Raw genomic sequence first — 72,089 nt, forward strand, 5'->3', positions numbered from 1 at the left:
CCTACTCTTCAAGCAATCTGAGATCTAACCGATAAGCTAAGGGAAGCCTTTGGCAAAGGCACTTAACTGTAAATTGGGGCTTCTCTGTAATCTTGTGTGCACCGTGCTATTATTGAGGTACCTGTGGTGGGGACCCCAGTATCTAACAGAACTGGCTTAAAGTCTCAGCACTGCCACTTTGGATTTATAAACTTTCTAATCATTAGTTTGTTCATCTGAAAAGCAATCAGAAGAATAGTATACTATTCTAACTCATAGTACACTTCTATGAGTTACTGTGAGTTCTAAATCAGATTATAAAATACTAATTATGTAAGTTTCTCTATAAAGAGTAGTTTTCTTTAAAGAAAAAGCCTGTTTGTTTTTATTATAATTTTTATTGATTAGAGCTATATTCTGCATAGAAGAATATTAAATGAGCATCTGTTGACCTCAGTTACTCTTTGATCCATGCAGCTGCAGAGGTAGTCACAATGGTCAACCGTTATTACTCTGACTTTGAAGAACCTACTTTTGAGACAACAGGTAGCATGTGCTTTTCCATAGGCATGAAAATACCCCAAAGTAAATCACCTGGCAACTACTTCCCTGATAAAAGACAGTCCAAATTATATGCTTATTGCTTGCCAAACTTTCAAAATAGTTTAGGTGAAAAGAGGACATAAAACTAAATGCCCTGGGATTGCAGATGCTATTGTTTCAAGATGAATGCTAGTCATATTGTTCTGTTTATGTCAATGCTGAAGGCAATTTTGGTAATCAGGAATGGAAATGGAGGAGAGCGTTTTTTTTTTTTTTTTAAAGGTTCCAATTACCTGCCACATTTCAAAAGCTCAGTAAGCCTTTTCATGGAATCTGCAAGCAATTTCCTCCTGCTGAGTTCTCCCACACTTCATTTTGTAGTGAAAACACACTAAGAATTCCTTTAATAATACATATTATTATTATTCCCTTTTATTCTTAGAGATGAAATGACCATATATTTTTCCTGTCTTTCTAGGTACCAAGAACTATGTTCATACCAAAGAATGGGAATTTTCATATTCCTGACTGAAGTACAAAGGATTTTATTGAGGTGACTCCAGAAATAAATCGTGGTCTTAAATTTTATTTAAGGTAATCAGTTTGCACGCGTTGCTCTAGAAAAAAAAGTATCTGTCAATGAATGTAATCCACAGGCAACCAGGCCTAACAGGGGCATGCAGATGAAACATCGAGAAGTATATCTTGGTAATATGGAGAGCTTTTATAGATCCACTTTAATTGTTTTAGCCTAGAGAAATTTCAGCTCTACTCCATCTTGAAAGAAAAGATGTGATAAAACCTCACACTTCAGATTGATTTCTTCCCGTAAGATGTGATGATATGCCACAAATATGACTTGGTTTTGCTTCACAGGGTCATTGAGCTTTAAGTATCAAATATTTTATCCCCGTAGTATAGATAGTGAAGAAACATAGAGTAATAAACTTTCCTAAGGGGACACAGTAAGCTGATGGAGAAACTAAACACTGAACACAGATGAGACCAGACATTCTGATTTCTCTTGTGTCATAAAAATGCCTTATTATGTGTTTCAGAATTCAGCTCTAAATACCCAGCATTATTGATCCCTTTGCTTTATCTTGTAAGCCTAAAGAAAAAGAAACATAATGTCACAAGAAATTAAGTACAATATTAGATACCTGTTTCACCATTCTACATTGTCACCTCTATTTACTTAGATTATTTTCAATTATGAGAACTGAGTTAGCTTCAAATGCCTCTCTTTCCATAGGGCTTAGTGTGGAGGTACATAGGGATAGAGGAGAAGTACATTCAATTGAACAAAATTGTTAGTTTTTTTAGAATTGTGGGGGCAATAATATCTTACAATTATTGCAATAAACTTTTAAAATCTATGAAAAACACTATATAAGGGAATTTCTTTTAAATGACCTCATTTATGTTAATGTATCAAAAATCGCATTTATGAGAGAGAGAAAATAGTACATTTTTAGTAGCTTTAACACAAAATAATATTTCCTACATGTTATTAATTTGTATATAGCATACTCAATCTGCATTAATTTTAAGTAGGCTTGTCATCATGGGCTTGGTCAAATTATACTTATATCAAATATTTCTGATTCCTGACTCTAGAAAGAATGTGGGTGTGAGGAAACTAGCACAGAGCCTTTTGACTTGCAATGGGTCTTGGAATTATTTTCCAGGGAGAGAGTAGAAAATAGTCTCTTTAATCCAATGGACAATGGATCATATAGCTCCCAAGACTTGTTGAGAGATCAACTGGTCCAATGAAACTCATTTCTTCCTTTCTTCCTACCTTCTTACCTTCCTACCTTCCTACCTTCCTCTCTCCTTCTCTTTGGTAAAATACCCAAATATTTTTGATATATATCTTTTAAAGAAATAAATATATATTTTCTGAAATGTTAATGTTCCTGATGAAACTTTCATTATATAGCTAAAGATATAAAGATTCCTAAACATGAAGATCGTAAGTTTCAAACAAATTTTGAGGTCCTACAAAGTACCCTCAAGGAGAATTTAGCAAACCCACAGGAGATATTCATGACAACATTTTCCCCTACCACCATGAAATATATGGAGTCATAGATGAGATATCAAGCCTTCTACACTAATTTTTGTGTCTGGTGAATATTGGACCTTCTTTGTAATTTTTTAAAGTGACTAATTCAGTATTTTTTTATTTTATTTTATTTTTTCCTTATTGTATTTTTTACCATCATCATTTATCCCCCCATTCCCTCTTCTACCTCCATCCACCCTCTCCCCCCTGCCCCCGCCCCCACCCCTACCCCACAATCACCACACTATTGTCCATATCCATGAATTCTTTCTCTTTGTTCTCTTTTTTTGCTCAATCCTTCCACACACACACCCCAAAGTCCCCACAAGCACTGTCTGCCTGCTCTCTATCTGTAAGTTTGTCTCTATTTTGCTTGTTAGATCAGTTTGTTCATTAAATTCCACATATGAGTGAAATCATATGGCTCTTGCCTTTCTGTGACTGACACATTTCACTTAGCATAATGTTCTCTACGTCCATCCATGCTGTCACCAAAGGTAAGAGATCCTTCTTTTTCACTGCTGCATAGTATTCCATGCTGTAAGTGTACCACAGCTATTTTATCCACTCATCTACAGATGGGACTTGGGGGTTTTCCAGATCTTAGCTAATGTAGATAATGCAGTGATGAACCTAGGTGTGCATAAAGTCTTTCCAATTGTGTTTCTGGCTTCTTCAGATAAATTCCCAGAAGTGGAATCACTAGGTCATAAGACAGTTCCATTTTTAATTTTTTTTGAGAAAACTACATATTGCTGTGTGCCTGCAGAAATCTCCCTATGGATATACTGCTTCTGACACTTATCTAAAGCTGGCCACTAGGTGTGTTGGTTCTGGGCCTCTTAGGAGGGACTCTGGTGCAGGCCAATGTCAGACAATATCTGTGACTGGTCCTGGGCAACCTATGTGGCAATATCAGCATTCCTTAGCTTGGTGGCTCCCTCTGCTGGGCCTGGGTGCATGTAGAAAATACCAAGTTGCACACTGAGGTTTGCTTTTACCAGCACCAAACACAGGGGCAGGTGTGCAAAAGGCTCAAAGCACACAGAGATCCGCCTCTGCCTCCAGATTGTCTTTTAGACTCAGGCATTTAAAGAGCCTTGGGCTGTATACCTCGACAGGGTGTAAGCTCCACAAGGTGGGGCGAGAGGGATTCTAATGGATGAGGCTATTGCTTCCCCACAGGCTGATACTCCATGGAGGGGGATGTTTTGCCTGAGAAAGATGGCTTCTGCAATATGTTATGACTCAGCCCAGGGATCCTGGTGGCTGACCTCTTAGCTCTCTCCCCAGAGCCACTAACCCAAGACTCTCCTCCTGCAGCTCTAGTTTGCTCTGCCTCCCCAGAGCCAACGATGAGTGGCTGCAAACAAAATTTTTTGTGCTGCCGCTTTAAAAGGGTGACAGTGTTTCTAGCCTTCCATCCCTGGTGGACAGTAACCCTGCTGCTTCTCACAGCCAGATGTTATGTGGATGCCTTTCCTGGTCCCAGTATTCTGGACTGGGGAGCCTAGCTGGGGTTCAGACCCCACACTTTTCCTGGGTAACCCCCTCCCCCGCCCACAGCTGAGATATCCCTCCAGAACTTCAGCCACTTCCCTTGAGTGCCTAGCAGGCCCTCTTATGCCTCTGCACCTCCTACCAGTCTCGATGTGGTTTCCTCTGTAAGTCATTGGTTATAAATCTTCTCTATAGCTAGTCTTCAGCTAGTTATACAGGATGATTTTTCTATACTTTAGTTGCAATCCCAGTTTGGTCCTCTGAAACAGTGAGTGTAGCTTCCACCTAATCTGCCACCATCTCGGATCTCTTTTTTATTATTATTAAAAATCATTTTTTATTTTTCAATTACAATTGGCATACAATGTTATATTAGTTTCAGGTGTACATCCCAGTGATTAAACATTATATAACTTAGTGATAATCCTGATAAATCTCATACCCATCTGACACCATAAAATAGTAGAATATTACTGATTATTTTCCCCAGGCTGTACTTTAAATCCCTTGGCTATTCTGTAACTACCAATTTGTACTTCCAATTTTACATCCATTTCCTTAATAACCCTCCCATCTGGAAACCCTCGAAATGTTTTCTGTATCTATGAGTTTATATCTGTTCTGCTTGTGTGTGTGTGTGTTTTAGGTTCAATTGTTGATAAATATGTATTTATTGCAATTTTATTGTTTATATTTTTAAATCTTTTTTGTTTCTTCTTATTCTTAAAGAAGACCCTTTAACAGTTCATGTAATACTGGTTTGGTGGTAATGAAATGCTTTAACTTTTTCTTGTCTGGGAAGCTCTTTATCTGTCCTTCAATTCTAAATGATAGCTTTGCTGGGTAGAGAAATCTTGGTTGGAGGTCCTTGCTTTTCATCATTGACTGTCCCTGTGGCCTGCAAAATATCTGTTGATAAACCAGCTGACAGTCATATGGGCATTCCCTTGTAGGTAACTAACTGCCTTTCTCTTGCTGTTTTTAAGATTCTCTCTTTGTCTTTAACCTTTGGAATTTTAATTATGATGTGTCTTGGTGTGGGCCTCTTTGAGTTTATCTTGTTTGGGACTCTTTGCACTTCCTGGACTTGTATATTTATCACCTTCACTAGGTAAGGAATGTTTTCTGTCATTATAATTTCAAATAGTTTTTCAATTTCTTTCTCTTCTCTCCTTTCAGCACCCACATGATGAGAATGTTGGTATACTTGAAGTTGTCCCAGAGGCTCCTTACACTAGCTCCATATTTTTTATTATTTTTTCTTTGTGTTGTTCTGATTGAGTGTTTTTTGCTTTTATATATTCCAAATTGATTCTCAGGATCATCTACTCTACTGTTGATTCCCTGTAAACTATTCTTCATTTCCATTAGTGTATCCTTCATTTCTGACTGGTTCTTTTTTATGGTTTCTATGTACTTTTTCATGTTGTTGAAGTTCTCACTTAGTTCCTTGAGCACCTTTATAACCAGTGTTTTTAACTGGTAGTTTCCTTGCCTCCATTTCATTTAGTTATTTTTCTTGTGATTTCTCCTGTTCTTTCATTTGAGATGTCTTTTTTTTATCTCCAAAATTTAGCTGCTTCCCTATACTTATTTCTATGTATTAGGTAGAGCTGCTACATCTCCCAAACTTGATGGAGTAGTCTTGTGTAGTAGGTGTCCTGTAGGACCCAGTGGTGCAGCCTCCTCAGTCACCTGAGTTGGGCACTCCAGGAGTGCGCCTGTTTGGGCTGTGTGCACTATTCTGTTGTAATTGAGTTTCAACTGCTGTTGGCATCACTGAGAGGGATTGGCCCAGCATGCCAGTCAGCTGTGAGGACCAGCTGTGACTGCAGCGAAGGTGCTGCTGTGCGTGAGATTTTGATTTAGATAAAAGTTTTCCTGTCTAAATATAATCCACCTCCCAGGTTTTTATTTTATTCACTAGAAGAGCCCCACTGCTTCTCCTATAGAAATAATTCTATAAACCAGCCCACAAACTGTTCAAAGTACACACTCAATTCTTAGGCTCTTAAAACAGAAACCAATTCATTTGGGTACAGCAGTCAATCAGGACACTATGGTCACCTACTCACTGTATCTTCCTAAAGCAGGGTTTTTTTTAAACAAGCAATTCAGTAAAAATAAATAAATAAACAAAAAACCCAGCAGATGTTAAGGCATATGCTCTTTTCCAGATATATCCTGGATTTGTTGACTTACCAAGTCAGCAGTTGCTCTCTCAGTGGGGCTACAAAAATCCTGACCACATACCTCTTCTATAGTCTAGAAATATTCATGGTAGCAACAGCTCTGTCAGCTGATATCAGATTTTGAATGTGTACTTTTAGATATCAGAAATTAATAAAGTTCAACAATTGGTCAACACCCAGCATGTTATAACCACATGGAATTAATTAGCAATAACTATTGGAAAGTTTATTTCTTATTCTTTATTAAAATTTGTCCATTGTAGACTGTTTCAGTTAGGAGTCTATCAAAAAAGCATGAGTCCTATGAAGTAAGGGACTTTTAGGAATCAGGCCTTATACAATTCATGAACGGTGCTTGCCTCTACATATTCTGATAGACTTGAAGTGCCTATAGGTTATACAGGATAGCAATCAGGAAAAACATGGACACGGGGCAGCAGAAAGTAATAACAAACTGGTAACCACAAGGGCAAACTGAAATTACCTCCAATGTCAATTGCATGGGTGACCTGCAGAAAAAGCAGGAGACCATGCCATGGAGCGGCACAGGTATCTGACCCAGAATTAAGAGATGCTTAAGGAGACCTCATAGAAGTAGAGGTTGGCAGCCAGCCCACACCAAAAATGTGAGTCAGTAATTCAGTGACAATTTGAAAAAAACGGCAGTGGTGTCTGGTATCCTACACCAATATTCTGTGTGCAATGATTGATGCTCTACTTCTTTTTAAACTTATGCAAATTTTTTGTTTGGCCAACCCTAACCTGAGACTGTAAAGATAAAAGGATTTGGGGAAAAGTTTGGCTTAGCCAGTCGGGAACAGTTAAAAAAAAAAAAAAAAGCTAGAGTCTATCATTGTCAAACAGACATCCATGCAAATATCTTTTATCTATTTTTAAACTTCCAAGTAAAGACATTAATAAAATCTTGATTTTGTCTAGCTGGATGCAACCATCCATTATAAAACTGAAAATAGAACTCTTCAAAATAAGAAATTAAATCCCTTATGTCATTTTAAAAACCTTTGGGGGTTGTTGTTCATCCCTCTTCTAGCTAAGCCGCACACTTCTCTTTTGGTAGTCTATAGCATAAATATTGTGATAAAGCTAACCATTATTAATATATATTATGTTAGATGCTGGGAGGATAGTAGGAAAAAAAAGGATTTGGATAACATGCACACAGTATATTTGTATCAAAATAAGGAACGAATACTAATTACAATCCCTATTTCTGCAACTCTCCAAACCATGTCCTCTTTGCTCTCAGCAAGCATCTTTGCTGGTCATAATTTCCTGCCTGATTGGAGGGCCCAAGTTTCATTTTTTCAGAGGAGGGTCAAGTGCCTATAGAAATGCCTTTGGGGTCTAGGTCAATAGCAGTCTTACTTATATTGGGTTGTTACAGTTTTCCATTAACATTTACCACACAACACATGGGAGTAATAGAAAACAACACAGGATCTCCTGCATTCCAAACACTCCTCCTTTCCCCCATTTTAAATAGCAACTCAATTTTCCCCTGACAGTAGAGATAAATCAGCCAGAATGCTAAGCCTTTCCTTTGCCTTTTACTCATTGATATGAAGAGACCAAATGACTCCTGGAGGAAGCATGAAAACTTAAAGTTCCAGGTAAAGCAAGTAAAATTTTAATTAGTGAATCACTCGAGGTAATAGTGAATGGAACCACTGCCATAAATATTACATAATCCCTGGCTATGAAAGGAATGTATACCAGCACTGTAAATGAGTGTTCAAGCTTTGGGATAATGAGGAACATGTTAGGATTGGCAAATTCCTACCATGAGCCTATTGTAACATTTAATTTGCTGTAAAATGGGCTCTTTGGTCAGGGGCAATGCCTTGTGGAACACCATAATGGTGAATCAGGCATTCTGTAAGTACATTGATGTTGGTTTTGACAAAGTATTGTAGGCAGGGAAGGTAAATTCAGATCTAGAGTACGTGTTTATTCCAATGAGGAAAACATTCTTGGTCTTTCCATGATGAAAGTGGTCCAATATAATCAACTTTTCACCAAGTGGGTGGCTAGTAACACCAGGAAATGATGCCATATTAGGCACTCAATGTTAGGATCTGCTGCTGGCAGATTTGGCTCTGAACAGTGGCTGCAGTCAGATTGGCCTTCAAAATTGAAGCCCATGTTGTTCAGTCCATGCATAATGTCCATCCTTGCCACCAGGACCATTTTTCAGGAGCCCATTGGGAAAGGAAGAGATGGCTCGGTAAAGATGCTGACTGACACCTTCACAGTTGATCATCTTGTACATTAGATTAGCATCCTTGCCCTGGCCAGGTGGCTCAGTTGGTTAGAACATCATCCCAATACACAACAGTTGAAGGTTTGATCCCAGGTCGGGGTACATACAAGAAGCAATGATTGCATCAATAAGTGGAACAACAAATTGATCTCTATCTCTCTCAAAGAGCAACAATTTACCCTCTGCTAGGTTTCTTTTTGAGGAAGATTACTTAGGGTATACATAACTTCACTTTTTGTCTATTTAGAGAGATCTTTCCATATACTTCTGTCTTATAACTTGTGATCATTAGATTTTCAGCTGTTATTCTCCAAGTCCTTGATTGTCCATCAAAACCATAAGTTTTTGCCTATGAATCAGGGTATATTTACACCAGGTGGTGCTTCTCATTCTGGGAAAAATGAGCAACCAGGTGTGCTGCATGGAATTCCACTCCCTGAGATGATTTCCCTTTAACACACCCTTCCTCAGGATCACCCATAAGTGGGATTACAAAGCTGCTCTTGGCCACCTTTGGGTGATGCCAACATATCATGAGGAACCACCTGCAAACCAGTCCCCATTTTCTTCTTCCTCAGGAACCAGTCCTGTGAGGTTACATGAGCAAGCTGAGAGCAGCCAAGCTGTGTAGCTAAGGTAGGGGTCATGGACATTTACTCTTCTTGCTCATTCAACTTACTTATGCCTGAGCTCATACCATATCTGTGTGACAATGGAGTGCGTATGTCCACGCCCAGCTCCTTACTTGATACATGAAAAAATGTCTACTCCATGTGTGGCAGCTCAGGTCACATCTATATCACAAAAGGCCTTTGGTCATCATGCCATAACGTGGAACGACCAACACCAAACTCACCAGGAGGCCCGCTCAGGTGGGCGGGGCCATGCGATTTTGCACACTGGGCTTCTAGTTATCACATAATAGCCCATGGAAAGCACTCAATTTGTACAAGACTTCAGTAGCAAGCCAGAAGCTGTTACTCAAAAGGAGAATAATTATCTAGAGAGGAAAGCATCACTTGTTCAATAACCCAAAGAATTGGCACTGTGATTCATTATAGAGGTCTTACGTGTCTTGAACCTTGTAACAATTCTAGAAATAATGAAAGGTGGTAAGAGTAGGTCCTAAGGAGGATGAACAGTCCTCTATAAAACCATTAAAGATTCTTCAGGAAAAGGGGAACTTCCTCTTCAGACAGGGGAGGAAGGCCTCCTCCTACTGGCAAAGAATACTGAGCAGAATTTAGGGGTTCAAATCTCTAGCTTCAGATTAGCACATATACCTCCAACCATTTTCAGGGTAAAACTCCTTCCCAATTAATGCCTAATCATAAGATAAGAGAAAGTGGGAATTCAATTTGCTTGAATCAAATCCATTTACCCACAGACTTTGAATTTGGTTTTCATTTTATTTCAAATTTTGGCCCTGAAGCTACAAGTGATAAACGTTTCATTTTGTAAGCTGTTATAGGATATTTCTGTTCCTTTATTGTGTTTTGTGCTGGGAATTGAAAGCCTAGAACTAGCCACTTTCTTTCCCACACTTAGAAATAACCAACCAATATCATCTTTTTTTTTTTTTTTAACTAAAATAATCTGTGGAGGCAAATAGTTGGTTACCTAAAAATTTTCTTTTATAGTCACTTGATTAAATGTATCTACAGGTTACAATTGAAGTAATTTCTTATCACTGCATGCCATAAACTCTCTGTGTTTGCCCTTTTTAAAAATGTATCTTTATTGTTGAAAGTATTACAGATGTCCCCCCTTTTTTCCCATTGACTCCCTTCACCCCACACCTACCCCTCCCAGACCTTCACCACACTGTTGCCTGTGTCCATTGACTATGCATAGAAGCATATAAATTCCTTGGTTAATCTCTCCCCACTTATCCTGTACCCCTACCTTCCATCTGAGATTTGTCAGTCTGTTCCATGCTTCTATGTCTCTGGATCTATTTTGTTTATCAGTCTATTTTGTTCATTAGGTTACACATATGAGTGATATCCTATCTAATAAAAGAGAAACATGGTAATTGGCATACAACCGCTACCCTTCCCATTGGCTAATCAGCGAGATATGCAAATTAACTGCCAGCCAAGATGGCGACCGGCAGCCAGGAGCTTGAAACTAACATGAGGCTTGCTTGCTTCAGTGACTGAGGAAACCAACGCTCCCCACCTGCTTTGCCGGCCTCTGAGCCTGCAGTTTAAGAAACATTGTAACGAATATAGAAGCTAAACAAAACCCCAGAAACCTGCTTTCAGCGAGACCGGGATCTTAGAGCTGGAGTTATACGGTGTTTCGATTATAGAACCTAAACAAACCAGATACCACCTTTCAGCAGCAGAAGCCTCAGAGCTGGAGCCAGAGCTAAAGCTGGCCCAGAATAAAAAAAGAAAAAAAAGAAAAAAAGGAGCAGTTGGGAGCTTCAGTCTGACTGAAAAGAACCCTCAGCCCCTCACCCAGACTGGCCAGGAACCCCAGTGGGGACGCTCACCCTGAAGGGTGTGTGACCAGATGCAAACAGCCATCATCCCCTCACCCAGGCTGGCCAGGCACCGCAGTGGGGACCCCCACCCTGATCCAGGACACCCTTCAGGGCAAACCAGCCAGCCCCACCCATGCACCAGGCCTCTATCCTATATAGTAAAAGGGTAATATGTCTCCCAGCACCAGGATCAGCGGAGCCGAGAGGCCTCCCGGCACCCGGATCAGCATGACAGGGGGCAGCGCCCAAACCCCCTGATCGCCCTGCGGCTCTGTGTGTGACAGGGGACGGTGCCCCAACCCCCCAATTGGCCCTACCCTGAGCGTGACTGAGGGTGGCATTGCAACCTCCCAATCTGCCCTGCTCTGTGCATGACAGGGGAAGGCGCCCCAACTCCCCAATCGGCCCTGCTCTGAGCCTGACCAGGGGCTGCACCTAGGGATTGGGCCTGCCCTCTGCCACCCGGGAGCAGGCCTAAGCCAGCAGTTTGTTATCTCCCGAGGGGTCCCAGACTGCAAGAGGACACAGGCCGGGCTGAGGGAGCCCCCTCCCCCCCGAGTGCACAAATTTTTGTGCACCGGGCCTCTAGTTATATAATAATTATCTTTCTTTGATTGGCTTATTTCCCTTAGCATAATCCTCTCCAGGTCTCTCCATGCTGTCTCAAGGAATAAGAGATCCTTCTTTTTTATAGCTGCATAGTATTCCATGGTGTAAATGTACCACAGCTTTTTTTATCCATTCATCTACTGATGGGCATTTGGGCTGTTTCCAGGCCTTAGCTATTTAAATTGTGCTGCTATGAACATAAGGGTATATATATTATTTGGGATTCTTAGCATATATTCCTAGAAATGAGATCACTGGGTCAAAAAGCAGCTCCATTTTTAATTTTTGAGGAAACTCCAAGTTGTTTTCCACAGTGTCTGCACCAGTCTGCATTCCCATCAGCAGTGGACTAAGGTTCCCTTTTCTCCACATCCTTGCCAGCACGTGTCATTTGTTGATTTGTTGATGATAGTCATTTTAACACATGTTAAGTGAAACTTCATTGTCATTTTAATTTGCATTTCTCTGATGGCCAGTGACTTTGAGCATTTTTTCATATGTCTATTGGCCACCTGTACGTCTTCTTTGGAGAAGTGTCTATTCAGGTCCTTTGCCCATTTTTAAAATTGTATTGCTTGTGTTCTTTTTGTTAAGTTATATGAGCTCCTTATATATTTTAGAAATTAACCCCTTATCAGATGCATCATCAGCAAATATGTTCTCCCCTACAGTGGGTTCCCTTTCCATTTTGTTGATGTTTGGGTCTCCTTTATCAGTGGCAACAGGGTCACTAATTCCTTTACATCTAATCAGATTTAAACAACAGTTCCAGATAACCAAGAATTAATTCACACAACCTACCCATAAATTTTCTTTCCTGTAAAACCACTTGGCCTATCAATTTCTGTATCAGTTAAGATTTGATCAAGGAAGCCCAGCTCTTACAATGGTATATTAATAAGCAGATTATTATAGAGATTGGACTTTACACCGTTGTGGGAATTGGTGATAAATTACATAGAATGTTATTGTCTCTGAGTCTGGTTTGGGGGCTGAAATCAGTAAAGGTCATCAGGGTCAGCTCTTAGGAAGCAAAGCTGGACAGAAAGTAGGAAGGAGAGCAAGGACAGAGTAGAACCTGTGATGACACTGAAACCCAGGTCTGTCTCTCACCAGTGCCAACTCAGTAACACCGGTGATCAGCAAAAGAAGCTGGAGCTTTGGCCACAAAACTTCATCCAAGCCTAATCCAGGACTTGGAGAAGCTGCAGGAGAAAATCCAGGTCGGAGATGGCTGCTCCTCTCCTTCTCTCCTTTCTCTCTTTTCTTTCTTCTTTCTTTCTTTCTTTCTTTCTTTCTTTCTTTCTTTCTTTCTTTCTTTCTTTCTTTCTTTCTTTCTTTCTTTCTTTCTTTCTTCCTTCCTTCCTTCCTTCCTTCCTTCCTTCCTTCCTTCCTTCCTTCCTTCCTTCCTTTCTAAATATATTTTTAGTGATTTCAGAGAGGAAGGGAGGGAAAGAGAGATAGAAATGTCAATGATGAGAGAGAATGATCGATTGGCTGCCTCCTATGCGTCCTCTACTGGGGATTGAGCATGCAACCCCTGCATGTGTCCTGACTGGGAATTGAACCATGATCTCTTGTTCATAGGTCAATGCTCAACTACTGAGCCATGCAGGCTGGGCTGCTCTCCTCTCTTTCCTCCCTTCTATTCTCATGTCTTTTCTCTAGAGAACTGCTCTTAGAGAATGATGACATAGACAGTGAAGAGTCCTTAAGCCACATATTTTCACTGAAGTCTTCTGTCTTTGTTTCAAATCCAAATTCAAATACTCTCTCCGCCTTTTCTAACATATGCTGAGAAAACAAAAGCTTGTGTTGGTCTGGATGTCTATGATTTTTAAATCCTAGTATTTGCATGCTGAAATGCCAAAGGAATCAAAACCAAAACAGTCTTATGAATAAATTCAGCCTGCTTCCTCCAACATAAATAATAATATTTTTCACTAGTTATAGAGCACAGGTATTGGCTTGAAAGAAGGGGCATCTAAGATATTTAAATAAACTAATAAGACTCCTTTTCATAGAATTTGAAGTAATTTGATGATCTTCAAGAGCTCTGAAAATAAATATGTTAAACCTTTTAAGCATAAAATTTATTACAAGGAGACTAGGCACAAGCTAAATGCTAGACTTATCATTGAAAGGTATTTTAGGCACGATGCAAAATACAATAAATTACTATGATGAACATCATTGAGACATTTACCAACTTAGGCAATAAATTAGCAGTTGAGTTCAAACCAACAAAATCAATTTAAAAAATCAAACAACTAAAGTCTTAATTTAGTGCTGCAATTATTAATATATGGCATTACGTAGGAATTTATGAAAATTATGGAGATAGTTCTTGCCTTCAAGCTGGCTCTAATCCACATAGGAAGTAAGAACCTGGACGTAGCAATAAAATACACTTTGTAATGTTTTGTTTTTTTTCTTGAACAGCCCACTTTATTTGCTAGCTGGATGATTCCCTTGTCTGCTTTTGAATTGATGCAATTTTCACCGAAGAGAAGATTTCTCGTTTATGCTATGTCAGAACAGTTAGTTTTGTTTGCTCTTTGCAATAAAGTGAGGAATCAACTGTGTGAAAACACTGTAGACTTGAGTGTGTATTTATATTTTTAAAGAATGTTTCTTTTTCCTCACAGAGATGGAAGGACCTCAAGATAAAAGGAAGTGTTTTTTGTATAAATAGTTGTGTCTCAGAGCAGCATACCGAAACTTGGCCTCTTCCATCTCAGGGCTAACAAAGTGACACCACTGGCCTTTGATGATTTGTGACAGTCATTGCATTTCAATTGTCTGAAAGCAGCACTCCCCTCCAGCATCTTCCTCCTGAACCTGGAAAGCCATTTATCAGCTCTGCCTGATGAGGCCTGAGACTCAAAACATCAGCTGGTCTGTTAGACCCCTGGATGCTTAGACCCATGGCCAGCACTCTACTAAGCAAAGTCTCAGCACAGTTTAGTGTTAGATGCACATTCTCATTCTTTGGACAGTTCAGACAATAAGTTTTAGTATGCCCATGTTTATGTATACTTGAACCAAACCAATGTGGAAAGCAAACTTCTAGCATAACAATTTATGTGTGGCCCATGCATTTCTGAAGCATTGTGCAATATGGCAGCAGTGGGGAACAAAGACAGAGAGAAAATTGCATTGTGTTAAAATACAAGGAGATATCTGAGATAAAAGGCCTTTGGATCCACATTGCTTTTATGTGTGGCTGGAGAATAGCAGGCAGCATTCCGATTTTTACTATTTGTGCTGGATGGAGTTGATTTATATTTACATGTTACTTCGGTGTGGTTATTTTTTAAGCAGAGAAGTGGAAAACTCCTGACAGAGTCAAAGAAATCAATGTAGTGAGTTTCTTTTAGAGTATGTACTATTTTTTCCCCAACATTGTGATAGATTCTTAAAGTAATATAAACATGGTATATATGAAGAAACCTTTAAAAAGCCTACACATTCGGTAGAAAATCAAGGTTAGTAAACATCAAAGTGCAAAGTTAAATATAATCAAGGACCCTCAAAATATATGTTTCTGAGAAAATCTTTGCTTTTCTCAAAGAGGTTTCCTTTAGGACATGGGCCTTGTCGCTTGCATTAACATAGCAGCTGCAAGGCCGGGTCAAGGATGCCAGAGACTTACATGTTAATCTCTCTTTGGAGTTGTCATGCCACAGAAACAAGAGTGGCATCAGCAGAGGAACAAGCTGGCAGGAGGATGCCCAGCAACAGGACAGAACGTGATGCCAGCACCAGGTGTCTTTCATGGCCAAGGCTTTCTTCTTTCAGATGCCTCCCTTTTGGACCTAATGCTGTACCCATGTCCTCTGCAGGCCACCTGTCTTCACTCTTCAGACACGCGGCCACCTCATGGAAGCTCTTCTTCCATCAGTGTAATTCCTCTGAAAGCGTTCCCCAGGTTGCAGGGAACTGCTATTGTCCCATTTACGCCCCCCCCTTCCCTGGTCTAGGGGATTTTCTTCCCCTCGCTCTCAGATGGCACTTATATAGCAAGCGAATAGGGAGTTCAAGGGAGTGAGGAGTGTCTGCTGTACCGGTTAGTTTTTATGCCATTTTCTTTCTCTGTGAGTCCACAGAGCTCTAGACTTGAAATATTCACGTTGACTCGGGCATCTGAATGCTGCTTAGAAAAAAAGAGGATGCAGTGAGAAAGTGAAGGACAGCGGAGTCGCTGAGGTCTGGGTGTCCCCCAGAACTGTGGATCTCAGAGTGTGACAAAACCTCTTCTATCTACACAAAACCCCACGTGGCAGAACATAACAGCTGTACTGGGTGCTGACCGTGCCTCAGTGAGATGCTCTCTACGGCCATCGCCAGATATTACGCATGTCAGCTGCCAAAAATCCACAGCTGCCTCCTTTCCCCAAAAATGGTCCATAAGAGCCACCTCCCCAACAAAGGACTGGGAGGTATGGCTCTCTCCCCAGGAGAGGTCTGCAGCCAACACCTGTCTCACAGAGAGCCCAGCACAGCCTCGGTGGCCTCTGAGAGGAGCAAGGCTGCGGTGCCATTGATGCTCCAGGGTCCTCTGTATGGTCACACTGAGGTCAGACTTCCGCTGGGCCTGTGATTCTCAAACTCCCCTGCATCACAATCACCCGCAGAGCCGGTTCCAACACTGACTCCCACAGCCCCGCCCCGAGTTTCTCATCCAGTACATCTGGGACCGAGAATTTGCATTTTAACAGGTTCCCACTTAACGCTGATGCTGTTGACCTGGGGGCCATATTTTGAAAACCATTGAGCTGGACTGACATCTTTACCTACCCCCTACCTTGCCCTTACCTGCCTCACTCACTCAGTTTTCTCACTAAGAGCATGGTCTCAATGATTTACTAGCATAAGAGTCCCCATCTCAGGCTCTGTTTCTAAGGAGCCTGGCCCGAAACAATAGTCTAAGCTGAAGGAGAATGATAGGACTGTAAAAACAAAAGTTCTTTTGCATATGTATGTATGTATGTATGTATGTATGTATGTATACATGATGAATGGCAGGATAGGGACCTGGTTAAAAAAAGAAAAAAGTGCCACCTAAATTTATTGAGAGCTCTTTGTGCACAGGAAGTCCCATCAACATTGATAACCAAGGTTTCCCTGGCTTAATAGTGCTCTTCCCATAACTGCTCCTGTGCCTCTCTCTCAGTGGGCATCAGCGCCAGCGCACTGAAGCATCCATGGTTGCTAAGGGACTGGAAGCTTAAAGAAAAGTATGGGAAGGAGAGATAGGAGCCAAAGCCTCTCTTCCGTTTGTGTTAACCCTGTTAGAAGGATCGCAAAGCACTGCTACAGGTGACTCCCCATTTCACAGAGCTTATGGAAACTGTTCTTGCAGAAATGAATGGTGGCCCCCCCTTTTCCTTCACCCTGCAGACCAGTCAGCGCAGGAATGCAGAAAAGTCACCCCACTGTTCTCAAAACCCTTCTTCCCTCGCACAGCTGAGCCTTCTTCCTGGGTTATGATTATTTCTCCTCTCCTTTTAACCTCAGGCTGAGTTTTCACAGGAGATCTTCATTGCTCATGTAAATGTATTCCTTAAGGACCAAACTTCTGTTTCTCTCTTTTCTTGACATGCAGGCTGGGAACCACGACAAAGGCTTTATTTGTACCAGACGCTGGCTTCATATCTTTTTCTCTGTTCAGCATAAGGCAACACTGCACATTAATGAGAAAGTCTATTTTATTGTATATATCCTAGAATAACATTAACTGTTTTCTACCATCCTTTAGTTGTCAGTACCAGACTTGCTGAGTGAAATATGAGTTTTCAAACCCCAAAAGGCGGTTCACTATTTTTTTTTCCTTCTTATATGGTTACTTCAAGGCTCAGTATCCGCTCCAAGGATGCAGTGGTTAAGATAGTCAATCTCCCACTCCTCTCTTAGGAATGGCTCTTGGAAATTACTGCCTTACATTAAGGAGAGGCACAGAGCAGTATAAATGTGTCCCAGGCTTACATGGAGTATGGAGGAATTATTGAAAAAAATATATAATCCTCATTGCACTGGGTTTGTTTTGTTTTGTTTTAGTTTTTGCAACTTATTCTAAACTCTCCTCAGGACCATCTTTTGGGTACCCAAACCATATTGTCAGATAAGTTCCAAATTAGTTCACACAAATTTGGTGGCTGAGCTTTTAAAGCTGCACACCACTTCCACCAGAGGAAGAAAGCAGCCTATCATTTCATTCTAAGAAATCCACTAAAATCACTAGGATATGCTTGCTACCAGACAAAACGGGCCTCGGGACTAACGTAATAGTTACAGTTCCAAACTTAACTACTTATAATTTGGTCTCCAGTGTCCATAAGCCTTAGCCAGGATGGGAAGACTCAGGCATTCTGTGACATTTGAAAGCTCCAATCAGATAACAAATAGACTAACCCTCCTGAACAACCTGCTATGTAAATGAAGACAATTTCACTAGTTGTGACATGTAGCAGTTTTATGTCTCCACCACCAGCAGGATTCCTGCCCTTGTTTGAATTTAATTTGTGATCATATTTTCCGTTTATATTCAATGGCTATTATATCCTACTAGAAGCCTGATGCCTGAAATTTGTGCAAGAGTAGGCTTTCCTTCCCCTAGCTGCTGGCACCGGCTTCCCTCTGGCACTCAGGACCTGGGCTTCCCTCGCAGCCCCGGCTTCATCCAAACATCCGGTCTAATTATCATATTACACTTTTATTATTATTACTAGGGGCCCGGTGCACGAAATTCGTGCACTGGGTGTGTGTGTGGGGGGGGGGGGGGTGTCCTTCAGCCCAGCCTGCCCCCTCTCACATACTGGGAGCCCTCAGGCATTGACCCCCATCACCCTCCAATAGCAGGATCGGCCCCTTGCCCAGGCCAGAGGCGTCAGGCCTGGGCAGGGAACCCTCATTTCCCCCCATCACTGGTTCTGCCCCCAGCCCAGGCCTGATGCCTCGGCCAGAGGCATAGACCCCCATCACCCTCCGATCGCCTGATCGGCCCCTTGCCCAGGCCTGATGCCGAGGCGTCAGGCTTGGACAGGGGACCCCCATCTCCCCCTGATCAGTGGCTCTGGCCCCCGCCCAGGCCTGAGGCCTCTGGCCCAGGAATCATGCCTGGGCAGGGGACCCCCATCTCCCTCTGATCGCTTGCTCCACCCCCCGCCCAAGCCTGACACCTCTGACCCAGGCTTCAGGCCTGGGCAAGGGGACCATCATATCCCCCCAATCCCCGGCTCCGCCCCCCACCCAGGCCTGATGCCTCGGCCAGAGGAGTTGACCCTCCTCACCCTCCGATCACCAATCACCGGATCGGCCCCTTGACCAGGCCTGAGGCCTGCGGCAGAGGTGTCAGGCCTGGGCAGGGGACCCCCAGCTCCCCGTGGTTGCAGGCTCCGCCCCTGCCCAGGCCTAACACCTCTGGCCTAGGCATCCAGCCTGTGCAGCGGGGACCCGCAGCTGCAGCGGCCCCACGATCGTGGGCTTCACTTTAGGCCCAGGCAAGGGACCCCTAGCTCCCGGGACTGCCAGCTTCGACCATGCCCAGCTCCCATCGCTGGCTCCACCCCTACTTCCTGCTATCACTGGCCAGGGCGGCAAAGGCACCTGATTCTCCAATCATGGCTGGGGGGCAGGGCAAAGGTGGCCCCAGGGCCGCCTTTGCCCTGCCCCCCAGCTCTTAGCTCCCCCCTGGGTTTCCGATCACTGTCAGTGGCAGGGGGCTTCTTCCTGCTTTCCCTTTTGCCTCCCTGCATTGTGCCTACATATGCAAATTAACCACCATCTTGTTGGCAGTTAACTGCCAATCTTAATTGGCAGTTAATTTGCATATAGCCCTGATTAGCCAATGAAAAGGGTATCGTCGTACACCAATTACCATTTTTCTCTTTTATTAGATAGGATTTTTTAAAAAATATATTATATTGATTTTTTACAGAGAGGAAGGGAGAAGGGATAGAGAGCTAGAAACATCGATGAGAGAGAAACATCCATCAGCTGCCTCCTTCACACTCCCCACTGGGGATGTGCCCGCAACCAAGGCACATGCCCCTGACCAGAATCGAACCAGGGACCCTTGAGTCCACAGGCTGACGCTCTATCCATTGAGCCAAACCGGTTAGGGCTACATTTTTATTATTATTGATAATGGTTGAATGTGCCCTCACATAGATTAAAAGCTTTCATAATTTAGGGTTTGGGGGGTGAGAATTAAGGTGCCATGAAGTAGTTTGTAAAATAAAAGTAAATAACTGATATAATATTACATTGACAAAGAATTTTTTTTCACATTTTTGCAAAATTTGTAAAAACCTCAAAGTCCCCCATCAATGTGCATGGACATAGTGTGTGACTTTTAGTCATCTGGGTCTCTAACTCAGTAAGTGTGAAATGAAAGTCCAAGCCAGGCTGCCTCACTTTGTTCTGTCTTTCAGAGACTGGCTTGAAGGGGCCACATTCTAAACCTAATTTCTGCATTTCCTTCTGACAGATTGTGATGTGCTATTGTATGGACTTTATATGGCAAAAAACAGGAATAAATTAGGAAAAGTACGAGGGAGTAATTTAAAATGTCAACTTAGTTCTACTTGGTTCGGGAAATATTTGGATGTTTCAGTTTACTGGGTCAGTGAAAATACATTTGATGTTCATCATGATTATTCATAGGCACAAGTTCAGATGGACATAAATTTTCCCTTTTACGGAATAGGTTAAGGAATCAGATCTCTGGGCTGTGCAGGGGGTAGTGAGATGTTATTATATCAAGAGTCAACCTGTCTGGTCTACATGTTTCTAAGTGCAGTGAAAATGATTCCCTTATCTTGAATTACTTTACTTTTGCTTCATTTCATTGTGTATGTGTTTTTGTATGTGTTGCTACATAAGTACATGAGACAAGACTCTTTACTTCCTCTCTTCCGGAATGGAAGTATTCATAATTTGATTTAGGAAACCTCATAAGTACATGAAAGGCCTTTTGAACATTTCACTCCTCCTAGAATTTGCAAGTATAATAAGCAAATTTCACTACAAATTTGAAAACACAATGGTTTTTTGATAGAATTCCATAAAGATTAGTGAATATTTTTTTTTTTTTATCAAAGAGAGTCAAGCCACACCTTGCCCTGCTACTGTTTGGGCATGTTATTCTTTCAATAAGCCCAACCAAGACGGTAGTTCTATGCATAGTGGATGCGGTTCACCTACTGAAACTTCAGTAATATATTAAATGTGACAGAGTATCTATAAATACTATTTAATAGTATATATCTTCTAGACTCATAGTTAATAAAATGGAACACAATGAGCTTGTTTGAAGACCGTACTTCCTTTTTTAAAATTACAAAACTCTAAACTACTACTTAGAATGTTAATTTTCAAGCCATATGTAATGCCAAAAATAACTAATTGTGAATATGATGACTTTATAATGCAACTGATAACTTTGTTTTTCAGGAGATGTTTGAATATTTTTAGAATAACAAATATGTCATCCTTCTGAAAAGACTAGTATTTTATAAACAAAAGTATATATTTTTTAAATTCTAAAAACAAGTTATATTTGATGAAAAAAAAATGACATTGACATATTATTCCCTGTAATTACACTATTTGTTTCCTTGGAAATTATAAAACCAAATAAAGATGATAAATAAATCACATGGTTTTTAAGGAGAACCAAGATTGCAGCATAGGTAAATGCCGGTACTCGCCCCCTCCCACAACCATATCAAAATTACAACAAAAATACAGAACAACCATCATTCAGAACCACCTGAAATATGGCTGAATGGAAGTACTACAACTAGAGAAGTAAAGAAGAAAGCACATTGAAACTGGTAGGAGGGACAGAGGCATAGAATATGCTGGTATGGCCTTAACTGGTTTGGCTCAGTTGATAGAGCGTTGGCCTGCAGACTGGGGGGTCCCAGGTTCAATTCCAGTCAAGGGCATGTACCTTGGTTGTGGGCACATTCCCAGTGGGGGGTGTGCAGGAGGCAGCTGATCGATGTTTCTCTCTCATCAATGTTTTTAACTTTCTATCCCTCTCCCTTCCTCTCTGTAAAAAATCATTAAAATAAAATAAATTTTTTTTATAAAAAAGAATATGCTGGTATGACACCCATGTGTGGAATTCTTTTAAGTGGGAGGGATATTGTGGCTGTGGAGGCTTCCTGTGAGGAGCAAAGGGTCCCAGCCCCACACCTCTAGCCAAGAGTTCCAGAACTTGGAAGAGAAGTCCCTGTAACTTCAGGCTGTAAAATCCAGCAGGGATTTTGGCTGAGTGACATGGAGGCTGCAGGAGTCCCAGGAAGTTCCTCTTAAAGGGGATGCACATGGACTTATTCTGACTCGATCTCTCTGGGCTCCAGTGCTGGAATGGTAGCTTTAAAGGAACCTGGGACATTCAGGGAAGAGCTGGATTGTTTGGCATCAGGGCAAGACAGGGGTACTCACAGTGGTCATTGTTCCTGTGATGGGACCTCCTCCCGTTGCCAGGCTGACTGGCAGCCATATCTGAGTTCCCATCAACTTGGTTCACACTATGTACTCTATCCTGGTGATTCTTGAGACCCTGCCCTATCCAATTTGCAACTCCACCCAAGCTATTTGCAGCAGCTTTTTCATATGAATAGCCTGTCCTGGATCAGGCTTCAGACTTCCCTAAAATCTCTTAAACAAGCAGCAGCTAGTGTCAGCATGATTCATTCTTATCAAAACATGTGAAAGACCCAGCACTAGCACCAGCCTGCCTTGTTTTACAGCTTGGCCTGGCCTGGGCATATCCAAGCCCAATAAAAGTATCAGCCATCTGCATTGCTCTGTAGCTCCTGATAAGTGGCCTCAGGCAGTGGCTGATTTTATACCTTCCAGGAGCCCCCAGAGCCAGTGCACCCAGTGGACAGTTTCAGACCGTACCAGATTAAAACTCTGCATATCCACAAGCAACACACTCAAGGTTCAGACTCAGGGAGCACCAACGTCCCACTGAATCAAGTTCTGCTCCCTAGGGGTATCACCTGCACAACAGCTCTTCCACTGTAGTTGCAGCTGGTCCTCACAGCCAATTGGCCTGGAGGTCAATTCCTCAAAGTGACACCAACAGCGATCAAGGCCCAACTACAACAAGGCTGTACACACAACCCACACAGGGGTGCACATAGAGTGCCCAGCTTGGGTGACTGGGGAGGCTGAGTCACTGGGCCCTACAGGACACCTACTACACAAGACCACTCTACCAATTCCAGGAGACTTAGCAGCTCTACCTAATACATAGAAACAAACACAGGGAAGCAGCCAAAGTGAGGAGACAAGTAAACATGTCACAAGGATCTTAGCAAGTATTTCAAAGACATGGAAAAGGACCAATTAAAGACAAAGAGAGAATCTTAAAAATCAGCAAGAGAAAGTCAGTTAGTTACCTACAAGAAAATGCCCGTAAGACTGTCAGCTGATTTCTCAACAGACCCATTGCAGGCCAAAAGGGAGTGGCAAGAAACATTCAAAGTGATGAATAACAAGGGCCTACAACCAAGATTACTCTACCCAGCAAAGCTATCATTTTGAATTGAAGGTCAGATAAAGAGCTTCACAGACAAGAATAAGCTAAAGGAGTTCATCACCACCAAAACAGTATTACATGAAATGTTGAAGGGTATTCTTTAAGAAGAGGGGGAAGAAGAAGAAAAATAAGAAGAATGAGGAAAAGAAGAAGAAGAAGAAGGAGAGGGAGAAGAAGAAGAAGAAGAAGAAGAAGAAGAAGAAGAAGAAGAAGAAGAAGAAGAAGAAGAAGAAGAAGAAGAAGAAGTTTAAAATGGCAATAAATACATATCTCTCAACAGTTGAATCTAAAAATCAAAATAAATGAACAAGGAATCTAATGAACAAAATAAACTAATGAATAAGATAGTACCAAAGGCATGGAAACATGGAACAGTCTGACGAATCTCAGAGGGAAGGGGAGGGGGGTGGGGGGACAGGAAATGATTAACCAAAGATCTTATATGCATTACCTATGGACAGAGACAATAGGGTGATGAAGCCCTGGGGGGGCAGGAACCAGATGCAGGGGGGCAATAGGGGAAAGAGGGGGGCATCTTAATACTCTCAACAATAAAGATTTAAGAAATCATATAGAAACTGTAATTCTATTTTTTCAAAGAATAATGTAAAATACTTTAATATCTCAGCAAATGTCAAGATAATATTATTCAATAATCACATATTAAATACTGATCTTGCACCAAGCACTGATGTAGGGTTAAAATGGTGAAAATTTTTGGTCTCTACTTTCAAAGTGTTTTCAGTTTAGGAAAGGAGAACAAAATAGAGTTAATATGGAACAACGTAACTAATAAAGCAGAGTAATATACAGTGAGGGACAGAAGAAAAAATAGAGATTTTTTCTAGTAAATTTAGCAAAGGCTTAAAAAGAAAATAAATGGCACTTGTGCTTCAGGAGGCAGTATGCTTTATGGTTACAAACCTGAATTCTGGTTCTTGACCATGTAAGTTGGATTTCCAGCTCTGCCATTCGCTAGCTTTCTGAGGAGTCAAGTAACCTAATCTTTCTGTCACTCAGAAGCTCAGACATAGTAATAGCACCTTCCTCATGGGCTTTGTATGATTAAATGTATCTATACACATAAAATACTTAGGAAACATAGCGCTATTGAAGCGTTTGATAATAATACTTGAAGGATGTGGAATAGTTTATTATGTGGATAAATGTGAGAAAAGTATTTTAAATAAAGACAACATTATAAGCAAAGGTAAGGAGTTAGGAGGCTGATCATGAAGGATCTTTAATCCACGTAGACGTTTGAGGTTTTTATCTTATGAGCATGGGTGTCCGAATCACTGATATTTGTTAGAAAATATGCATGTTAAAAGGCTCATTCTGGGGCCATTTTGAAGCAAAAACTGGAGGATTTCAGGAAGACAGACCAATTAGGAAACTTGGAGGTAGCACAGCAGTCTGAATTAAGTAAGGAAGAAAACTTAAGAAAGGTGAACGGGAAACTTGGCAGGTAGAATAAACGGAACATGAATCTCCAGAGTTTGGGGGTAAATAAAAGAGAACAATGCAGAAAATATTCATTTATTTTAAAAATATAAATGGAATAATACAAACACTATAAACAAAGGAATGTAATTTTAATTATTAAAATATTAATTAGAAAATATAAGTGTGGCTTCAAAATATTTTGAATGAAAATATTTAAAGAAAGGCATATTTGTCAGCTCAAGTTGCCATAACAAAATACAATAGACTGGTTGCCTTAAAGAATAGAAATTTATTTTCTATACCCTGGCCAGGTACCTCAGTTGGTTAGAGCTTCATCGCAATACATCAAGGATACAGGTTTGATCCCTGGTCAGGGCACATACAAGAATCAACCAATGAATGCATGATACTAGTAAGTGGAACAACAAATCAATGTCTCTCTCTCTCTCTCTCTCTCTCTCTCTCTCTCTCTCACACACACACACACACACACACACACACACACACACACACATGAATAAAAAAAAATTTAAACATATTATTTTCTATTAGTTCTGGCACCTGGAAAACCCACATTCCAGCCCATTAAGTTTCTGCTGAGATTTCTCTTCCTGACTTCAGATGGCCGTCTTCTCAATGTGTCCTCACTTAGCAGAGAGAGAGCAAGCACTGATGTTTCTCTTCTTATAAGGGAACCGCCCATCATATTGGGGCTTCACTTTTGACCTCATTTAACTTGTGTCACCTGCTCATAGGCACTTTTGCCAAAAATAGTTCTCATGAGAGTAAAATTTGCTCTTACTGAAATTTCATAGAAAATATTAGCATTGTTAAGGCAGGCAGAGTATATCTGATATTTGGTGTGTGTGTGTGTGTGTGTGTGTGTGTGTGTGTGTGCATGTGTGTGTAGGGATTGACATATAAGCATTGCTTGGACATGTTAGAAACATTATTAGAAATATTTTCTATTTCTAAATTGATAAAATATTTCAGACTATTAATCTGGTTTTTAAAAAATATTGTTATTGATTTCAGAGAGAAAGTGAGAGGGAGAGATAGAGAGAGAAACATCAATGATGAGAATCATTGATTGGCTGCTCCTGCAAACCCCCCACTGAGGATTGAGCCCACAACCCAGGCATGTACCCTGACCTGGAATTGAACCATGGATCATAGGTTGATATTCAACCACTGATCCACACCAGATGGGCTAAAATTTAATGTTTTGAGTCAAATTTCAAAACTCAAATGACCTCTGCATTTCTCAGACAATTACTAAAACAGTCAATATTCCCATTTGAATTCTGTTTATTCTTAATTAAAATCAAAGAAGAAAATACTCATATCTAAGCAAAAAAAGGAAGCAATTAGGTTATCATTTTTTTCCACGAATGCAGTCCCCCACTACCACAAATTACACAGTCCAGTTTCCCACATTAAGGGAAATTGCAGGGGTCAGCACAGCCGGGGTGCAATGGATAAGCCTCACCCGGGGAAAACCACCTTCGTGATCATGGTATCTCCCCTGCTAGGTAAGTTCAGACTATCAATTTTTTTAAATATATAAACAATTTTCACAACAAACATATCTATGAATATATAGCCTATAATAGAGAACAATCCTTGCTACTGCAAAGTTAGGCAAAATAATTTAAACCAGGTATTCTAATCAGAAATTATGAGAGTCTTTGAGAAAATAAAAACCTCCAGCATTCAGAAAACATTTTTATCATTCCTGCATTAAAAAAAGCTATGAAAATGTTTAATATACCCAATCATCCTATATAACAAAAGACTCATATTCAAGTTATCCCCTCAATCCAGAGTTTGACCGGGAGTTCAACCAGGGGGTGGGGCCAGCCCACCAACTGCTGGTGGCCCCTCCCCTGGCTGGCCTCATTCCAAATTTGCCCCCACTCTGATAGGGAGCGGGGCCTGCCAGCCAACTGTCCATGGCTCCCCTCCATCCCTAGCCAGCCAGGCCCAATCGGCCCCAACAGGGTGGGAAGACCCCCACTTTGTGCACGAATTCCTGCACCAGGGCTCTAGTCTATTATAATGATGTACACCATAAATGTAAACTAATTGAAAGTTGTAAAGATTCCTTACTGAAGTAGGGCTCCATTTTTCCTTAACCCAGTGCCACTTCTCCATTACCAAATGTGACTGAATGTCATATTCACAAAGTTTCTGGTATAAGAAATATAAATAAATTAATTAATCAAGTGTCACTCATATCAGATAACTTCTCTAATCAAAAAGACTGTTCAAGTGAGTATATTGTTGTTGTTGTTGTTATTATTATTATTATTGGAACTACAATGAAATTAAAAGAACGTAGGCCAGTCAATCAGAAAATTTGAATTTCGCCTTAAATGTTGCTCAGTGGTTAGAGCACTGGCCTGCTTACTGAGGGTTTGATTCTGGTCAAGGGCACCTACCTAGGTTGCAGGTGTGGTCCCTGGCTCCTATCTGGGGTGCATACAGGATGTAACCCATCAATCAGTCTCTCTCTCTCTCTCATAGATAACGTTTCTCTCTCTGTCTCCCACTTCCCTAAAAATTAGTCAATGGAAAAATTATCCTCAAGCAAAGATTAACAAACAAAAACAAAGAAGAAAATTTTAATTTGGTTTTGGCCTTTCCACTTGTAAGCTCAGCTCTGCATCTGTTTTCTCCCTGGTAAAAAATCTTGATTAAAAATGCTACCTTGCCCGGCCAGCATGGCTCAGTGATTGAGCATGGACCTATGAACCAGGAGGTCATGGTTCGATTCCCGGTCATGGCACATGCCTGGGTTGTGGGCTTGATCCCCAGTGTGGGGCATGCAGGAGGCAGCCGATCAATGATTCTCTGTCATCATTGATGTTTCTATCTCTCCATCTCCCTTCCTTTCGGAAATCAATAAAAAAAAATATTTTTTAAAAAAATAAAAAAATGCTGCCCTAGATGGTTTGGCTCAGTGGATAGAATGTCAGCATGCGGACTAAAGGGTCCCTGGTTTGTTTCTGGTCAAGGGCACATATCCTGGTTGCGGGCTTGATCCCCAGTGTGAGGCATGCGGGAGGCAGCCAATCAATGATTCTCTCTCAGCATTGATATTTCTATCTCTCCCTCTCTGAAATCAATAAAATATATTAAAAAAATAAAAATAAAAACGCTGTCACTTAGTGAATTCTTCAATTCACTAAGAAAATAGATATTATTGCCCTAACAGGTTTGGCTCAGTGGATAGAGCGTCAGCCTGCAGACTGAAGGGTCCCAGGTTCGATTCTGGTCAAGGGCATGTACCTTGGTTGCAGGCACATCCCCAGTAGGGGGTGTGCAGGAGACAGCTGATTGATGTTTCTCTCTCATGGATGTTTCTAACTCTCTAACCCTCTCCTTTCCTCTCTGTAAAAAATTCAATAAAATATATTTTTTAAAAAAAGAAAATACATATTATTATTATTTAATTTTAAAATTCTTTAAAAATTTACTTTTTTCTTCATTATTATTTTTTCATCACCATTTATTCCCCTCCAGCTAGACAAAGGATTATTGCTTATATGATTATTTAAAAATATTACATATTAGATAAACATTAACACAAAAATGCTTGCTAGCAGTGGGCTCTAGAACTTTTCGCTAGGAATAGGGGCCTGTACTTACTCTTCTTTTTGATTTTTAGATAAGCAATAAGTTATTAGGTAAACCAATATCAATCCAAATGCCAAGTAGGAGACTAACCAATAATCACTTTTGGAACTTTGGTCCCTAATATATAGATGCCTAAATATCACATGTATCCAAATCCTTCATTTAGTTACCATTTATAAGATAAATGCTGCTGCTGCTGCTACTATTTTAATCAAGTTTTTTAAAAATATTTTTTTTTTTTATTTCAGAGAGGAAGAGAGAGGGAGAGAAAGAAACATCAATGATGAGAGAGAATCATTGATTGACTGCCTCCTGCACGCCCCCTACTGGGGATCGAGCCCACAACCCTGGGCATGTGCCCTTGACTGGAATCAAACCTGGGACCCTTTGGTCCGCAGGCCAACGCTCTGTCCACTGAGCCAAACCAGCTAGGGCTTAATCAAATTTTTGAAAGGGAATTAATTGTAAAGGAAGAAGGATTATCTAGGTTCCCAGGTTGAACTTCCCAGAAGATTGTTCCGATTCTCCTTAGGAAGTAAACAGCTCACACTGGGACCTAGGATTTCTTGGTCAGAGCACACCGCAGCACTCTTTTCTCTTCATTGGCATTTGCTGGAGTGAGACTTGTTAGAGACGTGTGCTTTCTGTATTTTCATCCGACTGAGCCCTGGCAGCGGGTGCATGGAGCCTGAGAGCTGGACCAGCTAACAGCTGTCTGTCAAATCAACCGGCAAAAGGCAAGTTGAGCCTGATCCCAGGCCATGGAGATACCACGTCTGCCATTGATGCCAATGTCATAACATGCCTTCTGCAATGCCAGTCGTTGCTGATTTCTCTCGTTCTTCTTTTCATTCATTTGCAGGCTTATTTCTATATTTGTGTTGAGAGTTACATTGGATATATATCCAGCAAAGTTCTGGTGTCTCTAGTCACTAACAATGTAAGGAAAACGCAGTTTGTATCCTGATAATATTTAATGAAGAGACAGAATAACACAGTGATTAAGAGCACAGAGCTGTCAGTAAGATGCCTTAAACCAGGTGTCCTCAAACTTTTTAAACAGGGGGCCAGTTCACTGTCCCTCAGACCCTTGGAGGGCTGAACTATAGTTTAAAAAAAAAAAAACTATGAACAAATTCCTATGCACACTGTACATATCTTATTTTGAAGTAAAAAAACAAAATGGGAACAAATACAATATTTGTATTTGCTTGAGGACCCCTGCCTTAAACTTTGTTACTCCATTTTGAGGTCACTAGGTGGGGGTGGGGTGGGGGTGGGGTTAAGAAAAGTACTGATTTAACGTCTCCTTATCTTGGTTTCCTCATATGGCTAATAATAGTTGCTACTATATTAGGTAATAATGCATTCAAAGCTCCTCTTTTGTTAAATAAGAACAACTAAACAATCCCCTACCATGTCATTTTGAAGGCTTTTAGACTTGACATGGTGTATTCACCAAAATTCTAGATTAAATTATTAACTTATACACTGTTCAATTTATGAAATTGTGAAGCAAGGTGTGAAAAATAACTTTGTACTATGAATGACATGTTTATTAATATTTAGGCATGTTTAGTCTTTCATCCTTAAGAGGTAATGTCCTTGAAAAGCACCTCCTGCAAATGTGTGCTAGGAAGCTTGCTTTCTAGACTAAAGTAATTCGCACAACGATACATCTTATTTAATGTGTCTTGTGTACTGCTTACTGAAAATCTATACAATTATTAAAGTGATGAAATGCTTTAGGCATACTCTAGTTACCTTAGCAACTTGTTGCAATGTGCATTGTAAATTGCTGCATCTTTCATATTCCAAACCAATTTTTCAAGAAATGATCATGCTATACAGGTTGTTTTAAACTATCTTGAAGAACCCATATTTTGCTATTTCAAGCTTCATAACAGCACTATTAATTTAGCTGTTACATACTGTTAGTACGGTAATTTTATAGTTACCTTATCACAAAAATTGTCCTTCTAACACAATTACTTTTTTTAAAGAAAAACTATTCTCTTAGATATGTATTTGTTTAAAAACAAACAAAACATTTAACAATCTGTTGTGCTCTAAGAAAAATTAAAGCAATGACAAGACAAAGTCTCTGTCCTTCTGAGCTGAGATTCATTCCATTGGAGGAGTTAGACCCAAAATATGCCAAATGCATGTAAAATAAATAAAGCAAGACAGCCACAGGGAATGGCCTGGGTTTGGAAGTGGGGAGTGTAAGGAGGTCTAGAAGGGGGCAAGTTCACTGTCCAGAGAGTGGATTGGAAAGGCCTCGCTGTAGAGGTGACATTTGAGCATGGGTCTGAGTGAATCGAATAGCCATGAGATCACCCTGAGGAAAATTACTCTAGGCAGAGGAATAAGAACATAATAAGGTCTGGAAAAGAATGAAGGCCAAGATAGCTAGGAGTTAGGGTAAACTGAATAGACATGGCATAAATTGGTTTAGAATTTCCCAAAGTTGCTATGGTTATTCTATGTAAAAGGATGGAGTGGGTTAGGGAGCAATGAAGGAAAAAGAGGCAAGAGTGGCAACTTGAGAGAATGTAGGAAGAAAACTGCTAGAATCTAAAAAGAAATAACAAAAAGAAAACGTAGTCCAGGGTCATAATCAAAATAATTAGCCTTTTCAGGGCGTATTTTGGAAGATGAATCCGTGGGTCTTGAGGCCTTCCATTAATATCCACTAAGCACCTACTAAGTGGACTTGTTTAAATCTAGGCGGAGGGGCTCTCCGGAGGTCACCTTTACAAAGGACAGTGCGTAATGCTTCCTGGAGTAAATATCTTCAATTTGAAGGCATTGGCTTCAAAGGTCATTTCACCCACTTTCTCAGCTGCATATGGACTCTCCTACATTCTACCTGTGGAGGACATTCAGTCTTCTTCTTTTTTTTTAAAATCCTTACCCAAGGATAGTTTATTGATTTTAGACAGAGGAAGGGAGAAAGTTGAGAGAGAGGGAGAGAGAGAGAAGAGAAATGCGGATTGGTTGCCTCCCGTAAGCACCATTACTGAATCCGAATCTGCCTCCGAAACATAAATATGTGCCCTGTCCAGGGAATCGAACCCATAACCTTTTGGTGTAGCAGATGACATTCCAACCACATGAGACACCCAGCCAGGGCATCACTCAGTCTTTTTAAATACAGTAGTAAAGTTATCTCTTTTTTTCTTATGTTAAACCTACAATTGGCTACCTTATTTTCCCTTTGTTTTTTTAATTGTTTTATTGCTTAAAGTATTACAACGAGTATTATATATGTCTCCTTTTTTTTTCTCCCCTTGACCTTCCCCTAGTCTCCCATACCCCCCAGTGTCTTGTATCCATTGGTTATGCTTATATGCATGCATACAAGTCCTTTGGTTGATCTCTTACCCACCTCCCCAAACCTTCCCAGCCTTCCCACTGTAGTTTGACAGTCTGTTCCATGTTGCTCTGCCTCTATATCTATTTTTGTTCATCAGTTTGTAATGATCTTAATTATCCATAAATGAGTGAGATCAGTGGTATTTTTCTTTCATTGACTGGCTTATTTCACTTAGCATAATGCTCTCCAGTTCCATCCATGCTGTTGCAACTGATTTTCCCTTTGAATTAAGGAATAGAACAAAGTTGCTACTTGTCTATAACTATTATTTCATCTTACAGTGTACTTTTTTGACCAGCATTTTTAAAAGGGTGTTCTGTGACCACAAACTTATACCATACACAAGAATAAACTCAAAATGGACAAAAGACTTAACTGTAAGACATGAAACCATAAAATTATTAGAAGAAACCACAGGCAGTAAAATCTCAGGCATTTCTTGTAGTGATATGTTTGCAGATACATCTCTTTGAACAAAGGAAACCAAGGAGAAAATAAACAGATGAGACTACATCAAAATAAAAAGCTTCTGCACAGCAAAATAAACCATCAAAAAAAAAAAAGAAAAGAAAAGAGAGTCCACTGTATGGGAGAAGATATTTGGCAATGATACATCTCATAAATGGTTAATATCCAAAATATATAACGAACTCATACAACTTAACAAAAGGAAGACAAACAATCCAATTTAAAAATTGGGCAAAAGTCCTAAATAGGCACTTCTCCAAAGTGGACATGCTGATGGCCAATAGACATTAAAAAATGATCAAAGCCATTGATCATCAGAGAGATGCAAATTAAAATGACAATGAGGTACCACCTCACACCTGTCAGAATGGCTACCATCAACAAATCAACAAATGATAAATGCTGGTGAGGATGTGGAGAATGCAGACTGGTGCAGGCACTATGGAAAACAGTATGGAGTTTCCTCAAAAAATTAAATATGGGGGGATGAGGACACATTTGTAATACCTTAACAAATAAAGAAATTTTTTAAAAAAATTAAATATGGAACTGCCATTTGATCCAGTGATCTCAATTCTAGAAATACATCCTAAGAAACCCAAAACACCAATCAGAAAGAATGTATGCACCCCTATGTTTGTAACAGCACAATTTACAATAGCTAAGATTTGGAAACAGCCCAAGTGCCCATCAGTAGATGAGTGGATAAAAAAGCTGTGGTACATTTACACCATGAAATACTATGCAGCTGTAAAAAAGAAGGATCTCGTACCCTTTGAGACAGCATGGAGGGACCTAGAGAGTATTATGCTAAGCGAAATAAACCAGTCAGAGAAAGACAAGTATCACATGATCTCACTCATATATGGAATCAAATGAACAAATAAACTACTAAACACAATAGATTGAGAGACAAAGAAGCATATAACAGACTGTCTAATATCAGAGGGACGGTTTGGATGGGTGGGTGGGAAGAGATCAACCAAAGAACGTGTATGCATATACCCATAATCCATGGACACGGACAGTAAGGTGGCGGAGGCCTGGGGCTGCAGGTGAGGGCAGCTATAAGGGACCAATGGCGGAAAAGGGGGGGACATATGTAATACTTTCAACAATAAAGATCAAAAATAAAAAGAAAATCATGTCAAAAATAAATAAATAAATAAATAAATAAATACATAAATGTGTCCTGTAGAATTATGAGGTCAAATAACTTGAGAGAATACCACAATTAGTAAATTACTCTTAAAAAGGCACCAGTCACCTTATCAAAAATTTGAGATGTCCTCTGGTACAGAAATCTTTTCTATCTTTTTTTAAAATTATTGTAAGTTCCAGAAGAAGGGACCATTTTTAAACATTTATTATTATTATTATTGATTTCAGAGAGAAAGGGAGAGGGAGAGATAGAAACATCAATGATGAGAGAGAATCATTGCTTGGCTGCCTCCTGCACGCTCCCTACAGGGGACTGAGCCCATAACTTGGGCATAAACCCTGACCTGGAATCAAAACCTGACCTCCTGGTTCATAGGTAGATGCTCAGCCACTAAGCCATTCTGTCCATGGGCAAAAGCTTTTCTATCTTGATTAACACTCTTCTTAAAACTTCTGCCCTGGCCAGTGTGGCTTGGTTGTTTGGAGCATTGTCCTGTAAATCAAAAGGTCTTGGGTTAGATCCCCTAGGGCAGTGATGGCGAATCTTTTGAGCTCGGTGTGTCAGCATTTTGAAAAACCCTAACTTAACTCTGGTGCCGTGTCACATATAGAAATTTTTTGATATTTGCAAACATAGTAAAACAAAGACTTATATTTTTGATATTTATTTTATATATTTAAATGTCATTTAACAAAGAAAAATCAACCAAAAAAAATGAGTTCGAATGTCACCTCTGACACGCTTGTCATAGGTTCACCATCACTGCCCTAGGGCACGTGCCCAGGTCCAGTTTGATCTCCCACCCAATTGATGTTTCTCTCTCTCTCCCTCTCTCTTCCTTTGCTCTAAAAATTCATCAAAAGCATATCCTTGGGTGAGGATTAAAAACAAAACAACAGTGGAAGAGTTACATTCCTTTTCTTACATGAGGCACATTCATATTTCACAAAATTAGTGTTTGTGTCATATTCTTTGTGGTTGACAATACATCCAAAATATGGCAAACAATTTAACAAAATAATTTTGACGTGGTCTTAGTAGCAGCATGATCTCTGTGGTATTACTTCATGTAAGCCTGAATCCATGTTCCCTTTGAAGCAAGTTAAGACTATGTTAAGTATGTTGTGAATATATCTCATCATCAGTCAAGATAAACACAGATGTCCCCTCCAGGGAAAGAGTCACCAAACCATTTCTTCCGTGTGCAATTGATGTATTTAGCATATAGGCATTTAGCACTTAGCATTCCTAATGAATTTTAACAGGAATGAAGAGATTACCAAATCATTTTTCATTTTTTATTCTATCCTTGCTTTTATGGGCACTGTCTTTGTGCCATCTATATCCTTTATGTGTTTTAAGTCACCTACACCTCTTAAAGCTTTTGATCCCAGGAAATGATAACATTTGAATTTCTTTTTAAAAAACAAAAACAAAAAACTTCAGTCAGTTCACTAGACCCCTCTCACAAGTTTGGTATTAGGTTGTTAACAAAAACACTTTGAATATAGTTTTACCACCAGTTTGGAATACAGATAAATTTTAGCCATTTTCTCCTAAGAAGGGTCAGAGCTACACATGAGGGGTAGAGCCTACGTGCCGTGATTTGGGTGACTAATGTTCATTTTTATATAGAATTTTGTGAATTGATCAATCTGGTAGTTTCTAACACTGTTGAGACTGAGAAGACCCACTTCAACTGCCATACTTTATAATTTCTTACTTTTCCACTGTTTCTTGTGCAGGTTAGAGGAAGCTGTGATCTCAAGAAAGTATTTATATTATATGAATGAATTAGCACTTTATACAGTGGGGCCTTGACTTACGAATTTAATTCGTTCTGAGACTGAGCTCCTTAAGGAGCTCGTTAACTCAAATTACTCTATCAACTCAATGCAAAAAATCAGCCGAGAAACAGCTGGTATCTCAAAAAACTCGTTAGCCGGGACACTCCTAAGTCAAGGCCCCACTGTATATTAGAATGCTGAAAACAAATCTAACGGTAATATACCAGATAAACATTCATTTTGTAAGTCAGGGAGTTATTTAAATATTAAGCACCTACTAAGTACTAAGAATTTTCGTGGGAACTGGAGAAAAAATACATTATTATCCCTGCTCTCACATAGTTCAAAAGACAGTCTTAGAAAACCAAGATTGTGGCATAGGTAAACACTGGAGATTGCGGCCTCGCACAACCACTTCAAGAATACAACTAAAAGACAGAACGGGCATCATCCAGAACCACAGGAAGGCTGGCTGAGTGGAAATACTACAACTAGAAGGAAAGAGAAAAGTATACGGGCACTCAGAAGAGCTGTGGTGTGGAAGTTAAGTGCACAGGTACAGAGGCAGACGAGGAAAGAAGGGCTGGCGGCTGAGGACACGGTTGGCTTTTTCAATTGGGAGGGAGTCTCAAACTCCCGACTGCTCTGAACTCCTGTTCCAGGAGAGTCTCTGGGGACCCTGACTGATACAGGGAGAGGCTAGACCAGCCATGGGCAAACTACGGCCCGCGGGCCGGATCCGGCCCATTTGAAATGAATAAAACTAAAAAAAAAAAAAAAAAAGACCTTACCCCATTTATGTAATGATGTTTACTTTGAATTTATATTAGTTCACACAAACACTCCATCCATGCTTTTGTTCCAGCCCTCCGGTCCAGTTTAAGAACCCATTGTGGCCTTCGAGTCAAAAAGTTTGCCCACCCCTGGGCTAGACTGTCTGGCATCGTTCGCATCTCAAGGGCAGCTTTCTCTCAGAGGTGCTTGAAGCGATTACCCGGACACGGAGACTCGGGGCCTCTTGGGGCAGGACTGACGATCAGCCATAGCTGTTTGCTCGGCCCTATTGATCGCGTGGGACCCCGCCCCGCCCAAGCTGTTCACCGAGGCTTTTGCAATCTGAAAATTACCTGACAAACCTGCAGCTGGCCCAAGGCCCCAGGGCAACTTGCATTCCTTCACAGCTGAGCTCCTGCTGAGTAGCCTCAGGCAAAGGCTAGATTAGCACCTCCTGAAAGATCCAGGAGCCAGTATACCCGGTGGTCAGAGTGGGACCATCCAGATTGCAACCCCTCAGACCCATAAGGGACACACTCAGGGGGCAGACAAAGTGAGCCCCAAAGCCCCACTGAAGCAAGTCTTGCCCCGGAGGGTTGTCTCCAGCACAGAAGTTCTCCCACTGCAGACACAGCTGATTCTCACAGCCAATTGGCCTGGAGGTCAATTCCTCCCAGTGATACCTACAACAATCAAGGCTTAACTACAACAAGACTGTGCACACAGCCCACAAGGGGGTGCACCAAGCGTGTCCACCTCAGGTAATTGGGGAAGCTGAGCCACTGGGACCTATAAGACACCTAGCACAGAAAGCCACTCCATCAACACAGGGAAGCACAAAAAATGCGGAGACAAAGAAACGGGTCACAAATGACAGAAATGGAGGAAAGCAAATGACTGGATATAGAGTTCAAAACCACACTTTTAAGGTTTTTCAAGAACTTTCTAGAAGCCGCCGATAAATTTAGTAAGACCCTCGAAAAGACTGGTGAGACGGCTGATAAATGTAATGAAATCCTCAAGAAATCTAGTCAGACCCTCGATGTTATGATAAAGGACCAACTGGAAATTAAGCATACACTGACTGAAATGGAGGATATTATACAGACCCCCAACAGCAGACTAGAGGACCGAAAGAATCAAGTCAACGATTTGAAATACGAAGAAGCAAAAAACACGCAACCGGAAAAGCAAAATGAAAAAAGAATCCAAAAATATGAAGATAGTGTAAGGAGCCTCTGGGACAGCTTCAAGCCTACCAACATCAGAATTATAGGGGTGCCAGAAGAAGAGAGAGAGCAAGATATTGAAAACCTATTTGAAGAAATCATGACAGAAAAATTCCCCTACCTGGTGAAAGAAATAGACTTACAAGTCCAGGAAGCGCGGAGAACCCCAAACAAAAGGAATCCAAAGAGGACCACACCATGACAAATCATAATTAAAATGCCAAGAGCAAAAGACAAAGAGAGACTCCTAAAAGCAGCAAGAGAAAGAAAGTCAGTTACCTACAAGGGAGTACCCATGCGACTGTCAGCTGATTTCTCAACAGACCCATTGCAGGCCAGAAGGGAGTGGCAAGAAATATTCAAAGTGATGAATACTAAGAACCTACAACCAAGATTACTTTATCCAGCAAAGCTATCATTCAGATCTGAAGGTCAGATAAAGAGCTTCACAGATAAGAAAAAGCTAAAGGAGTTCATCACCACCAAACCAGTATTATATGAAATGCTGAAAGGTATCCTTTAAGAAGAGGAAGAAGAAGAAAAAGGTAAAGATACAAATTATGAACAACAAATACACATCTATCAACAAGTGAATCTAAGAATCAAGTGAATAAATAATCTGATGAACAGAATGAACTGGTGATTATAATAGAATCAGGGACATAGAAAGGGAATGGACTGACTATTCTTGGGGGGGAAAGGGGTGTGGGAGATGTGGGAAGAGACTGGACAAAAATCGTGCACCTATGGATGAGGACAGTGGGTGGGGAGTGAGGGCGGAGGGTGGGGTGGGAACTGGGAGGAGGGGAGTTATGGGGGGAAAAAAAAAGGAACAAATGTAATAATCTGAACAATAAAGATTTAATTAAAAAAAAGACAATCTTGTCTAGTAGTCAAGCATTTATATAAGATATTAAAACAGGAAATTGTAAGAATAACAGTAGATATACTTATGCTTAAGACAAAGAGTAGCATTGGTAAACATGATCAGGTCTATTAAGAAAGACAGGAATAGTGTAACAAAGACTGCTGTATTTTCTTTCCTATAGGGAAACATTATTTTCAACCAAAGCAAGCACTGACTTTCGCACTGAATATTTTTTTTATTTTTTAAATATATTTTTATTTATTTCAGAGAAGGAAGAGGGAGAGAGAGATAGAAACATCAGTGATGAGAGAGAATCATTGATCCATTGCCTCCTGCACGCCCCACACTTTGGATCAAGCCTGCAATCTGGGCATGTGCCCTGACTGGGAATCAAACCATGACCTCCTGGTTCATTGGTTGACACTCAACCACTGATCTACGCCTGCTGGACTACTAAATAATTTTTTAAAGTGGAGAATAAATATTATAAGTTATAGTTCAAATAACGGGAGAAGAAAAAAAAATATATATATATATATTTTTTTTTAGCAAATTAGGAAGTAATCCTCAAGATAAACGAGCCACAAATGTTAAAACCAGAAAAATTAGTGTTTGTTAAACTTGAATTTTCATTTAAGAGCATGGAAACTATGTGACTAATGCTCTTTCCCACTTAATTTTTTAAAAATATCTACTCTTGTTTATGCCAATTATAAATTACTTCCTAAATTTTTAAAATATTGAATAGAGAAATTTAATACAAATCCTAATAATTTCTGCATTAAGAAGCCAGGACTTTTATGAGACATTAGGATTTCTGATTATCAAGGTAAGTATGAAGCTAACAAAAGGTTTGAAGATGGGGAAAGTGATCTTAAGCATGGGCGGAAATGGAGCTGTGCCTAAAGGGATGGCATTTTCTTGAAATGTGGGAACAACTGAAAGCTTTGAGAGTAGAATTCTAGTACATTATTTTTCAAATTAGCTCTCAAAAGACCTAAAGATTTAATGACTCAGAGAAATATTTTAAATAACATTTCTATATACAAATCTAAATTCAAAAGATGTCCTTTATAATACTATGGCTAAAGTAAATGACTCAGAATAGTCAATGTTGTTTTCAAATATTATTACTTTACTAGTATGTGGTTGCTATACTTCATAATGAGCAATAGTGGAAGCAATTGTTCCCTTATGTCTTAGAAGCATAAACATATATCTTCTCCAAAGATGTTTTATTTCAGGTTAAAACTGTCATTGTATGTGTTAGTGAACAGTGGGGACATTCTTAAACTATGGGTGCAATCATGGAAATGATTACCACTTATGCATGTTTCCTGTTGAGTTGGCAACTGGCAATGATTTATTTCCATTTATTATAGCACTAATCTTCCTTCAATCATCAATCATTTCTCAGGTAAATAAAATACACAATTCCACATTAGTTAATATTGCATTTTTAAGACTGGTAAAATGGATTAGGAGTGTCCCATTCATAAGATGAATTTATTTGGTTTAGTCCCTTTTTAATAAAGCTTCATAATTTTATCAAGAATATTTAGGGTAACCAAAGATTAAACAGAAAGAAGAGACCAATTACAAATTTGAAGATTTTTTTTTTAGTGCTGACAAAAAAAAAAAAATCAGATCTAAGATATATAGAGAACTTCTAATACAAATAACCTCTAAAAAATGAGAATGAGCCATGCATAAATAAGCATTTCACAGACAAGGTAATATTAATATTAACAAATATATATAGATGATAAGATTCATAACTGATATCTGTAATGCAAATAAATACCACCCCAAAGTATCATTATATATTATTTTGATTGACAAAAATAAGTTTCATAGGGAGGAACCAAGATGGCGGCATAGGTACACACTTGTACTTGCTGCCTCGCACAACCACATCAAAACTACAACTAAAAGACAAAATGGTTATCATCCAGAACCATGGGAAGGCTGGCTGAGTGGAAATTCTACAACTAGAAGGAAAGAGAAAAGCGATTGAAGCTGGTAGGTGGTGCAGAGGTGTGGAAGAGTGGAGGTACAGAGGTGCATGCAGAAACGGGCTGGCAACTGGGTACCCTGTGGTCTTTTTCAATCAGGAGGGAGATACAAACTCCCAACTGCTCTGAACTTCAGTTCTGGGCAAGACTCTGGGGACCCAGATTCATTCTGGGAGAAATTGGACTGTCTGGCATTGAGCTGGAATGTGAGGGCAGCTTTCTCACAGAGGTGCTTGTAGTGATCATTGTTTCTGCACGGGGCCGTGGGACACAGAGACCCCTGGACCTCTCCAAGGCAGAGCAGACTGGCAGCCATTGAGGTTTGCTCTTCCCTGATGATTCCCTGAGACCTCGCCACACCCAATTTACAACCCCACCCAAGCTGTGAGCAGAGGCTTTTGCATATGAATGGCCTGTTCTTTTGCAATCTAAAACCTAACACACTGCAGCTGGATCAAAGAGCACCAAAGCCTCCAAAAGAAGGCCTAGACCAGTGATGGTGAATCTTTTGAGCTCGGCGTGTCAGCATTCTGAAAAACCCTAACTTAACTCTGGTGCCGTGTCACATATAGAAATTTTTTGATATTTGCAACCATAGTAAAACAAAGACTTATATTTTTGATATTTATTTTATATATTTAAATGCCATTTAACAAAGAAAAATCAACAACAAAAAATGAGTTCACGTGTCACCTCTGACACGCGTGTCATAGGTTTGCCATCACTGGCCTAGATAGCAGCCTGCATTGCTTCACAGCTGGTCCTCATCTGGGCACTTCCAAACTCCAAACAAAGAGGAGGAATTTGCAGATCTCTCTGTAGCTTCTGCTGGATGGCCTCAGGCAGTGGCTGACTTTGCACCTCCTTGCAGATCCAAGAGCCAGTGTACCCAGTGGTCAAAGTGAGACCATACCAGAGAATAACTCTTCAGATCCATAAGGGACACACTCAGGGGGCAGACTCAGTGAGCACCAAAGCCCCATTGAAGCAAGTCCTGCTCCATAAGGGTGTCTGCAGCACAGAAGTTCTCCCATTGTAGACATGCTGGTCCTCACAGCCAATTGGCCTGGTGGTCAGTTCCTCCCAGTGATACAACAGCAATCAAGGCTTAACTACAAGACTGTGCACACAGCTCACAAAGGGGTGCACCAAGAGTGTCAACCTCAGGTAATTAGGGAAGCTGAGGCATTGCGCCCGATAGGACATCTAGCACACAAAGCCACTCTATCTACACAGGGAAGCAGCCAAAATGCGGAGACAAAGAAACATGTCACAAACAAAAGAAATGGAGGAAAGCAAACTACTGGATATAGAGTTCAAAACCACAGTTATAAGGTTACTAAAGAATCTTCTAGAAACCGCTGATAAATTTGGTGAGACTCTCAAGGATATGAAAAAGAACCAATTAGAAATTAAGCATATACTTACTGAAATAAAGAATAATATACAGAGATCCAACAGCAGACTAGAGGACCCCAAGAATGAAGTCAAATATTTGAAATACGAAGAAGCAAAAAACACCCAACCAGAAAAGCAAAATGAAAAAAAAAATCCAAAAATATGAAGACAGTGTAAGGAGCCTCTGGGACAACTTCAAGCGTACCAACATCCGAATTATAGGGGTGCCAGAAGAAGAGAGAGAGCAAGATATTGAAAACCTATTTGAACAAATAATGACAGAAAACTTCCCCTACCTGGTGAAAGAAATAGACTTATAAGGCCAGGAAGTACAAAGAACACCAAACAAGAGGAATCCAAAGAGGACCAACACCAAGACACATCATAACTAAAATGCCAATGGCAAAAGACAAAGAGAGAATCTTAAAAGCAGCAAGAGAAAAACAGTTAGTTACCATCAAGGGAGTACCCATACGACTGTCAGCTGATTTCTCAACAGAAACTATGCAGGCCAGAAGGGAGTGGCAAGAAATATTCACAGTGATGAATGCCAAGAACCTACAACCAAGATTACTCTACCCAGAAAAGCTATCATTTAGAATTGAAAGTCAGATAAAGAGCTTCACAGATAAGGAAAAGTTAACAGAGTTCCTCACCACCAAACCAGTATTATATGAAATGCTGAAGGGTATTCTTTAAGAAGGGGAAGAAGAAGAAAACGGTAAAGATAAAAATTATGAACAACAAAGTGACAACAAATACTTATCTATTAATAAGTGAATCTAAAAATCAAGTGAATAAAAAATCTGATGAACAGAAAAAACTGGTGAATAGAATAGAATCAGGGAAATAGAAAGGGAGTGGACTGACAATTCTCAGGGGGAAGGGGTAATGGGGCGTGAGGGAACAGACTGGACGAAAATCATGCACCTACGGATGAGGACAGTGTGTGGTGGGGTAAGGGCATGGGGTGGGGTGGGAACTGGGCGAAAAAAGAGGAACAACTGTAATAATCTGAACAATAAAGATTTATTAAAAATAATAATGAAATTAAAATAATAAAATAATGTATAGGTTTCAAATGAAAAAATAGTTTCATAAAATCTCATATTGGAGATGTTGTATATCCACATAATATTTTATACATTGCTGCTGAAAATGTAAATTTCTCCAAACATTTTGGAAAATAATTTCATATTTTCTTCCATTGTCTAGCAAGTACATCCTCTATGACTCAACAATTCTACTCATGCAAGTACATCAGGGACATATACAAGAAGGTTCATGGAAAGATTAGCAAAATTATTCACAATAGCAAAAGTGTAGAAATCACCTAAATGCCCATCACGGGAAAGTAGATAAATTGTGATATAGTCACACACACACACACACACACACACACACACACACAAAATGAACTATAGCTAGACTGCAATTTACATACAAAATAACAATATATGGAAAATATAAGCCCCCAAAGATAAAACAAAGCAGGATACTTTTTGCATAAAATTAAACAAATAGATTAAATTATTTTTGGAATAGATATAGGAAAACAAAATAATTAGGGAAATTAATGATGAACATACAATGTTTGAGGAAGGAAGGAGGATTAGATAGTTTCAGGGTGGGAGGACTCAAGGTTAGATTTCAATTATTTTTAAGACCCCGCCCCCAACTTTTGCTATATGTAATGAATTTATGATTGCTTATTACATTACTAGAGCCCCAGTGAACAAAAATTTGTGCATTCGGGGGGGGGGGGGGGCGTACCTCAGCCTGGCCTGTGCCCTCTCGCAGTCTGGGACCTCTTGGGGGATGACCACCTGCTGGCTTAGGCCCAATCCCTGGGGATCGGGCCTACGCTGGCAGCCAGACATCCCTCTGGCAGCCCGGGAGCCCTCGGGGGATGTCCACTTGCCAGCGGGGAGCAGGCCTAAGCTGCAGTTGGACATCCTTAGTGCTGCTGAGGAGGTGGAAGAGGCTCCCACTACCACCGCTGTACTGGCAGCCATCAGCCTGGCTTGTGGCTGATCAGAGCTCCCCCTGTGGTAGCACACTGACCACCAGGGGGAAGCTCCTGCATTGAGCATCTGCCCCCTGGTGGTCAGTGTGTGTCATAGTGACCAGTCATTCCCAGTTGTTCTGCTGTTAGGGTCAATTTGCATATTACCCTTTTATTATATTGGAGTACCTGGCCAGCCTAGATGAGGGGCTGATGGCTATTTGCAGACTGGCCACAGCCCCTTCAGGGTAGGTGTCCCCCCTGGGGTGCCTGGCCAACCTGGGTGAGGGGCTAAGGACCATTTTCAGACTGGCCACAGCCCCTTAAGGATTGGGGGGGTCATGCTGGGGTGCCTGACAAGTCTGGGTGAGTGGCTGATGGCAGTTTGTAGGCTGGCCAAGCCTCCCAGCGGGGACCCTCACCCCATGAGGGTGTGGCCAGCCTGGGTGAGGGGCTGATGGCTCTTTACAGGCTGGCCACAGCCCCTTCAGGGTGGGGGTCCCTGCTGGGGTGCCTGGCCAGCTTGGGTGAGGGGCTGATGGCTTTTTGCAGGCTGGCCACAGCCCCTTCAGGGTGGGAGACCCTGCTGGGGTGCCTGGCCACCCTGGGTGAGGGGCTGATGGCTTTTTGCAGGTAGGCCACAGCCCCATCAGGGTGAGGGTCCCTGCTGGGGTGCCTGGCCAGCCTGGGTGAGGAGCTAAGGGCCGTTTGCAGGCTGGCCACAGCCCCTTCAGGGTGGGAGGTCCTGCTGGGGTGCCTGGCCAATCTGGGTGAGGGGCTGAGGGCCATTTTCAGGCTGGCTAAGCCCCCCAGTGGAGACCCTCACTCCATGAGGGTGTGGTCAGCCTGGGTGAGGGGCTGATGGCTGTTTGCAGGCTGGCCATAACCCCCAGCCACCCAAGCTCCCAGTGGAGGCTGGCTGGTAGCAGGTATCTGGGATTTGTTTATCTTCTATAATTGAAACTTTGTTGCCTTTAGCATAGGCCACAGCCGGCTCAGGGCTGGCAAGAAGCTTGGCTTCCTCCATTGCCTGGGCAACCAAGCCTCCTCCTTGCTCCAGCGCTGTGGCTGCCGGCAGCCATCTTGGTTGGGTTAATTTGCATATAGCCGCTCTGATTGGCTGGTGGGCGTGGCTTAGGGCATAGCGAAGGTATGGTCAATTAGCATCATTGTCTTTTATTAGTTTAGATTAGGAAAAAATTTTAAGAAATTAAGTTTTTATAAAGTAGGCCATAAAACAATGATGAGAGTATGTCATGAACCCAAAATTAATATAAATAAAAGCCTGTGAAACTGTGGCCTGGTTTATATACAAATGTATAATAATAAAAATACATGAGACTGTGCTGAATATTCTAGACCAAGCAAAACAACTTTATCTGTTGAATTTCTGCTACATGCTTGATTATCCTCTTCTCTGAGTACAGTAAAATCTTGTTTAGGAAGTATAGGTAATTCATTTCTAGATAATTTAGATCATTGTGTATTTCACATAATCAACCGTTACTCTCCCTCTTATATCTTGTAACTAATTCTTGATGAAAATTACTTGAGTACAGTAGGAGGGGCCTTCTTGTCTTACTATTTTGATGGGGGAAAGAAAGAGAAAACCATAATCTCTTTGGGAAGGAGATCACCTACCATTTAAAATTTTTGTGGATCAGGTTGTAATTCAAGAATTTAAAGTTTAGTGAGAAAAAAATGAAAATATTGTTGATTAACTTGGAGATGAGGCTAAAACTAGTGCTACCTACCCTCTCTGTATCTACTGTTTGTACAATGGAAACCTATTCAGCATTCATTGAAAGAGCTTCAAAAAAGAACTTGCCTCCCAGAGAAATAAATAAAATGCATTTGTTAAAATTTTACCATGTGCTCTTTTTTTTCTCCCCCCAAAATTCACTGTGTTGGGCAAGTGGGTCATTGCTTTCTTGAAATCTGTCAACACAGTGGGAAACTGAGTCTATCACTCTGCGGCTTTATCTGCCCACTAGAAACACTTGCGAACTGGCACCCGCTCAGCAAGGCTCACATTCATCTTGCTGTCAGAACACTTCTTGGAATAGAAGCCGTGCTTTGTCTTCTTGATGTTTGCAAAGCTTTAGAAAATCCAACGTCAACTGGCAGAGAGTTGAGGCATGTTATACAATATTCAAATTAAGAGTGAAATTTTTCGTTGATGCTTTCTGCTATGGTACTGGCTTGAAAATAAAATTTTAGCAACATTTTTTTTCAGAAGTATATTCTATTAAGAGACACAATTCTGTGGATGTAGAAACAGGAAAAAAAAGAAATTGGTTAAAATATTTTAGAAGCTATGATTTTTCAAGGTGACAGAAGCTTACTTTTGTGCACTCTTAATATTATCACCTCTCTGTGCCCTCATAACATGAACATTTCATTATTCTAGACTTTGAATTATATGATTCGTATAATAATGCTTTATCAATGTAAACACTTCAAAATCTATTTTTCTGCACTTGTGTGTATGCAAAACACAAAATATTCCATTACATTAATGTTTGATACTAGTTAGGCTAGATCAAATTTAGTGAGGATAAAAAAGGCTTATAATTTGAGACAAAAAAACACAAGGAATAAAAAAAGAAGTCTAGAGAAATTTAAGGATAATAACAAGAACATAATTATTTAATTATTCTAAGAAAATGAACTTAAGTCAAAAATAACCAGTGGTTGTAAATGATAGGGTCCACTGGAACATTTATTTTTCTCTTTAGCTTTCAGTAAGTGATCTCCGATTATCAGCAGGAGCATGTTGCCACATGGCCAAAAGAGAACATCTCCCCTAATAAGCCTTATAGTCCTGGTGACTAAATGACTAGAGTCTTTGGAAAATATGTTAGCCGAAGTATTGTGTGGAACATTCTTGAAGTTGCCTTTTCACCTCCCTCCATCCTACTCTATTTGATGATGAGGGTTTCAGCTGACTTCTTATAACACAAAATGACCTTGAGAATGGAAGCTCTACACAGCAGGATAACAACCACAGGGCATGTGACTATGACACAATGGAGCCACCACACAAGGCATGCCTACTCACCCCCAGACTTCTTTTTGTACTGGAGAAATAGAGTACTATATTATTTAAGCAATGGCATTATTCACAACTGAACCTAACTCTTACTAATTAATATGTGATCCAAAAACAATAACGAATGTATCTCCAATATACTCAAGATAAATATCTCCATATTTATCCCAGAATTCAAAACTCTTTACAATTTCATTTAAGTGGAGTTTTGAAACCACTTCCGACTATACTCATCTACTAACTCGTACTTCCTATGTATGAATATTCTTTTCACGGTCTCACCATGTTTGGTTCATTTTACCTTTACTCATTTTCTCTCTCTCTCTCCAACTCATATTCTCAAATCCTCTATTTTTGAGAAACCAGCTCCAACCTTTAGGAATCCTATTTTGATCTTCCAGTTTAGGAAATCTCACATCTCCATGTTGATTTACCTATTTTTTAAATCAAACATTTGTGCTTAATTGCATACTGCTTAAGACACATCTTACATTGTTTTCTTAAGTTGCTATTTAATTTTTTAGTCTTTTTGTGTATTCACTTGTATTTGTCACTATGACTATCCTTAAATCATCACCTGTAATTATCTACTAGCAAAAACAAAAACACAATTAAACAAAATCTTTTAAAAATTTGATCCTTTGTTTCCAATCTTGGAAAAGGGTAGTATTATTGGGTCTTGTATTTGTCCCTCTCCACACCACTCATAGCAAATCAATCCCTAAACCCTGTCTTCTTCGTCTCTGAAATCTCTACACTTTTTCCACATCTATTTTCGTTGCCTTAGTTCAGGCCACATCTTTAATTGCTAATTAGCTCCATCTGCCCTCCTTTAGTCTTCATCCTCTAACACAGTGGTTCTCAACTTTGGATGCACATGAGAATCACCTGGGAATCTTTTAAAAATCCTGATTCCTGGGCCTCATCCCCAGGAAATTCTGTTTCTTTTTTACTAATGTTGTGACCCCACCCCATAACAAAGAAACAGAATTTCCAGAGGATGAGGCCCAGAAATCAGGATTTTAAAAAGATTCCCAGGTGATTATAATGTGCAGCCAAGGTTGAGAACCACTGCACATGATTCTAGAAAAATGAGCTTATTCGTGTTATTCCAAGCTTTTCTTGAAACAATTTACCCAAGCTTTTTGCAATACACTCCTCATGCACCCTAAGTGATTGGGGCTCTTGCCAAGGTTTAGGTTTTCAGGAAAAGGGGAATTTGACTCAGGGTAGAAGTAAAGCTTTCTCTTGGTTGTTTTCTTTTTCTAATGTGCAATAGTGTATGCCATTTTGAAATTTTGTGATGGCTGTTTCTCCCCTCTCCCCTCCTCTCTCAAATCAATAAAAACGTATACATTTTTTAAAAAAGTCACAGGGGTACCTACTTATCTTAGGAGGATGTCAAGTTTGGTAAATCATTGCCCATTAGGAAATTTCTTCAGCGAAACAATCCAACTACTTAGGTATTTATTCCAAACTGCATGGTTAGTTTCTGTTTATTTTGTTGTAGCGGATATTTTGAATTGGAAAAACTATAATGATTACTGAATTTTAAGCATCTGACTCAGTTGCAAATACAACATTGTAATTTAAAATACTATTAAAGGCCATGTGGTGTAATAGTTAAAAAGCAATAGGTTCTGGGTTTCAATTTCGGTTCTGTACTTAATAGATGTGACACCTTGGTAAGATAATCAATTTAATATTAATGATTAGTAGAATGATAGTAATATTGCCTAATTCATGGGGTATTCTGCAAATCAAGCAAGATAATATATACTAGTATTATGTAATTAGCACAGTGCATGGCACACAGGGGGTACTCGGGCAGTGTTACTTACCTTTGTTCATGTTTTTGTTTTTTTTTTTTGTTTTTTTTTCCCCTCAGTTTGGAGTCCTGTATTATTTATGGTCTGGGGAGTCTGTGATGAACAGTATAACCAAGTCTTCCTCTAACAGGCTTTACAGCTAATACAGAACCTGGGTTCTGAACTTAAGATAGTCACGGTTCGAACCCTGCCTGTACCACTTATCGGTTGTGTGACCATGGCAGGGTTACTTGACCTCTTTGTGACTGTTTTTCCATTTATAAAATGAAGGTAATAATACTTACTAGATTTGCTGTTAACATTAACTGAATCAATAAACTCAGTTCTCTTAGAATAGTGCCTATTACATAAAAGATGTTCAGTAAAGTTTGGGTGCAATTTTAATGAAGCCACCAACTTTCTGAGCTATTCACAAGACTGGATTTTTCAAGTCAGACTGCCACAAATCAGGTATCATAAGCAATATCTGCCTAAACTAAAACATTTCAAGGATGCAAAAAAAAAGGTTCATCTAGAATGGCTCTCTAGGTCTTTTTTTCTGGTAGCAGACATGTTACTCTAGCCCAGAAAAGATAAGCAGCATTTCTCATGTAGTGGGAAGCATTCCAAAATAAATGCTTATAAATAAAAAATAAAATTATGCGACATTTTATACCTCAGGGTTGGACAGCCTGCATGATATTCTCCAGAGACTGATACCTCCTACACATTGTTTCTGTTTGTTATAGGTCATCCTTAGCCACAGACATCCTGCTAAGCACACTTCAATAATAGGCTTATTCTTCATAGCAAATATCATCAGTCCATTTTCCCAGAAGAGGTCCAATTGACAAGGAGACTTAGACCTGGTCACTTCTTGTTATAGACTGCATGCTTGTGACCCTTCCCCCAATTTATATGTTAAATCCCCAACTCCCAATATGATGGTTTTGGGAGATGGGACGATTAGGAGGTTATTAGGGTTCGATTAGGTTATGAGGGTGGGGCCCTCAGGATAAAACGAGGAGCCTTTTCACCACCCTGCCCTCCCTCTCCATGTCCCCTCATCAAGGGAAGGCCAGGTGAGGAAATACAGAGAACATGGCACTGCACAAGCCAGGAAGAGAGCTCTCACCAGGAACCAAATCAGCTGGCACCTTGATCTTGAACTTTCTAGCCTGCAGAACAATGATAAAAAATAGACGTCTGCTGTTTAAGCAGCCCAGACTGTGGCATTTTGTTAAGGCAACCCAAGTTGACTAAGACACTTCTCTGCATTTTTTTTCTCCCAAGGTTTTTTCCCTGGAAAAGTGAGTGAGTTAATGGATCACATCTTCCACTTACCTTTTTCTTTTTTTAAAAAATATATTTTATTGATTTTTTTACAGAGAGGAAGGGAGAGGGATAGTTAGAAACATCAGTGAGAGAGAAACATCGATCAGCTGCCTCCTGCACTCCCCCAACTGGGGATGTGCCCGCAACCAAGGTACATGCCCTTGACCAGAATCGAACCGGGGACACTTGAGTCCGCAGGCCGACTCTCTATCCACTGAGCCAAACCGATTAGGGCTCTTCCACTTACCTTTACACTTTTTTTTTTTTTAATAATGGAGGAGATGCATCTGTTATAGTATTTTTATTTCTATGCAACCCTCAAAAACACTTTTTTTTTTCTTCTTTTGAGAGGAGACATTATCACGGGGCTCCAAAGTCAAAAGAACATATAAAGTCTCACCTCAAACTTGAACACCATCTGTCCACTCGCCTGTCAACCCTAACCACTTTTATTAATTTCTGGTGTCTTCTGCACATTGCTTTTTTCACCTAAAATATCATGGAGACCTTTCCATATCAGTGTACTGTTGCAATTAGCTACTTATTAGTGATAGAAAAGGAGCAACTTAAACATTATAGGCATGTCATTTGGGCAGCTTTACCAGGAGGCTGTATCTTTGCACTACCTGGGGAACCACTGGCCTATTCTCTGAAAGAGAGCTGAGGGAAGGGGACTGGACAAAGGAAAGGCAAAAGCATGCCCAGTAAAGTTGTGGTAACATAGGGAAGGTACTTCCTTGTCAATCACACCTGGGAACAGAGATCATTGGCCAGAGTGGGCATGTCCACTGCAAGGGCCAGAAAATTTGGGAATACGTAATCTCCTCAACAAAGGGGTTCACTCTTCGTTGCTCTCAGCTCATGGGGCTCCCTCATTCCTGCTTCCTTGCGTTCGCATGGACCCTATGGACCCCCCAAATAATGGACCGATGGATGGCAGGAGAAGCACAAGCTAAGCTGGCCTGTTGCTGGACTGGACCCAGCTCCAACGTGGAAAGGAAGCTCTGGACACTCGACTCTGTTGAAGCCCCAGCTACACTTCTTCTTCTATGACTAGACTAAGTGGAATGGGGCTTTGGAAACCCAGGATGTAATCCATGGAAATAAAGCTTCCTACTGTATCTCACCCTCTGAGACATCTTCCTATGCCTCTCTGTATTCAATGTCCTCTGTGTTCCCAGGTACTTATTTTTATTTTTTAATTGGGGCAATTACACTTAACATGAGATCTACTCTCTCAACAAATTATAAGTGCACAATACAGTACAGTACAATGCAGTAATTATAAGCACAATGTTGTATAGCAGGTCTCTAGAACTTATTCATATTGCATAACTGAAATTTTATAATAGCATTATATCAACAGAGATGTTATGAAAAGTTTTCTGCAAAGTAAAATTCACAGTGGCCTGACTCCCCCTTCCTTCAAGGAAACATAAAACTCAGGATTTGGTATTCTCATGCTAATAATACCTAGAAGATAGTACTTTATTTTAGCACAAGAGAACTGTACTGTTCCAATGTTCCTAAACTTGACTCAATTACATAAGAGCTAAAGAACATTCTAAATTTGACATATTTGTTTCTTTAGCATTATATATATATATATATATATATATATATATATATATATATATATATAAATTCCCTTTAACTTTGAGTAATTGGAAATGTGATGTTTCACCATTTGAATAGAACAAAGTGGTTAACATTAACGATACAGGCTTCAGAGTCATGTAGATATAGATTCCAATCCCAACTCATTTGCAACAAAATAGCTTTGTGATCTTGGGTAATTTCCCCATAATTTGAGGATATAGAATTAAGGTCAATAGGTTTTGAAGAGGATCAACAGAAAATGTATATAAATCACATAGTAGTTTAAATGATAGCTAGCATTATCATCATTATTAGTATATGCATCTATTCAGTGGTAGATTCTGTACTAGATTTTGAGGAACAACAATGTACTAGTATATGTCGCCATCCTTGCTCTCAGAGCTCTCGGTGCCAAGGGAAAGGCATACCAACAAACAACGACCAACTTTAACCTCTAACAAAGCTGCATACTAATAAATGAAAGGCTGTCTCCAGGGAAGGAAAAAGTCCTGGAGATACATTTTACATAGCAATTATCTTGAAGAGTTCAAAAGTCCAAGACAGTCTCCGCTGGATGAGACACCATATATATCAACTTCAGTTTTATTTTATTTTTTTAATATATTTTATTGATTTTTTACAGAAAGGAAGGGAGAGAGATAGAGAGCTAGAAACATTGATGAGAGAGAAACATCGATCAGCTGCGACCTGCACATCTCCCACTGGGGATGTGCCCAAAACCCAGGTACATGCCCTTGACCGGAATTGAACCTGGGACCTTTCAGTCTGCAGGCCGACGCTCTATCCACTGAGCCAAACCGGTTTCGGCTCAACTTCAGTTTTAATTTGTCAAAGAATATATAGAAATACGCAACGCAACACTACCGCAAGGCAGTTATTTTAACTTGGGGGTGTGTGGATTTGGAAGGCTCTTGGATCTGACAGTACCTTTGGTATCAATTTCCTCTTGATAATGTAGACCGATATAAGGGTGTAAGGGGTGACGGGAATCCTCTGACATGATTTGCTTCTCCTGATTATTAACTATTTTCCCCCATAAAAGCAAAGTATGAAAAGTGGCAGGGATGCCGAAACCGGTTTGGCTCAGTGGATAGAGCATCGGCCTGCGGACTGAGGGGTCCCAAGTTCGATTCCGGTCAGGGGCATGTACCTGGGTTGCGGGCATTTCCCCAGTGGGGGATGTGCAGGAGGCAGCTGATCGATGTTTCTCTCTCATTAATGTTTCTGGCTCTCTATCTCTCTCCCTTCCTCTCTGTAAAAAATCAATAAAACATATTAAAAAAAAAAAGAATAGTGGCAGGGAAATGGTGATTTCTATGCCTCCCTTTTTGTATAACGAATAACAAATGTGAGTTTGGTTTTACAACAATAAAACACACACACACACACACACACACACACACACACTGAGAAAACTGAACTTTTTCAAGAGGAATGAGAAGTGAATGCTTCTGGAAGCAGGTCCGTAAGTCCACAGGCATTTTACTTTGTTGAAGGTGTCTGGATGTCAAACATATCATACCCCATCCTTAGCACTGCTGCTTACACATTCTGTGAGCCAAAAACTCAAAGCAAAGACTCTGCCATGGCCGGCCCATGACTTTCCACAAGAGTTCCAGAACTATAAGACACCTTTTAGGTATTAACTGTGTAAATTACCTATCTTTATTTACTTTAAAGGCATTAGTAGCAGCCAGTGGCCTGCACCTCAGCAGCAATCAGGAAATGAATTCCAAGCCAAAACATTTCTGGAGAGGAATTAGCTCTGAATTGAGTTGTCTTTTGACTGCTGTTCTGCAACTCTTGTGTAATAGTCTGCCACATATTTTACAGTTAATTCATAGATGTATGTCATCAAAAATCCTAAATTAGATGGTCTTTTGTTGAAAATGGTGTGTTATAATGTTTATTGCCACTTCGCTTCAGTATCGGTAACAGTTACTTATTAATTAGGAATAAGGATGAGAATTGGAAGCAGTATCAAACCTTGTGGCAAGCGGGCAACTTACAGATTTATATCAAGTTCTAAAACACTGAGAACATTCTCTACTTGAAACGCTGCTGCCAAAAGTCAGTATCTGAGATACATATTGGGATATTAAACATAAAGAGTCGCTCCTGGCAAACTAACATCCACAGACATTTTAAATGCGTCTTAATCTATTAGCATCTCACCACCAAATTCATTGTTCACTTCATGCAGGCTCCATGGGTTTAGCTTCAAATTCTCTCCTTTACTGCATCAGAAGGAAAGCCTGGGCATTGGGTCTGCGCACTTCAACTCCCTACGCGCGCAGGTTCTGAGAGCCTTGTGCACCAATGCAAATTAGTGGGGGCTGTTGCCAGAGGTTCCCTAATCCTGGAGCGACCCATCACCCCCTAAAAGCCCACAGTCCTTGTAGGTCTCCGCTTCCTCCAGAGTCAGCTCGCACCGAATCCAAGGCAAGTTCACCCTTAATATTCAAATGTGTGCCCTGTAGCTACTGGTCCACAGGTCCTTGGCGCGGCAGCGCTCGCCTTCGAATGCTCTGGAGAGATTTCTGAGCGAGAGTCGCGCTGCTAGAGCTCCCATCAACACAAGTTTCGTCGTTTGAGCCAGATCATCTTTTGGTTCCACGTTTGCGGGTTGGCGGCTCCGGGTTCGGCGGTTGCCCACCGACTTCCAACTTGAAGCGGACTCACGGAGCGGATCAAGCGCCCCGGATTCCTGAGAGCTACCTGGATGGAGACGGTGCCGGAGCGCCGCGCCCCGCGCCACAGGGACGGACACCCGCGCTCCCTCCACGCCCCGCAACTGCGTGGTCTTCTCCAGGCAGGTCCCAGGCTGTGGCGACCCGCGAAGCGCCCGAGAGCAAAAACCCACAGCGATCGGCAGCCTGGCGAGCACTTGGGAGGGAAGAGCAACGCTCTGCTGGTTAAATGTCAGGAAGCGACCGCGCAGACCAGGAGGGCAGACCGCGGTCAGAAACCGGAGGGCAAAAGTTTACTTTCCTGAGCAAGTCCAGCAGCCGCAGCAGCCCCGAGCGGGGAAGCGAACTCCGGCCGCGAAGCTTCTTCCAGGGGAGTTGTGAGTAGACCTGGGCCGCTTCTGAGAGCGAGGTCTCTGCGGTTTGGGGCGCGCCAGCGGTGCAGTACCCAGGGATCCCTCCTACCAGTCGAAGGAGGAGAACGAAGTCGGGAGCAGAGTCCACCAGAGACTTGGGCGGCTACTCCTGGAGCAAAACCTTGGAAATGGCTGCTAAAGGGGCTGGGTCTCCAGACTCTTCACCCCGCCCCTTTCTCCAAGCGAATCCTTCACCTGCTACCATCCGGTTTACAGTATACGCGTAGACCCTACATGAGACCGGCTCCAGAAGCGAGGGGTCACGCTTCCCTACGGTCCCTTTCGCCATCTGCGCGACCTCAGGAGCTCCGGGGGGAGATGCTTCTCGACGAGCTGGCAGGAAAGGCGGGATGAGAGGGGCTTGTGTCCAGGGTACGAAGTGTAGGCTCCCCTATTCGAAGGACCTCGGGGAGCCCCCTCGGAACTCCCCGGCTCTTGGCAATGAGCCACTTCCCAGGTAGGCGAGAGGAGGGGCGAGAAAGTGGCTTTGGGGGGCGGGATGGGGACCGGGTTCTCCTTTAGTCTGGCGACCTCACTTCGGGTAACGGGGTTCCAGGAAACAGCCTGAAGCCCAGAAGCCGGAGGGGGCAGGGCCCCCGTAGGTGGCCGAACGGGGCTGCCGCGCGCCACCGCCTCCGGCTGCCATCGGCTCACTCGTGAGGAGTGGCCGCGTCCTCCCGTCCTCTGCGTCCGGGGAGCCCCCGCCCCGCCTCGCGTCTCCCGACTTCACGCTCGCCCGTGGCCTGGGGCGGCGGGCGCGGGGCTGGGCGTGCGTGCGGGGCTGCGCGCGCCTGCGTGTGTGCGCGCGAGTGTGTGCGTGTGTGCGCGCGAGTGTGTGCGTGTGTGCGCAACCCGCGCGCGGAGCCCGGCCGCCGGGACCCAGCCGCCCGCCACCCGCCGCCGCCTGCCTGGTGTCCCTCGTCCTCGCAGCCGCCCGCCGCCTCGCAGCCTCCTTACCTGGCGCTCCTCGCCCTGCGCCCGGCGCCCGCCCTGCCCCGCTCGGCCGCCCCGGCGTCGGCTCAAAGTTTCCTCCGCGCAGGCAGCTTGGCGCAGGGCTGCCCAGGGAGAGGGGCTTCTGAAGCTGCGCCTCGGAGTGGCTCTTCTTCCAGCGCCTCTCCGCCTCGTCCCCACCTAATCCGAGCGGGGAGTAGATGTCCTATGCGAAGGGGAGGAAAGGGGGGTAATATCGAGAACAAGAGAGAGGAGCGGCCACCACTGAGCCCACCCGCTCCTTTCCTGCCCGGTGCCCTGGAATTGACGGAGGATGGGCCTGTGGGGTTCAAGAAGAGAATGACAGAGAAAGCCAAGTTGACGCGGAGGGGTTGGATGCCAGCAAGGGTGTCCCCGTCTCCGTTTCCACGGGCGTGAAGACTAGTAGGCGCCCCCGGCGCGAGAGCTTTAGACCGCCACCCCTTCCCGCTCCCCTTGGAAGGAGGCGCCGGCCGAGCCCAGGGAGAGGGAGTCGCGGAAAAGCCGCTGGACCTGCGTGCGTGGCCGCCTCGGCTGTGGATTTTAAGGACGGGAAAGAGAAGTAAGGCGTCTCAAGGTAAGAGGCAGCAACGCCGCTGCCGAAATTGTCAGGAAGAAGAAGAACTCAAATGTTGGGGAGGGGACGGCGGGGGCTTAAACCAAGTTAGGATGATGTCTCCGGGCGTCGCCAAGCCCGTGTCTAGGGGCGGGCAAGTCGGAGAGTAGCGGATGCAGCCAGTGCGGGGGGGGGGGGGGGGGGCGGGGGGGGCAGCAACCCCGAGGCAGTGCCCTGTCCTTACACTTTTTGGGGAAGCGATTGGAAAGAGGTATCCAGCTGGGTCGTCAGTCCAGGCTGATTCACGGCGTGCATTTGCGTGTGTGTTCTTCCTGCCAGCTTCCCATTCGCCCCCTCCCCCTTTGGCACCGCAGACGCACGCCCTCGTGGCCTGTGGCGCTGTGGGCACGGCCAGCACCTCTAGGACCGGGGGCAGGTGAGCCTGGCGCAGGTGGGCAGGTGGGGGCGGCGGCGGCGTTCGGCCGGTGGACTGGGGGGTGCGCGGAGCCCACGCCGCCGCCTGGCTGGCTCCACGCGCCGGCGTCGGAACCGGGGCGCCGCAGGTCTGTTGCGGTTCCTCTCGCCTCCGCTAGAGGCTCCCAGCGGGCGCGGCGGAGCGGTGGGTGTGGGGGCGCCGGGAGGCGGAGGGCGAGCGCGGGGAGCCGGCGTGCCCGCGGGGTGGCGGAGCGGGCGCGGCGGAGGGAGGCGAGCCCGGCTGGGGCGGGGGACGCGAGTTGGGTCCGGGCGCGCCTTCCGGCTGCGCGGAGAGCTGCGGGGACCCGGGTCCGAGTGCGGGCTGAGCTCGGAAAAGCTGTGCCCTGAGCCGGAGCCAGTTCGGGGACCGGATCCTGAGGGCAATCCCAGGAGGTAAATATCCTTCTTCTCCAGTCCCCCCTCTTCCTGAGCCCCCGCCCCTCCTCGGTGGCGATCGGGAGATTCACAGCCAGTTCCCCAAGGTGGGCAGCCATGGAACGTGCAGGTCTGGGGGGTCCCTGTGTAAAGGTGCCTTTCAGACTTGCTCCGTGAAGCTCCGTGCAATGGATGTTCAAACTACCCCCCTTATTGTGCCCGACTCCCTGAGTATCTGCCTGCGTTAAGGGAAGTTTTCTGCAGAGAGTGCCTGCTGGCTGGTCTTGGGCCAGGCTGCTGGAAGGTGAGCAAGGGGGCCCGGTGTGCTCCCCTGAGCCGCAGTGGGCTGGAGCGCGCGACTCCAGGGGTGGGGTGTGGTGGAGGAAGAGTACCACACCCTCTTCTTTTTCTCCCTTCCTTTCCACCTGAGGGTGAAGTCTCATCACCTAGTATTGTGCTGATTTCCTTTCCCAAGGGACTGGCTCTGAGAATAGAGCAAAGCTGCTAAAAGACTTGGAGAGAGAGAAAGATGAGAAGGAAGTCATTGCCAGAACGTCAGGCCAGGAAGGAGGGTGAAGTTAAGCGTGTGTGTGTGTGTGTGTGTGTGTGTGTGTGTGTGTGTACACGTGTGCGCGTGTGCGCGCGGGTGGGGGGGGCGCAGGCAGGAGAGTGCTGTGTAATAGCCTTGGAGTTCAGATTATTTGACGAAGTCTGATTCATTTCACATTTCACACCGTCTTCGATATAATTCTTGCTCAAGCCACTAACAAAAGTCATTTCTGCTAGGCATTGCCTTGGGTACTGGGTGTGTGTGGGGGGGCACTGACTGTGTTTGATGATTGTTTCTAACCACCCCCACTTCACCTCCCCCCCCCCGAAAAATGAGTGGGTATTGTATGTTCTGGGTGTGATTACACCGTGTCTGCCGGGCGGCTGGCGATGTATTTATTTTCTTAGTGTGTTGTGTTTGTGCATAGAATCTGTGGTCATTTCACACTCAGTGTCGCAGTTTTAGAGTCCTCTAAAGGTGGCTCTTAACGAACAAGACTTATGATGTTAAACCTCCTGCAGGATAATAGTGAATAAGACAGAAAATATGATGGAGTGTGGAATATTCTGGGAATACTGAATAAAAGCCGAGATATCCAGCATTTGGGAAATATTGGGCCACATACTGAGAGCGTGAAAAATATTTGTCAGATATGCGAAGCGGTGGTTAGCATTTTAAAGAAGGGGATATTCTTCAGTGTACTGTCATGACCACCCAGTGGCATGCATCACTTCCAAACAGTTCAGAGTGTGAGGCAGAAAAAAGAATGAAGCACGTCCTGCTGAGAACCAGTAAAATGTTTTGTGAGACGCTGGCAGGTATTTCACCTTAAGAATTTAAATGGAATGGATTGTGTATTGATGATGACTGAAGTGTTTTGATGATCACTTATGTGTAGGGCATCCATTATATTTGATTAATAACTTAATGTTATATATTCAGTGTAACTTAGTGGAACTGGAATCAGGCCAGTTGACTGATGTTTTTTTCATTCCAGAATAACATATAGCATGATTTCCAGGAAGATTTATATAAAATTTGTTATTCACATATTACATTGGATAGAACTCTATGGGGAAGGCAGAAATAAATATCTTGCTGAAATATCATAAAGGATGGCTTATATTCTTAAAAAAGACTGTTTTAGAAAGTTTATTGTGACTAAATAATTTTAATTGTCTAAATATAGTTACCAGCATGCATGGCACAAATTATTTATTTGTTGAAATGAATTAACCATGGCAAATACATAGAAAGCTCAGTATTGTTTTGTGTCTGTGTGTTTTTCTGAAAGACATCTCTGATACCAGAGGAACATCTGCTAGTATTAAGAATCTGTGTGTATGATGCATATGAGTGGTGCATATGAGATATTGTGTTTCTTGACAGTTAATTGATTAAACTAGTGAGGCTGGTTTGTAACTTCAAATCCAGTTTTACGGTTCCATCTCGAAGCATTTCTTTCTCTAATAGATGCGATTTTCAAAGAGGCCAAACATTGGGATGCCCCAGGGATGCCATAGACCTGAAAAACCCTGTGAGTCCTCTGAAACTTCAGGTCAGGAATCAGAAGTGATAGGATGTTGTCACAAATTAATTGGTTTGATGCTTCAATTAAAAACTGATTATTATCTGGCTCTGGTAGTCATTATGGTTAATTTCATTTGGTCTCTAGATATTCTGTGAAAGGACTCTAGGTGGAAATGTTTTCCTGTAGTACAAGGAGAGGTCACTATATGCAAAAAGGCTTGTCAGTTACCCATTCTCCTATTTGGTTGCAATTTACCCATAGGCATGATGCTAGATTTTTTTTTTTAAATCAGTTTTCTGAATTTGCATGAATGTTTCCCTCTTTATCATAGCTCTCAAATTCTGGATACTTCATTTATAATTTTGATGAAGAAATATGTCACCAAGCCCCTTCCAATTATGGTTTAGGGGCTACATTGATGTTAACAACTTTAAGAACTATTCAGTCATACAAGATCATATTTCCTGAAAGAAACTCAATTGAGCTTTAAAAAGAGGTTTGATAGGGAAATAAAAGGAGATTAGGACAGACAGGTTAAATACCAAGCAGAAGGGTTACCCATCTGACTGCAGGTATGATTTCTTCCTTCAGCAACCATTTTTTAAATAATGAAAACATTTTTCTATTATTTATTTCCATCCTCCCCTTTTCTCTTCCTTCTTCCCTTCATTCCTTCTTCCCCTGCCCCTTCCTCCTATCTTTCCTTACTTTATTTTCTCTCTTTTGGTTAAACTATTTCCTTCAGAAGGAAATTCATGGCAATAGAAAGTTAACAGCTGTGAGTACTCCAAACACATAATCTATTCTTGTATTGTTATTTATTAAGTATCTTATTGTTTTCCATATGAACAGCTGTAACCTACTTTTGCCCACCTTATATAGTTAGTTATTTTATAATTTTCAGTCCATAATGTAATTTTACATAGGAGTTACTCTTAAAGTATTGATTATTTCATTTATTTTAAAATTTTATACAAAAGAAACCCACTAGAAAGTGGGGTTGATACTTTAGTGAGTGAGTCATCAGTTGCTCTTTACCTCTTACACCAGTGGTTCTCAACCTTCTGGCCCTTTAAATACAGTTCCTCATGTTGTGACCCAACCATAAAATTATTTTCATTGCTACTTCATAACTGTAATGTTGCTACTGTTATGAATCGTAATGTAAAATTCTGATATGCAGGATGGTCTTAGGTGACCCCTGTGAAAGGGTCGTTCGACCGCCAAAGGGGTCGTGACCCACAGCTTGAGAACCTCTGCCTTACACTGTGGATGCCTGCTGTGTCTTGTTGCATCTCCATGGGCCTTGGTTTCTGGGGAGCACACAAGCATGGATAGCAGTCACTGGAGAGAGGGGAGCTGCCTCAACACAAGGTGCATTTGTGCTTTGAGTAACTTATTTCCGTATAGTTACTACTCTCCATGTGTGTTATGGTCCACATAATGAAACCTGAAATGTTCACATTAAGCAAGTAGTTGAGCCACACTTGTCAGTGGGGAACTGCTCAGAAATTAGTAACCCATTTTAGGAAACCTTAACTCCATCTGAGTTTTTAGCAAATGTAACTATTGTTTAAATTTCACTCAACAAATACAATTGCTAAACTGTTCTTAAAAGTCCCCAGAGAGAAAATCTAGTGTCCAAAAATCTCCCACGAGAAACTAATTCAGTACCACTGGGAGGCAGCATGAATGAGTAGGAAAAACACTGAATTTGGTATCAGCTGTTATGACTAATGGTGGGTGTCACTTTTGAGAAGCTCTCTTATTTTTCTAAGGCTCTCTTATTTTTCTGTGTTGAATTCTGTAAAATGGGGAAATTTAATATCTACCCACTCTCTTTTTATGTTTAAAATGTGACCACACCTAGATTTAAGCTTTGGAAAAATAAAAATATTTCAGGTTCCAACCAAGTATGTGTCTGGCATTATAACAGTCGATAAAGAAGTACTTGAAATATTTTTAAAGAATACTTATAAGACTTCCAGAACATAGATTTTTATATGCACTTGATCAGAGGAACTTTTTTCTGGATGAGCTATTAGCAAGTGTCATGGAAGTAAGATTTAAATTAATATATACCTATGTGAGATGAGCTTTTCAATATTATTAATATGTGAGACATAAAAGTATATCTGGGCATTTGAGCTGTTTTTGGAGTTCTGATGAAAAAGAAGAGGAAAAAGAAAACAAGAGTGAAATATTTTTGAGAAATAAAATATAAATTGAGTAGTGTCCACCCTCCATTTTTTTTACAGTCTACATATTTCATCTTCTTGTGTGTACTTATCTCTTATATAAAAAGCCCATGGCCCACAGGCTGTCACGCCATCATGGCCAAATGAGCAGTGGCTCTTGCAGCGGGTGGGTTGGGTTGTGAGCTACTAGTGGTGGAGAGCTGCGAGCAGCTATGGGTGGGGCGGCCAGCTGAAGCAAGTGGAAGTGAGCTACTCGCACATGATTTCGTGCATGATAGACCTCTAGTTATAACATAAATAGCAATTGCCATTGATTTCATTAGGTTAGTTACCAAATTCCTATCAACACTAAAAATATAAAGCTTTTGAAATGTTAATTCAGTGGTTTAATTTGTGAAGTTGGACACAAGGCTAATAGAATATCTTAGATTTTACAATAGAATTGCCCAGGAATGCTGATAGTCCATTTGTCCTATTTTATTTTAGTGACTTAGCTACTAATTATATTATTTACAGGTTATTTTCTTCAGGTGAGTTAGTAAGAAAGTAAATGGTAGGTATTAAATAACTAATTGATTTGAATAAAATTTTAAAAGCTCCATTGAAATTATTATGTACTCTTTTGATAAAATATGAGGCCTGCTAGGATTCAAGACTAGAATAAATTTCGTTGCTTTTCTAAATGTGTTCACTAGTTAATATAAAGAACAGCCTGTCTTTCCTGGTTGCGAGGATAAGTCAAATACCATTTCCTTCCCCAAAATTTTAGTGTCATTATCAATGTAAACTATGATTATGTTTTCTCTCATAATGTTAAGACTAAAAGAAAATCTAGGGACCCAGCTTAGAGAACAAGTAGCACACACACACACACACACACACACACACACACACATGCATATATACACTGAGTGGCCAGGTTATTATGACCACCTGACGTTTGTAGGCAAATTAGCTATAATTTCACACTGAAGTTGCTAGAGGGCCAGAGCATTATACATAGGGAAGCAGGTTATTTACCTCGACAGAAGTGATATTTTTCCTGAAGATATGGGTAAACAACGCGATTTAACAGCCTTTGAACATGGGATGTATATATATATTCACAGATATAATAGAACTTAGTATCAAATTGTCTATAAAGAGATAATCATTCCTTTTGCAAAAATCATTACCAAATTTCAGTGTAACAGAAATATATGCAAAAAGTCTAAAATTCTCAGCACATTTCAGTTTCTTGGTGTAGCCCTAGAGAGTTTTTGAAATGGGTTCTAAATTGGACTACATAAGAGGATTTTGTGTCTTCATACAATCTCATTCTATTATAATGTAACTGTGGTGAGCTGCAGAGATCTATCTAGTAGCCAGCAGGAAGGGAAATAATTAGCATAAAACCTGTATTGCTCCCAGTGTACCAGGGGAGCCAACACAGTGCCTTGTGATAAATGTTGATTTTGAAATGGTGGGCTTCATTTCTCAAAGGGAAAGAGCCTTTATCTTCTTAACTATTTTTTACTTGACTTTGCTATAATAACATGTATTTATATACTTAATCCATTAGATATTTCATTCTCTAGTATACAAATATATTTTATTACGTATTATATACTTAATATATATTACATATATTATTTTGTAATGTATTTTATATATACACATATAGTTTATATTCATATATATACATATATTTATATATACATATATACATATTACATATATACTATATCATTGTATATACTGTGCTTTATATATAAATTCATATATATTTACACACTTTATATGTAAATTCATATATATATATATATATATATATATATATATATATATATATATAGTCACACACACTGCTAAAAGCAGTCCTTGGTCTTTGTGACGCTGCCTTTGACTGACTGTGACCTACTGCTTAAGTTTGTGATTATAGATTGCAGATTGTTTCTCTTTATCATTTGCCTTCCATTTCATTAGAGGTAAATGCTAAAACCATAGCTTTGGTTCAATTAGTTAAATTTACATCAGTTAACACTCAAATATTTATTAATGTTAAACTGACTTTTTGTATCATGGTAAGGATATAATGATGCATGTAAATTGGCCCTTGATATTAAGAATTTAGTGATTGTTTTATGGAGAGAAGGCAAAAGTGGATGGTAAGCTAACAAGAAATAGACTAATCTATCAATTATTTGAAAGGTTTTGTGGTGTATCTGTACAAAATACTAACACAAGAGTTGTGTCACCAGGCACTTCAGAATAGGGTACAGTGAGAATACCCTGTGACTCATAAAAGGGGAAGAACTTGGCTGAGGTGGGTGGAATATAAATGAATAATAAATACATAACCTTACTAATATTCAAATCAGTGCAAATTAACACAATAGTGACATAGTCTTGCTGATGAGCTGGGACGAAGATGAAATCATTGATAGATTCCATGTATTGGTGATAAGTGGTGAATTATACATATACTAGAGGCCCAGGGCATGAAATTTGTGTACTGGTAGGATCCTCAGCTGCTGTTGGCTGCTGGTTGCTGGCCAGGGCCTCCCTTCCTTCCCCTGGCCGGCCCCACCCTCTGGTCAAACTCCTGGATGACCTCCTGGTTGAGGGGACAATTTGCATACTATGCTTTTATTATATAGGATATACATATATATGCATATGTATATGATTGAAGACATTGTCAACTGGTTCAATACATCTGGAGTGAAAGGTAAATAATTGTTTTAAAAATATCTGTTATATTAGAGATGTTCACTATTACTGTCTTCATAGTTACTTTTCTAGGATTTTATCCTCAGAAATGCTCTTCTGAATCTTCAGAGATAGATTATGTACTCACAAATAGAAATATATACTCTGAATAGTTTCATATCTTTCCAAAGAACTGTATTTATAGTTAAAACCTTTCTATGACAAATCAGCCGAAACCGGTTTGGCTCAGTGGCTAGAGCGTTGGCCTGTGGACTGAAGGGTCCCATGTTCGATTCCGGTCAAGGGCATGTACCTGGGTTGCGGGCACATTCCAGTGGGAGATGTGCAGGAGGCAGCTGATGGATGTTTCTCTCTCATCGATGTTTCTAACTCTTTATCTCTCTCCCTTCCTCTCTGTAAAAAATTCCATAAAATATATTAAAAAAAACAAAAAACCTTTCTATGACAAATCAACTGGTGAACAGATAAGCAATATGAGCTATATCCTCACCTTGGAATACTATTCAGCAATGAAAAATAACAAAATACTGATACATGCTATAGCATGAATAACGCTTCAGAAACATTATGCTGAATAAAAGAAGCTAGACACAAAAGACTGCATATTATATACTTTCACTTATATAAGATGTTCTGAGATGCAAATCTATAGAATTTGAAAGTAGATTGGTGTTTGCCTGGCACTGGGAGTGGGAATGGTGAGTGACTACAAGTGGGCACAAGTTATCCTTGGAGATGATGCAACTCTTCTACAGTTGGATGTGGTGATGGTTGCACAAATCTGTAGAATTACTAAAAATCATTGAATTTTTTGCATAAAATAAGTACATTTAATGGCATATAAATTCTATTTCAATATAGCTGTTAAAAATACCCTAAGTTTAAAGCAAAATAATACTCCAAAGTCTTCTAGGAAAGTAAGCTTCAGGCACAGATGACCTAATAAAATTTTCTGAACTTTTAAGGAAGAATAATACCAATTTTATGCAATGTCTTTCAGGAAAATGTAGAGGAGGGGACACTTTCCAACTTATAAGACCACAATCGGTTGCCTTCTATTCATGACTCAACCAGGGATCAAACCTGCAACCTAGTTATGTACCCTGACCTGGAATTGAAACCTTAACCTTTTTGGTGTACAGGACGATGCTCCACTCAACCGAGCCATCCAGCCAGAGCCCAACATTCATTCTTGATAAAAACTCTTAGCAAATATTCTAGGAGAATAAGGAACTTTAACTTAATATATAACATCTTTAATAACTGAATGGCTGATATGATACTTAATGGTGAAAGACCAAATGCTTTTCAGCTAATCTTGGGAACAAGGCAAGAATGTCTGCTTTCATCACTTCTACTCAAAATTGTAATGGAATTTTAGCCAATAAAGTAAGGCAAGAAAAAGACGCCCAAAAGCAGACAGATTGTAAAGAAAGAAGCAAAACTATTTAAATGAATATTTATTGAAAAATTTTTAAACATCCATATATCCCTATAATTATATAGTAGTACTAGAGGCTTGGTGCACAAATATGTGCACGGGTGCGGTCTGGCTGGTTTGCCCTGATAGGGGCCAATCAGGCCGGCAGACCTGGGGGAGGGGCCGCAGGCAGTTGGCCAGCTGACCCAATCCCTGGTCAAACTCCTGGTTGAACTCTCAGTCGAGGGGACAATTTGCATATTAGCCTTTTATTATATAGGATAATTAAAATTTAAAGTAGTCATACAATCATTTCTATGTTACTTGTTTAGTAAGAAGGTAAATGAATGCTGTAGTTCTTTAAATACTGTCATGGTTAAGATTTCTAAGATGTATTGTTAAGGAGAAAAATGTGGTTGTAGAACAATACTTAGTCTATAGTAGGTCAATTTGTTTTAAGCACTGAGCTAGGCTCTGGGTAATATATTGTCTGTGGGTAGGAGACAGATATTATTTTGCCTTTGAGAGACTTACGGGATAATTTGGGAAATAACTTATAAGCAACGGATAAAAACTAAATATATAATGAGAATTTGAGTTATATGCACAAAAGAAACTAAATAGACTGTCTCATATTTACCCATGAGTGTTGGGAGAGGGCCAGGGAAATTTCTCTAAGAGGTGTGTGGTTCCTAGTGAGCACTCACAGAGAACATTTTTTAAATAATAGACTAATCCAAGCCATTCTTCTTTCCGACTTCACCTTTTTCCCCATTGTATCAATAACTCATCTATCTACTTTCCAAGGAATGCATACTATACTTCCCTAATTTTTTTAAAATCACACTAATTTTCCTTGTACTGTTACACACTTCTCTCACTTGGAATAATTGCCATATCATTACCAACATTTGTTGGGAACCTTCTATGAACAAATTCATCATCCTAAGTACTAGGGATTCACAGTTGCCTGACACAGATCCTTGTTTATTTATTTAATCCAGCGGTTCTCAACCTGTGGGTCACGACCCCTTTGGCGGTCAAATGACCCTTTCACAGGGGTTGCCTAAGACCATTCTGCAAATCAGATATTTACATTATGATTCATAACAGTAGCAACATTACAGTTGTGAAGTAGCAACGGAAATAATTTTATGGTTGGGGGTCACAACATGAGGAACTGTATTTAAAGGGCCAGAAGGTTGAGAACCACTGATTTAATCTTATTGAAGCCCTTTTCTTCATATGTAATTTTTTATTTATTAATTTTTTCTGATGACAAAACTAAAAGGTTCACATCATAAGATCATTTGCTGTTATAAAAACCACGGAGTTTACAAAGTGAAAGAGCTTCCTGGAGCTCCTTTTCACCCTCAAGACTCTGACCAAGTAGGAAGCCACATTGCACAAGAAATGAGAGAAGAGTGAGCCTGACTACTGTGTGGGTAGGAGGCAAGAGGATTAAGTGGTCAGAGAGACCAGAATAGCCTTGAGAGGATAAATGTCAAATGGGAACTTTTCAAGTACAATGTTGTACTTTGTACAGTGTCACCGCTTCCTGTGATTGCAAAATCTTCAGCAAAATCACATATGTCTCCGTAGCATTCATGTAACTGGATTCCTGGTAGAGGCTGACAACAGATTATTTTTGTGTCAAAGCTGGGGAAGCCATACAAAATAGCCATCTTGTGTGGATAAGCGGATACTAGCAGATATATGCATCTCAGAAGCTCCTCTCTTGGATCTTTTCCATGTGTGTCCTTAACCGTCTAGTCCATTTACCCATGTCTTGGATCCATGCCCCCTTCAAGTAGTTGTTTAGCATGTTCTTTTTTAAAAAAATATATTTTATTGATTTTTTTACAGAGAGGAAGGGAGAGGGATAGAGAGTTGGAAACATCGATGAGAAACATCAATCAGCTGCCTCCTGCACACCCTCTGTGGGATGTGCCCTCAACCAAGGTACATGCCCTTGACTGGAATCGAACCTGGGACCCTTCAGTACGCAGGCCGACACTCTATCCACTGAGCCAAACTGGTTAGGACCCATGTTCTTAAGCATTGGAGCCTGAAGCAGATTATTTTGTGTGTCTATACATGGCTTAATTAACATCTTTCATTGTTTTTCATTCTACCTAACTAAATTAGATTGATGGCACTCTATTGCCCTTACTGTCCTAAAGCACTTGTTGATTGAGGTAACTGGATAGCATTCTAGAACATATTCATATGTTCATGGTCTTATTTTTGTACATGCTAAAATTAGGAAGGAAGCATTTACAGTTGGTTCTATGTTCAAGAATCTCATGAACTTTAAATAAAAATATATCAATGGCAGAGAAACTATAATCGCATTTAAAAATTGAAGTATTTTGTTATTTATTACACTTTAAAATAGGCATAAAAAAGATTGATGAAATTAAGGTGAAATATGAAATGAAATAAATAATGCAAGTTATTTATTTAGGTGCTCACATAACCTAGCCAAATGCTTAGGTCTGAGTGGCTGTTGAGAAGAGATAGATTGGATGACTGCCATACTGGATCTGGAGTTTCTGCTCCTGTTTGTCAATTTATAGGTGCACCTACTATGGTTTTGCTAAAGGGATCATGGGAATAAAGCTAAAAAGCATTACTATCTGGCTCATAAAAGGAGGTTCAATGATTATGTTAATGTAAAGTTCAAGAGAGAGAGTATGCAGTTTGGTATAGTAAAAATTAATAATTTAAAATTACAGCTTTAGAATATAAATGCAAATCAGATGTTTTGCTACTGGTGGTGGTATTTTTTGGGGGGTAATCATTCATTTTTCCATTTAGTTCTCCTTGTGGGAGAAAAAAAGAATATAGGTATTTAGTATACTAATTTCTTTCTAAGAATAAAGTGCTGATGAGTTTAATTAATAATTTATACTAAGCTTCAAAAGTTGGAAATAGTATTTAAAAATAAAATAATGTAGTATTTACTGGTAACAACATTCAATTTTATATATTTGAATGTCTTTGTCCATTGAGATCCCTCCAACTGAAATAGTATTTTCCAGGCTATTTGGGCAAATTCCTATTCATCCTTTAATAACTGGTCTAGTACCACATTCTCAATGAAACATTCCAGAATCTCTGGACAAAGTGCAGTCTCTCTACTTTTGCAAGCTTTTGTGGAATAAGTCATAGAGGGGATAAATGGTGAGGAGAAAAATATATATTACTACTTTAGTTCATTGTTCTGTGTATCTTTCCAAAGCTTGTGGACCTTGAGGGTAAAAATTATATCTTATTTGTCACTATGTTTTTTAAAAATACTCCAAAATATATGATCAGTTCTTATTAAATGTTTTTGAATGAATTGAGATGGGATTTTTAGAACACTTTGTTTGAAATTAAATCCAAACCATTGTTAATCCCTTTTCCAGTTAGTAAAGGAGATAGCATGCAATGATGAAAAGTTTAAATGTTTGGTTTTAAATCCTGACTCTGACATTGACTGCTAATTATTGGACCTTTTAAATATTAAAGTAGGGGCCCGGTGCATGAAATTTGTGCACTGGGGGGGGGGCGCCTCAGTCTGGCCTGCGCCCTCTTGCAGTCCAGGAGCCCTCGGGGGGATGCCCGCCCACCTGCTTGCTGCTCCTTACCGCTTGGCTTGCTGCTCCTTAGCGCTGATGCGGAGGTGGGAGAGGCTCCCGCCACCACCGCTGCTCTTGCCATCTGTGAGCCTGGCTTCTGGCTGAGTTGTGCTCCCCCTGTGGGAGGGCACTGACCACCAGGGTGCAGCTCCTGCGTTGAGCGTCTGCCTTCTGGTGGTCAGTGTGCATCATAGTGACCGGTCGTTCCACCATTCGGTCAATTTGCATATTAGCCTTTTATTATATAGGATAGGTTTAATAACATTTTTCTGCCCTGCACACACCCTACATGGAGTTTATGATAATGGAATAGATAATGAGTGAAAACAAACTTGTGCCGAAACCGGTTTGGCTCAGTGGATAGAGCGTCGGCTTGCGGACTGAAAGGTCCCAGGTTCGATTCCGGTCGAGGGCATGTACCTGGGTTGCGGGCACATCCCCAGTAGGGGGTGTGCAGGAGGCAGCTGATCGATGTTTCTAACTCTCTATCTCTCTCTCCCTTCCTCTCTGTAAAAAAATCAATAAAATATATTAAAAAAAAAAAAAAAAAACTTGTGTACTCAGTACCTATACAAATAAAGTCATTCCTGTATTAAGTATGTATTTAAAAGCCACTGCTAAAATAGTCTCAAGTGCTATGATTTAGATCCCTTTTTTAAGTGAAATGGGGGATTTGTACAGAAAAGCAAAAATGAAACCAATCAAGTAGAAATTTCTTTCTTTCGGTTGGATATTTTTTACCTTTTGTAACATAGTTTTCTCAATTGTTCACATCATATGCGTTTTATTTTATAAATTATGAAACAAGGGTTATAATACAGATAAGACAATTGCAGCTTAGAGACCTCGTTATAGATGGATCAGCTGATAACTCTCAGGCAGTTGTTTACAATTTGGAGATTGTTGAGCAACTACTTTGGCTTTGAGCAAACACTGATTTTTACTGCTTCTTCCAATTATAGTCAATTTGCATGAAACAATCAATATTTTACTCCTTTTTATTTTGAATATTTGAGTGCTTCAAACACTTGCATCCTGTTTTGTCCTATTTTCTTATTTGATACTTTCTAGATCACCTACAGAGAATTCAAAGATCAAATAGTTATTGACTTAATGGTAGTTTGCTTCTGGGAGATCCACTATTAATGTGCTCTGGTAGTATAAGAGGTTACCACTCCATGCCTAAAACTAGTTTGTTGGAAATAAATTATGTTTTTCATCTCTGCCCAGCATTCCTATTTGGTCAGTGTTACAGAGCCTAACCAGATTTTCTGCCATTCACTTTGCTGTGATGAAGTATTTTCCTAGGTGTTTTTTGCTTAAGTCAGATTCTCACAGCATTTATATCTTTAGTTTGGCTTTATATATCTGGGAGAAACTCTGGGGTAGTTTAGCCTAATTTCTAAACTTTCCCCTCCATTTTTATAATAGCTTTTTTATCTTAATGCTTCTGAGATTCTCTTGGTTACATGTGATATTTTTCTCTGATTGTCTGAAGGTATTTTGATAGTTTTGTTTTTATTTGGATTCACTTTGAAGTTTTGTTCTTCACTTTCTTTCTGACATTACCATTCTCTGAAACTGCATTTACCTAGCAGTTTTGTCCTCATATATACTTTCCTTATTTAAGCAAACAGGTGTTGATCCCCTTTGCATCTTCCATTTTCCATTCAAACCTGCTCAGATTCAAACCTGTTAATCTTTTTCTTGCTCACGAGTAAAATCTCAAGTAGGCCTCACATCTTTTTTACTTACTATTAGAAAATAAAATGTTCTGTGATCACTTCTAATCACAGGAATAGTCTCATTTCTAAAATATCTCATTTGTTTAATAAGGAAGTCCTAAAGTTATTTAGTGGTAAAGTTTTCCCCTACCTCAGTTCCAGCCAGCTTTATGTTGACCATTTTTTCATGGAGAAGAGAGGGAGTTGGTTAGCCTCTCATCTGCTTCCCCAAATAGCAACCTTGCTTTTTGCCTGGCCTCTGGCTCCTCCTGGGTTGAATCTCAGAAAAGTAGACATAACCATGAGGTCTGACATGGTTGGTATGAATGCAACCTTGGATAAGCTTCCTCTGGGTTTGGGGACTCTTTCTTTTACCTTAGGATGGTGTGGCAGACATGAATGCTACTCATCAGTAATGTCTGTGCATCCTGACACGTGGTAGGACTGACTTTTCTGGCTTGCTGTGGTCGGGTGAGACCACAGTAAGATTGGTGAGAAGTGACAAATGTCCCTGGTAGGCTGAGCTAGTCTGACCGTCTCCAGAGATCTTTCTTTTTCCTTTTGACACTGCAGTCAACTTTGGAAATGGTGGCTGTTCCATCAGCCTGAATCCTTGAAACTTCAAAGAGAAGCCAGCCTCTATCCACTACTGACCCACAACAATCATGTTAGATGAAGCACTAAACGAATCCTTGTGGTTTTAAACTACTAACCTCAAGGGATTGTTTGATACCACAGCATAAGCTAAGCTATTGAAACAAAAAGATATGTGGGTGTCTCAGAGGTGCTTAATGGGACAATTTGGGTTACTTTTTCCATGACACAGGAAATGTATTTTCTTCTGTCTAAATACATAATACTTCTCCCCTAACTCCTGGGTATCTGGAAATACAGCCCCTCTCTTAGGCTTATTCCATCCCTCTCTGCATTCTTCTTAGGATTTGAAATTCCTAAGCAAGCTCTTTCTTCTAAGTTGCCCCCCTCTGATTTTCCAGAAATTTACACCATTTTGCCTCTCCCAGGGAAATTGTAACCAGCACATCTCTTCCCTCTGCCAATTCCGAACCATAGCGTTTCACTTTTAATTCAGTTTATGAATGACTTAAACACTATTGATTGACACAAACTTTGCTCTAGTAATTCTCTGGAACATACCCTACTACAAGGGTCTTAGGGCAGCATGCTCTAAGGTGCACGCCAGACATTCACTATTGTGCCTCCTTAGCATCAGTGTAGGCATTTCAACCTTTTGAAGAGGTTTCCTTAAAGCTTCTTCAAGGTATGAGGTGAGGATGTGGTGGTGGGATTTATAGCACATCAACAACTCAAAAATTTTTCCTTCTACCTACTCTCTAACCTTTTGATCACTTAAACTTCAAGGGAAATTAACTCACAAAACTGGTTTTTGAGAATTCTTTTGCAAGTTCTGCATTGATGACAATCGCACTTCCATTTAAAATGTGGGTGATGCCTGTCAGCTACAGTATGGTTCTTGCCTTTTGGATCTTAACTGAAACCCACACAGAAAGTGTCTCATTTAACACCCTGTTCTAAGAATATTGTAGTAGGGTGTGTTCCAGAAGATTAGCGATTTTCAACCTTTTTCATCTATTCTGCAGCATATAAAAATATATTTT

At 40.9% G+C, this 72,089-nt stretch overlaps 1 pseudogene; it reads right to left on the minus strand.

Annotated features, from left to right (window-relative positions):
* Window positions 1-26,033: 26,033 nt before the first annotated feature.
* LOC132212927 (U1 spliceosomal RNA) lies at window positions 26,034-26,215 on the minus strand (annotated as a pseudogene).
* Window positions 26,216-72,089: the final 45,874 nt, after the last annotated feature.

This window comes from Myotis daubentonii, chromosome 11 (genome assembly GCF_963259705.1).
Source record: "Myotis daubentonii chromosome 11, mMyoDau2.1, whole genome shotgun sequence".
Classification (NCBI taxonomy): domain Eukaryota; kingdom Metazoa; phylum Chordata; class Mammalia; order Chiroptera; family Vespertilionidae; genus Myotis; species Myotis daubentonii.